Consider the following 72,089-nt stretch of genomic DNA (forward strand, 5'->3'; position numbering starts at 1 on the left):
TCCTCGTCCTTCTCCACCTTGGGCGCCTGAACCTTCTGCTCACCGCCGTCCCCGAGGCTCTCGGCGCCGACACCGGGCCCGGCGCCGGCCGGGACAGCATCCAAACAACTCTCCTCCAGCTTTATTTTGCGTGGCCTCCCACGTTTCCGCTGCGGGAACGACACGACCCGGCGGCGGCGGCGGACGGCGGGTTTTACAACCTGAAAGTCCAGCGGGGGGGCGTCGCCGCTGCTCTCCTGGGACCTCTTCACGAAGCCCCTGGTCCTGATCCGCTCGGCCCAGAGGTTCCCGGGACCTCCGGCCTTCTCGGCCGGCGTTTGTGCGACGGTCGGCTTTTCTTCTGATTTCCAGGGAGCCGGGCGCAGCTCGCCGGAGGAGGTGGGGGCCAACTGGCTCCTGCTCCACCTTCTTTTGAACGCCGACACAGAACCAGCCCTATCCTGCTTCTGGCTGGTCCCGTCAGGCGCTGCCGACTCCACTCCGGCGTCCTCTCTGGTCCGCGGCCGTCCCCTCTTCCTCTTCTTCTCTCTCACTCCTCCGGTGGCGTTGGTTCCTGTCTCCTTCACAACCTCCACCGTGCCCGTCTCTGCGCAGGGGCCGCCTGGTCTCGGGTGCAGGGCCGGGCGCTGCAGCGGCGGCTCCGACGCGCAGCTCTTGCCGGTGTCGTCAGGCGCTGCCGACTCCGCTCCGGCGTCCTCTCTGGACCGCGGCCGTCCCCTCTTCCTCCTCTTCTTCTCTCTCACTCCTCCGTTGGTTCCCATCTCCTTCACAACCTCCACCACGGTGTGGTGCGAAGGAGCGGTGGTACCGGCCGTGATGGCGCTGAGGGGGAACTGCAGGGACCCGGGGGTTTCTGAGAGCCAGGGTCGGTTCCGCAGCAGCGGGTTGGAGGGGTTCCCCCGCCCGGCTGCAGGGGTGCTGCTCTCCAACGGGGAGAGACGGGGGGGAAGCCTCAAGTCGTCCATGCAGGGTAAGGCAGGAGCCGGTCCAGACCGCAGGGGCAGCAGCTCCAGGATGCCGGGCTCTTCCTGGGACGGATGGCAGTAGTCCAGCTTCAGCCCGTTAGAGTAGCAGGCCAGCGGCACCATGGATTCTGCTGCAGCACTTCTGGATGAAGATACGTCCCGGCAGCTCATTCCCTCAGTCCGCCGATGCATCAGACATTCAGGCCGCGGGCCCGGCAGGCTCGGGTGGCTGGTGTCGCTCCGAGCTCCGCAAAAACAAGGGATACCTGCACGACAGGTGGGGAGAGGAGCATTAGTTCACGCTGCTCCAGTCCCGGTTTGGACAAGTTGCCATAAAAACAAAACCTAACGTAGATTCAGAGGAAAAATGTAAGTCCCTGAACCAACCTCCTCTCACCATTTTCCAGGGTCTCGTGACCCGACTAGTGTCTCACCGAGGAACGTTAATGACCACGCCCTCTTATGTGCTCCGTGTTCAACAAGTGACTGAAAAAGATCAGTTTGAAGTTTTGTGTCTCCTGGACTACGGTGATGGGATTTACATGTCGGCAATCGCTACAATGACTTCTCAAAACGTTAAAGGTCCAAATCAGGTGATAATTCCAGACCTCAACGTCGTTATTATCAACAGTTTTGTAATTATTAATAATAATAATCAATTTTATTTATATAGCGCTTTTGTGCTCTCAACTGTCTCGACCGGAGTGTTTGGGTGAGAGGTCTTAAATCTCAAGAGCTTTATTATTCCCCCCTGGACAGATGAAGGTTAATAAATAATCAATATTGGCCCTTTTGCATCACTGCCGAACTATCCATCCCTGGCTCCGTTCTTCCCGAGAACAAGACCCCGAGGTACCTGAACTCCTCGGGGGCAGGACCTGATCCCCACCCCGGAGAGGGCACTCCACCCTTTTCCAATCATTTTCTTATCATGTGACACTTCTTGTCTGGGTGTTTTAACGGTACCGCTGCGTCTTCTTCTGCATCTTGCAGTGAGTGCCACTTTATGTCCGACGGAGGACGTCCCAACTACAAACTACATCTGCCCATGTCATAATTATGATAATCGATCATCTCCTACCTGGATCTGCTGAGCAGCTGCTCTGTGCCCCCAAACCCTGGAAGAACGCACACGCCGCCGGACATCGGGCAGCGTTCCCGCCGCTGCGATGGCAGCAGGCCGGCTTCCTGCTGGGGCTCAGCTGCGGCTTCCTGTCGTCGTCCTCCTCCAGGTCGGGTAAAATATTGAGACCCATCATGATGTCTTCCAGCAGCCTCTCGATCTGCTCGTCAGACTCCTCCACGGAGCCTGCAGGCTGGGCGAGCGCCGCCGACTCCAGGTCGCCGCTGGGGTTTACGGTCTTGCAGCCGGGGGAGGGAGGACGGGGGTCGGAGCAGCAGTTGGGGTGTCGCGGGGAGATAATGAGGTGGAGGTTCTGGATCTCTGGTTTCTGAGACGGATGAGCAGAAGAGGAAGCAGTCTGGACTTCCTCCAGGTCTATTTGTGTCGTGTAGTTGGAGCAACCCTGGAGAAAGATGAGCGACAGGAAGCAGAGAGTCAATGATAAAACATCCTTTACATCTTCAAACCAGACAAGGCCATATATTAATAACAACTGTATTTTTTCTCTAATCAGCCATGTTTTGGCCAAGTATTCGAGTCTGCGTCGAGTCCAAATCACCCAGCTGCATCGGCCTTTATGAAGGTTTCTGCAGACTCCACGGTGCAGTTTTATAAGATCACCAAATCTCACGCTGAACGACAGACACCTCGGAGTAAACCTGCCTACCTTACAACATTTACACTATTGATCATTGATAACTATCGAGTACTGAATTCCTCTAGAGGATGACATTCTTCTGATTTATAGTTCAGTCGTTTTTAGGAAGCATTAAACCGTCGATGGCGTCGTTCATCTCGGCTTGATGATACGATCACACCATTAAGTTCTCACCTTCAAGAAACAGGTAGACAACATCTCGGTGGCGTCCTGCACGCTCACCACCTCCCACGCTTCTCCTTCAGTCCTCTTCTTCAGCTTCAACTGCACAGAGCAAAGGAAGCCCAGCTATGACGACACGCCGCAGACACTAGACATCCACCACAGGAAACAGCAGTCCACAGAAGGGATTCTCACCTGCACCCAAAACCTACATGCTGACACTACTTGTGGTTGCTATCTGACCTACGAGAAATGAGGTGAGGAACCACGGGATCCTCTACGAACCCGTAAACCCGCAGGATCCTCTGCTTTGATGCAACATGCGAGTCAGGAGTCACATTTTTTACAGGTTTTACCCGTCTCTGCCTTTGATACCATTGTTTTTCTCCATAATGTCATGCAGGATTGTACTGAATTATTAGCACTTAAAGGGTTAAACGACTACCGTATTTTCCGCACTATAAGGTGCACCTAAAAGCCTTTAATTTTCTCAAAAACCGGCAGTGCACCTTATATATGATCATTATGGTAATTTCTGTTACTGTAGTCAGGGGGATTGTGGGTACTTTAGTTAATGTCACTGAAGTAACAACGCTAAAACCAGGCAGGAATCGTCACAGACGTTCAAGACAACAGCAGCGACGCTGACTCGCATAATGGCGACTGTGACAGACGGAGCCGGGACCGTTGGATGCTTCACTCGCCCAGCTGTTCTACTCCGACACGGAAGAAGATCTCGGGGGATTCGGGAATGAACTGGAAAAGTCCCCCCTCCACGTTTGTTTTGGGAGTGAACCAAGTTTTTGGAAAGCTGGTTTTTATTTTGTTAATAAAGTTTGACTTACAGTACTTTTCTTCTTGTGTTTTTTTTTTGCATTTGCTGTAGCATTCTCCTGTAGCACATCTCCATCAGGTAGATACGTAACTCAACCACAGCCACTATTGTACAGTATCTAACGTATATTCCGTGCGCCTTATAATGCATAGTGCGCTTTATATATGAAGAGGGTTTTAAAATAGGCCATTTATTGAAGGTGCGCCTTATAATACGATGCCTTATGGTGCGGAAAATACGATAGTCTTTTTGATAAAGCTGCTGGTCGTTAAACATTAACGTGTGAAGTGTTGTTTCAGTGGGACGGTCTTACCCTGATAGATATCTGCTCCATCTGTTTCATCTTGGCCAAACTCTTCACCGCTGCTCTGGAGTGTGTGAGCCTCTTCTCTGCAGAGTCTCCTGTCTGCTCTCCAGACACGACACCTCTGCTCTCCCAGCTGGGATGCTCTACATCTCCCTCGTCGTCATCATCATCGATCTTCTTCCCGTTTGCGGTTCCTTCCTCCCGTCTTCGCCGTTCGGCAGTTGACTCGTATGTGCCGTCTCCAGACTCGGACGAGTCCCCGGAAATATTTTCTTCCCAAGACGTCAGGGTGCTGGGATCTCCATCAGGAGAGCAGGTGTCAGTGATGGAAGCTGAGAACGATGTGTGATTGGTGGCGATGCCGTTGGTCCGTCCAAGTGTCGACTCGCCGTCGCTGACAATGGTCGGGCAGGGAGTGAGACAGAGCTGTTTATCGAGTGCGAAGCTGCGAGTCTGCAGACAGACAGAGTAATTTGCTCCTGAGGTGCGACGCTCTGGGGTTGGAGTTGTCGTCTTATGGGAGAGAGGGGCGACTCTACACGTCTGCGTACCTACAGACACACAACTTTTCTTTCCGGTTATTTCAGCCTGAACGTGAGCATCCCGTGTTTTCAGGCCCTGACGCCTCTCTCCGCCGTCCCCCACGTGGACGACAGTCTCCCTGCAACTCCCACCCCTCTGCGGTCTCTCCGGTACCTCTCCGCCTCTCGTGGCCACGCCATCACATCCTGTTACGATGTCGTAGACTCCGAACTGGTGCGCCGCCGCCAGGACATCCTTGTGCTCTTTTTCTCCCTTCACCTCCAGCTCCCCGGAGTACAGGAGCCCCACGAGCTTCAGCAGCGTCTGGGCCGTCACGGCCTGCAGCTGCAGCTGCTGCTTCTGCCCGTGAGGAGGAGGCGGCGAGGTGGACAGCCGCTGAGACAAGTACGGGCTGAGAGCTGCGAGGACGCAGCCGTGAGCTGGGACTGAGATTCCTTGGAGAGAAGAAGAGAGAGTTTACATTTGTGGTGGTAACAGATTTAAGGTGATATTTGGATTGTATCCTACATAGGTCTGGGCGATAAACCCGAAAATGTACCGTTACCGACATTCACTGCCATGAACCAACGTCAATTTTCCCATGTCGGTTAATTCAATGTTTTGATAAAAAAATTAAATATTTTAAATATCCTAAAAAGTATTTTTGTCTGGTTTGACTGTGTGCTGATAGGCTAGTTTCTTCCCCTTTAAGAAGTCGTGTCTGTAATCACGTGACTCCAACCATCCAGTCTGAACGAGAATGCGCATTTCAACAAGTTCACACACTCTCACGCCCCCACATGCCATTTCTTATGCTGAGAAATCAACATCAGCGCACAAAAACTCCAACAGCCCATCTTACAAACGAGTCACGGCGCGCTACTGAGCTCTCAACTCAGAGCAGCTGTCTGGAGTTACCGACCAATCAGCCAATCCGAAAATAGACTTTTTGTTGGCGGTTAAGAGTTATCGTGCATTTATTGTTAGAGGTAAAACTGCCCAATTTATAGTGATATGGATTTTAGGTCATATCGCCCAGCCCTAATCCTACACATCTCCTTGACGTTTTACATTAAAACGTGTTTTCAAGTGATCATATCCAGCCTGTGTGTCCGCCCTGACGTTCCCTGATCCACGCGGCTGATACAGTTGTTTACATACACAGAAAAGATGTAAACAAACCAAAACTCAGCTATATGGAGCCCTGACGTGAACATTTTTACAAGTCCAGGAAATCACAGCGACTGAGGGCGGCGCTCCGCTGCAGCTTAACGTCGGTCCACAGACTGCCGTCATCTTCATGTCGACTGCCAGAGATGCAGCGATCTGTTGTTTTTACAGTACTGATGTGGCTAGTGGGGCTCGTGTGTTGGTCGATGCTCTATTCTAATAATAATAATAATACATTTTATTTATAATGAACTTAACATTACTGAAAATCTCAAAGTGGTACAGTTTGATCATTAAAAGGAAACAGAAATAATAAAATCAAGATAAGAGATAAAAAGGGATAAAAAGTCAACCATGGCAGAAAAGAGAACAATTAAAAACAGCAAATAGGAAAAAAAAAAAAACAACAGCATTGTTTAGTGATAAAATGCTTTGCTAAAAAGAATGTATTTTTTATTCTAATTACATAAATGAATTAATAACCTGCTGAAAAGAGTAATGGCATTAATTATAACAGCATACCAAAGTTTATACAACATACAACTTCATTGTAGCAGCTGAAACTGAGTATACATGGGAACAAAATCTATGAAAAACAAATTAAAATGTAAGAGGTTCATGGATGAGTTTAGTTCCCCCAATCACCAATCCACTCATTTTGTCAATACCAGGATTGATATCTGATCATTACAGTGATGCCGTGGATCCCTACAGTCAAACAGAGTCACTTCTGTGCTCATTTCCGTATCTTTGGTACCTGGTCGTTGTTTGTGTTGCATTGTAGACGACAGAAAATACACTTTTGAAGTCTGGATATTTTTAAAGAGGTCTGGATGTTTAAATGGCCAAATAACTTCAGATTGGACGTCTGCAGAGCAAAACTATAAGGGGACCTATTATGAAAAACATGTTTTTTCTTGCTTTAACATATATAAAGTGGTCTCGCCTCAGCCTGCCAACTCAGAGAAGGAGGAAAGCAACCAAATTCTGCAGTGTCTGTACAGCCGCCCGGATGAGCCGTCCAGTGTGATGTGACTTCTACAAAAAAACATGGCGGACATTTCTTATTTTTTTGTGAATAAAATCAATATTTTGAGTTAGTTTCTGCATAAAAATGCGTTTTGATAACATTTCTAGTTACAAACCAATATTTTACTTTCATAATATTCACTCAGTGAATGTACATAATCCCTTTTTTGTCCGTTGTTCGCTAAGATCGCGCCGGAGTAAAGGCTGTTAGGTTACGCCGTAGGCTACGTAAACTACGCCGTAGGCTCTGCGTCGATTTGACTCGCCGACCGAGGGCAAACAGGCAGACTCGTCTCAGAGAAATAGAGAGAAATAATCCTGTGACTCGTCAGATTTGTTTTGGATGTTTCTGATATAATAGTTTTCAGAAACCACAAAGTAATCCAGCTGTTATCTGGGTAATTTACACACTTTCAGATAAAGTTGCGGAAGATCACGCCAGAATAAAGGGATTTATGGTTCTGCGTTACACCAACGCAGAGCCTACGCCGTAGGTTACGTACCCTACGCCGTAGGCTCTGCGTCGATTTAACGCGGCTTCCTGATCAGGGTAGGGATGAAAATGAGGGGGAGTAGGAGAAATGGGACAGGCACCTGGGCCAAGTGCCCTAGATCTCAAGTGCCCTAAAATCTCCCCCTTCTTTTTTAGGGGTTAGGGAAGAAAAGAAGGGCGAGTGAAGTTGAATTGAGATTGGGCCTAAGGCCCAATCTCAATACTCCCCCTACTTTTCTCCACTCGCACTTCTTTTCTTCCCTAACCCCTAAAAAAGAAGGGGGATATTTTAGGGCACTTGAGATCTAGGGCACTTGGCCCAGGTGCCTGTCCCATTTCTCCTACTCCGCCTCGTTTTCATCCCTAACCTGATCAGGAAGCAGAGAGCCAAAAGCTGTTTTAATTTCAGCTGTAGCGCTGTTAATATGGCACTTTATTAAGTTTTATTATTTTTTCAGGCATAAAGGTAACCTTAAGATCCGCAACCGGGGCTCAGTTTATCCAAATAACGGCTGTTAAGAAATTTGACCCGATGTTTTCGGAGATGAGAAGAGCCGCCGCCCCCGGGGAGCAGCCTCAGCTCACAGCCCGAGAAGAGACGTGTCCGCCGGGTCAAGCTGCTCCGTCAGCCCCGGGAGAGACACTCTCTCTGGGACGCAGCTCTGTTGAGAATCACGCCGGCTGAAATAAATCATTTAGGAATATGTTGGTTTAATAGATTAAATCTAACAGTTGTAGCTACGCCTGTTAAGAAATTTGCTCCGAAATTTAGAGATTTCTGTCTGCCGGCTCCGGAGCTTGGGTCCATGTTAAATCGACGCAGAGTCTACGGCGTAGGGTACGGCGTACGGCGCGCGACGCCACGTACATCGACGCAGACCTTACGGCGTAGGGTACGTAACCTACGCCGTAGGCTCTGCGTTGGTGTAACGCGGAACCATAAATCCCTTTATTCTGGCGTGATCTTCCGCAACTTTATCTGAAAGTGTGTAAATTACCCAGATAACAGCTGGATTTCTTTGTGGTTTCTGAAGACTATTATATCAGAAACATCCAAAACAAATCTGACGAGTCACAGGATTATTTCTCTGTATTTCTCTGAGACGAGTCTGCCTGTTTGCCTTCGGTCGGCGAGTCAAATCGACGCAGAGCCTACGGCAAAAGCATTCTGGGAAATTTTCATACCCCCTCGCTCGCCAAGTCAGCATCTGAAATCCCTCGATTTGAAGGGGCTATTCTCAGCCCCTAGCCCTCGTTATGCCCCCTCCCCCTAGGTGAAAAGAGGAATTGGGACACCACTACCTTCACGGGAACGCGCAAAAGTTAGGGTTAGTGAAGAAAACGAGGGCGAGGGGGAGTATTGGGACGCAGCCCAAGTGTCCCCCTCTGCCCCCCCTAACCCTTCTGAGACGCCCCTGGTACCAGGTGGTACCAGGTGGTACCAGGTGTTCGGGTCTGACCTCCAGCCTGCAGCAGGGTGTCACAGAACTGGGCCCGGTGCTGCTGCCGCTGCAGCTCCGCCAGCAGCTGGGCCTGGTGTCCGGGCCAGCGGAGGCTCTGCATGTCTGGGGCAAACAGATAAACAGATAAACAGCAGATCTCAGCAGATCAATCAACCCCATCTCTCTCTGATGCTCGTGCGCGCTCCCGCGCAGGTGTCCACGTGGACGAGCGCTGGAACAAACCTTTACTTTGACATTTACTTTTTACTTTGACAAACTTTTATTTTAGTTATTCCACTCTTTAAATGTATTTGAATAAATGTTCTGGTCAAATATCGTTTAAAAGCTGTTTAACTCCGACTTTTAACATTAAAAATAAAGATTTCCCTGTAGCCGCGGCGGAGCTAACCGAGCTAGCCGCAGAAAAGACGGAAAAAATACATATTTCTATCAAATATATTAACATACAAAACTGAGTTGAATCATTTTTAGTCATTAAAAAGTAGCGTCGTAATTTGTTAATGAGAAAAGCTTGAACTAATTAGCCTCTTCAGTTTCGCAGTGACTGAATTCACGTTTTAATTCTCAAATACTCACCAAAATGTTAATGTTTTAAGGGCTGGGGTCTAGCGAACACTTAGACCTGATTTAATTAACATTTTCCAATGAAACTGGCTGCACACATGGAAAGTAAAGAGCCAAGTATCTGTAAATGTGACACCAGTGTGAAGCGTGTGCAGCCCGGGGCTGCGGTGGCGCCCCCCGGCGGCCGAGCCGGGAACTACACCACACGGTCTGATTATTTACCGTTGTATTGATCCCAAAACAGAGAAATTAAGGCAAAAAAGGCAGAGAAAAAATTTTCTTTTTTATTAAAAACATTATTGCTAGTTACATAGTCCATTCATAAATGAGAATGTGCAACTTTTAAGAGCCAAGGCAAAGATATTCATGTGAAGTCACAATCCAGATATTTTCTATTATTTTTTGTTGGAGGATTTTGTTATGGTTTGCTTTAATTAAGACGTAAACTGAAAGTTTTCAATCAAAACATAAACTGATTGCATATGCATTTACCTAGAGCACCCAAAACAGTTGACCCCAAATCAATATTATAAAAAAAAAAACATAAAACCATTAAAATTAACAAATAATCTCCTGTATTTTTATATATATAGTTTAAATGTGCTTTTATTTTACTTTTTTTTCCACTCCACTTTGTCTATCAGCAAATTCTGGCCTATGCACCCTTTTGTTTCGGATCTGACACTAACTCTCTTTTCTCAAGTCGGTCTACTCTTGAAGGCAACTTGTTAAAATTTGGTTACATGTGGATTCCTCTGTCAACTGGCAATAAAGACAAATCAAAGCGGGGGGGAAAAAGATAAAAAAAAAAATACACATTACACCCCCGTAGTGCTTCTTTTAATAATCCACTCAGTATCTACATCACACTCAACACTAATGTGGGCAAAACCAGACAATACAGAGTCCTCTCCCAAGTTCTGTCCTGTCGTCTTGGAGCCAGAACGGCTACGGGTTTGTGAAGCAGCAAATTAAACACCATAAAAAATATTCCAACAACAAGACTGAGACCCGACAGACACGTTCACATATTCTTGGAGAACAAGCTTCCAATATACAATACTCCAAAAGTGGTGATAAAGACCATTGGACTGGTTTCCCGGGTTATCGTGGATCCCCAGTCCGACCCATCCTGGATGAGTGAGGCACTCCAGTTTGCAAACAGCTGTTTCACACATTCATCATGTTAAAGACCAGCAGGTACAAGATACACCCACCGAGTCCTGTGATATCTCCCAGTCATTGTCACAATAAAGGGGATTCCACCTAACAGAAACATTACTTAACAAAAAAAATAACAACCTCTGTCTGTTCCAGGAGTAGGGACATCATTCCTCTGCTTTATTTCTGTGTGCAGACATACTCATACCTGCACCCGTGGAGATTTGTGGACTATAATCAAATACAGAAGCTGCAGCAACCCCATGCATCTGGGCTGCCACGCACAACGAAGCGGAGTTTAATTAGTGTGGATGCTGAGAGGAGAAGTCCAAACATCTGGTCCTGGAAGTTGCGGCGGTGTCATTTGGCACAGGTATGGCACATGTACATACGTGACGGCACAGACCAAAGCAAGGACAGAACAATCACTACCAAAACAGAGGCAGAAGCTTTACATACTTAATTAGGTTTATAAACAAAAACAATCATTCTCAGTGAAAGGAAATTTTCTTTATCGTGTTTAACCATCAGAAAGAAAGAAAAAAATGACACATTCCCTTGATTTTTTTTTTTTTTTTCTTCCCAAGACTACGTCATCGCTATGTAAAATTTCTCCGGAAAGCGCTCTGTCCCGATCCAAACAGTTCCTTTTGATTAAATGGTTTTAAAGTTTATGCTTCAACCTCCGAGGAATGCCAAAAAGTTCAGTCTGGACCAGCAGTCTTGGTTTTAGTGTGGTTTGCGTGGAGATGTAGTGGTGTGGCCACGAGTGGCGACTCTCAGAGCTCAGAGTGGTCATAGTGTCACGATGGGTCGTCCACAGGGAGTGTAGATCCACGTCGCTGTCCGTGTGCCGTCATTCGTTTGTCAGCTGCAATGGAGGAATGTAACAAAAAGAGAAGAGAAGAGAAGCTGCGACAAAAGAGTTAGTGTCAAGGATGGAGATTAATCCCAACGCGAGCGTAGTGGTCCCCCGGGTTCACTTCAGCAGGGGCAGTAAGTAGGAGGAGGCTGTCGTCTTGTGATGCAAACGATCAGTTTTTCTGCAGGAAGAGAAGAAGGACAGGCGTGAGACTTCGGCTGTCTGGTGGCGACGAGAGACGATCATGCCTGGAAAGTCTGACGTGGAAAGTAAATGAATAAAATACAATACACAGTTCTGGCTGTGGGCGGCAATGTCATCACAAATTAAGACACAAATTACAGAAAATGTGCAAAAGAAACGTTTGACCAAAAAGACAAACTACCACTTGTGACCAGTAGGGGGAGCAAAACAACAGTCAGGTACAGGTCAATGGGAGCTCAGTGACAACAATGGCCACCAGCAAACACAAACACCGACAGTTCTGGATATACAACCGAGACTTTAGGCCATGCGGTGACGTGTTACGGGAAGCTGCTCGAACACACATACCATGCGATGACATGCAGTGACAGTGGGTGCGGCCTAACCATCGTAAGAATCCATTAGAGGCAAGGAGGCCTGCCTCTCCCCATACATCCCTCCCTGGGAGAAGAGACAAAATAAAGAGAGGAAGTGTGTGATAGATTTCAAACGGGCAGAAGGAGAAGCCCAGAGGAAACAGAGGGGGAAGGAGAGACATCCAACACGAGGCGAACGCAGAGATTAAAAGAGAAGAGTGAAGCGTGAAATCCGAGGGGAGGGTGAGGCACAAACATGGGAAAAGTTGAAGGAAAAAGGTGTGAGATGACAAAACAACATCGGGTTACAAGTGTTAGTTAAATGTTAGTTCATGTTTCAGGGGGGAAAAGGGACATGGGTGAGAGAGCATGTGCAAAATACGGATCTGGCGGAGCTTTATCGAGGCGTGCAGCGACATGCTGTCTGTGGGTGTGAGAACATTCACACAGTCACATTCCAGGAGCTCAGGATTCATGAGAATCATCCTTCGCACCAATTTCAATAGAACAAAACATAAGCTCAGACCGAATTCTGACGTTTCCTGATGTCACAGTGAATCACACACCCCTCCTCCAGAACAGCTCCACCGCTGGGTGAGAGACACTTCCCCATTACAGGAAAAACACGGCTCTCTTTGAAACTGATGGCAGCAACACGTCTCAAAAGGTCCAGACATGGTCAACAAAAGCCTGGAATGGTAAGTGGTGCTAAAACCAATCACCTGATGAGCTGAGGGAACAGCTTAAAGCTAATTGGCTCAAACGGCAACATGTCCCAGACATGACTGGATATAATAAATAAATCAATATTAGATGAATGTTTCACAGCATAAAGTTGTGAAGACTCTGCAAAGCAGCATGACCCAGCTGCACCTCTGACGGTGCGGTATGAGGGTGCAGTGTTGCCTCTGGAATGAGCAGCACATCTGGAAAGAAAACATCCAGCTAAAAGTCACTTACAGGCTTAGGAGGAACACGTCTTTTCTTCCAGGGAAGTGAGGCGATGCTAAACCTCATAAACCGCAGGTCCTGTCCAGACCTGCCAGCTGTTCACATCTTTCACCAAATTTAAAATATTTGACACATAATGAAATTTAAAAAATCCAAACTTTGACATGTTTCTGCCATCAAATTCAAAAGTGAGATTTTCTCACTTTAAACATTTGAAGTTTTCAATCCTCTGATTTGTGAGATCAGTCAATTTTGTTCAGATTTTCTTTTTTTTAAATGTCACAACCATTTTGGAAGGTGGGTGGAGTTATTCAGAGTTGATGCAGAAGCAGCTGAAGCATCTTCCTGACGTGTTCCACTTCACAGTCCTGGACCCAAATTCTCCACTTAAGTCAAACAAAGATTTTTGTTTTTTGTAAAGATGCTCAGCTGCTTGAGAAATGACAACTGCCATCTATTTCCAGCTTCTGCAACAGCTGACCACTACATTGTACGAGGGATGGGGGGGGGGTCGGGAGAGGCCCAGGGAGGCTGTTGCAGAAGGTGGAGGATGTCTCAGAGGTGACCCATGCTGGGGTGCGAGCGCCCAGGCGGCCGGCGTCTACCTGCATCGGATCTTTGTCAGCAGGTTCGAGTGTGTTGTCCAGAGTGTTCCTTCTGCCTCTCTGGTCCAGTGTGGAGTAGGCATCTGGGGGACGATGAGAGACGGGTTAAAGGGGACTGACTTCAACATCTGTAACATCCCAACACGTCAGCATCGGTCAGCTGTGTTTCTGTATTTCTGTTTCTGTACACTTGCCTGGTCCCATGTCATTCATTGGAATCATTTCTCTTTCACCTGCGTCACAAAGAAAGATTCAGAAGTGTAAATATGACGGCATTAAGAGGACAAGTCCAGCTCTTCACTTGTGCTAGGGCTGGGCGATATATCGAGATTTTAATATATATCGATATATTTTCAAACACGATATGGTACGAGACAATATCGTTTATATCGATTTAAAAAAAAAAAAAAAAATTTGCATTTTTTTTTTAATTTTGATATAGCTTATTTTGTGACAAATTGACTTGAATGTTTTATTTAAGATTTGCACAAATGTTTTGTTATTTGCACAACTGTCAACCTCAGTGGAAAAGTCTGCCTGTTACTGTCTACATTGTATTAATTGCACAGTGTATTTTAATTTAATTGTTATGCAGGAAAGGGATATTTGTTTTATTTTATTCAAGAAGCATTTTTATTCTATATATGCAGGCAGTTTATTTTTATTTCATTTGTTTTATACATTTTGATATTGTGCAGACCTCTGTTAATAAAGGAACCTGTGTGACATTTGGCACGAGGCTTTGTATTAAAACTGACTGTTTTTTTAAGGGTTTGCCTCAGAAAAAAATGAAGCTAACAGAGATGCTATGCTATAATGCTTTGGGGGAAACCCCAATTAAGGCACAGAAAAAATATCGAGATATATATCGAGTATCGCCATTTAGCTAGAAAATATCGAGATATGACTTTTGGTCCATATCGCCCAGCCCTAACTTGTGCTCAAGTCAAATGATCGTCAGATGTTCTGACCCTTGTCTATGAGCGGCAGAGTGCTGTCCTCGTATCCTCCGTTGGCCCGGTTGCTGCTAGGGGGGTTCAGGTTCACCATGAAGTCCGTCTTCTTCCAGCCATCCTTCTCCAAAGTGCGGCGTAGTTCTTTGTAGCCCCACACGGTCTGCAGCACCAGCCCGGCCCCGCGGACCTCCCGCTCAGAACGGTTCCTGGTCGCACCCAGAAGACAGGACCAGACACAGACATGTAGCAGCCGTTCTCAAAGAGCTGAAAACGGTTTAATTCAACCTGAGAATGTTCTGATCAACCCTTACCCGTCCTTGTTGATGAGCACCAGCCTCTCGATTCCTTGCGAGGCCCTGAGGGTTTTGGCTGCGTCGACGCTGGAGCCCAGCAGCTCGTGGAGCGTGCTCAGCACCGACACCACCGTCTCCTCCGACAGCGCCCGCACCGGCTGGCTCTGACCCCCTCCAGGGAGGTTGGCCACCAGGTGGGGCACCGCATGTTTACCTGGCAACACGGGGCAGAACGCAGAGTCAACGGAGAAACTCACGCCACTAAATCCTCCAACACCCCGGAAATGGCACGGTTAAAACAAATGAATAAAAGGCTGACCTAGTAGATCTCTGTTGCGTGCGTCGATGGCCAGGTTGCGGAGGGCTCCGGACATGGCTCGCACGACGCGGTCGTTGCCGTGAGCCAGCAGCTCGGTCAGCATGGGCAGACCCGTCTCCTGACGCAACAAGGCACGGATGTACCGGCCGTACTGGACAGAACACAGACAAGAACACGTTTACTCCCATCAGCAGCCTCCAAGCAAACCACAGCAGCTGATTCGGAGGAAAATCAAAGACCTTTTCTCATCCAAACTTGCTCTCAGAGAATATGGAAGAGTATTAGGGTCAGGATGGAGAAAAATAAAAATAATATTTTAGAGGAGGAAGATTTTTTTTTTCATTATGCACTTCGAGAAAAAAGGTTCAAATGTCGAGAAAAAAGTCGAAATGTCGAGATTAATGTTGAAGTACAATTTCGAGAAAAAAGTTGAAATGTTGGGAAAAAGGTCAATTGGCTTTACGATATTGATTTGAAACACATATCACACATATGCAGTTGCATAACTTCAGAAACTTGCCCTTAACGTTACACTCCAAGGATGTAAGTTAGTTAGTTAGTTAGTTACGGCTGCTGCTGCAGAGCTGTCAGTCGCTCTCCTAACTGGATTTGATGGGCCAGAGGAGACATTTACACTTTATTCATGAAATTGTATTTCAACACTAATCTCGACATTTCAAGTGCACAATAAAAACAAATCTTCCCCTCTCAAATATTTTTTCTCCTGCATGACCCTAATACTCTTCCATACAGAAAAGCATGAGAGAACCAAATATGATTTTGCCTTAAAGAGGTGCTCCAGCTAGTTTAAACATTCATTTTCATAACAGTTACTGGATTTTTTGGGACATTTTAGGTCATTTTGTAAATTATTAGCCGGCACATCAGCAGGCAGCGCATGAGACGGCTGCTGGGGTCTTTCCAGCCCAAACAGCGTTCCAGTCATCTTTGAGAAGGGAGAGGATCATTACAGGGAATAATCTGCACTGATCGTGAGTCTTGAGCTGCGTTTTTTTATGTTAGTGATTCAAGTTTGGAGGCTGCGACTCCACTCAAACGTTATCAGTCGCCGTTTCTGGGAGGTCTTTCCCTCCGGTGCTGCATGCGGGGCGGAGCAGGCCGACACACTTGCTGCTCAGCGCCATCAACATCGCCACGACTACAACAGGTTGTGCTGAAACAGCCCAACCTGCCCGAGAGCATTTTTGTCACGTTATTCCAGTTGAATGACGGTATTATTTCTCCTATTATACCCGTCCCTCCTCTTTTCTGCCTGAAGGCAAGGAGTCTGCTGAGGAGATGGAGGTTTACTTCCTCTGTGAGACTCAGGAAGAACGGGACTGTTGCGTCACGATTTGGCGTAAGAAACTAATAATGTAATTATTAAACATGAAAACAAATCTTTGCCAACAGAAAGGAGCCAATAAGAGCATTAGTTTAACATCAATGCGATCGTAATTTAAATATTTGTTTTGCATTGCCTTTGCTTTACATGTAAACCTCTAGTGCACGTCACCAGAATAACTGAATGCTGATAATATTTACAAGCTTTTGTTGTGTGGATTTGTTAAAGACGGGCAGAACAAGAGCTTTTACTCGTCTGCTCTCCCTCACAGATTCCTGGGATCTTTTAAACATCATGCAGAGCGCTGGAGTTGAGACAGGGGAAGATGGACATCAGTTCTTACAGCCCAGCGTCCGGCACACAGATTCTGAACAGCTCCAGCCGACGCTTCCAGCACACTCGGGTTCTTGGACTCCCGCAGCAACGAGGTGTAGATGCGAACGACCTCCGGCTGGTACAGCAGCTCGTAGCCTACGGGGGGGGCAGACACGGGACAGAGGAGAGCAGGAGATGAGACGGGTGGGAGGAGCATGGAGAAGCAGCAGAAGGATCAAGTAGGCTGCCTCAGTTTTCCTCAGTACCATTACTCTGCTCAGACCAAACAAAACAAACTGCACCAAGCAGGAAAACAAACTCTGGATTCATTTCAAATGGACAAAGGTGTGCAGGTGTGAAGGCTCACCTTTAGCAGGTGTGGTCCTCTTTGGAATGTCTATCACATCTGTAGATGCATCCTCGTTTCTCTTTCCTGGAAGAAAACTCCACATTAAAGACCAGAAATACAGCCACAAACCTTCAGGTGCAGACTTTAAAAGGCACTCGCTCCACTTCTCAATACTCTTGTTCTAGTTCGGTTAGACGTGCACATGCACAAACGCACAACAAAACAGCAAAAACGAGATGCAAGTATTCTAGGGTAGTACACTACAACGTGCGTGTTAGTGCGGATGTGGGACACTTCAAACCGTCTACTGCTTCTACTGTTAAGCAAAGTGGCATCGTAGAAAGCTAAAGGAAGCTTACCTTTGGAAAACCACTCATCTGTAGCCAGACAGGAGAGAGAAGAGAAAAACATGGGATGAGGAGGGAAAGAGGGAAGCAGAACAGGAGGAGGAGGAGACAGGGTTTAAGTAAAAGGAAAGCAGCCATAACTGAGCACCCAGTTAACGCCTGTTATGACCCCTCAGCATCACCGCCACCACACACAACCAGCAGGTGGAAAGACCAAGAGAAGCACATTGAACGAAACAGCAGCTGGCGTCATTTCAGATTATTTTGTGTGCTTCCCCTTGACCGACATTGTGATCTTAAAAAAGCAGCTTCGTGGATGAAATCTATTCATTTACACTTGGAATCATGTTACATCCACTTCTACGAGGGGCGGGAGGAACAAGTTAAGATTTATCTTTTTAATATAAAAGGCCTCAAGGTCGATAATATACATTTTAAACAGGAGGAGAAAAAAAAAACAACTAAAAATAAACACAGAGCTGAAACCAGATCCACTCATTCTGTTCCCGTCTACGGTGCCGCAGTTTGGACATCGCCATGGCAACAAACTCCGGTACCCAGTACAGTGCAACGAATGGATGTGGTTCTCATTTCATGCTTGGTTTTTGCTTTTTTTCCCCATTTAAGTAACAAAAATGACATAAATGATAAATGTAAGAGTTGCGTACTGAGAACAATAAAAGATTAGTGCCATTATTAGAACACACTTTATTTTAAGTGCCACTGACATTCATCAAATTAAAAAAGTGATAAATTATCACTTTCCTTACTAAGAGTATTTTCCTCTTTTCTGTTTATCAGTGGGTTTTTTAACTTCATGACTCTCCAGAAATAATGATAAATGGCAGCTTTGACTGTAATACATTTATTTTTCTATATTTTATATTATGTAGAGCGACCTTGGTTGCCCTGAAATAAATGAATAAGTTATTTTTCTGTGACTACAGAGCATCCATTAAAGAAAATTTATGCTAAACTTTTTCTGCAAACTTTGGGAGGTGAAGCAATTTCCAGATGTAAGATAGTATAACATTTGATTTAAACAAATCTGTTGGATCATGATTGATCATTTTGCATTCCCAATCAGTTTCTAAATGAGAAGATGTTGCATTTCTCCTTTTTAATAGAGGCTGTAATTAGTTATTTTAAAGTTTTGTGCTATTTTGAATACACAAAACAAACTGAAGGCATCACCTTGGGATTCTCACCAGCAGAATAAAAATAGGAAAGATTTATACTGTTTTGCAGCATCTGCCACACAAGAAACCTGCAGAACAAGACTAATCAATACTCTCAGTGAAACACAAACAGCAGCTGGAAAAAGGATGAACCTTCTCTGAGATTATTAACATTCCTGTGGGAGCCAGTGGCTTGTTTGTGAAAGTGTGAGTGTGTGTGAGTGTGTGTGAACGTGCTGGTATCAGTTTTGGGAGAAGGTTAAAACAGTGACATCACTGCTAACGTTCCTGAAACTGACTGAACAAATAAGCACCCGTCCGTCTCCCTATCCCTCCGTTTCTGCGAGCTGACCTTTGCCCTTGCGGGAGCTGAAGCAGCCGCTCTTCTGGCTGGAGGGGGCGGGGCCCTGGTTGATGGGCGTGGTCTCCTGGTAGCGCTCCCAGCCAGGGATTTCACGGTGCACGTGGTAGGACAGGTTCCTCAGCAGACAAACACTGTTCTCTATCAACTGCAGATGTGGAGGAAAACAGAGCAGCGGGAAAATATTAAACGGCTGAGGTTTAAGGTTTCTCATTATGAACTCGGAGCACATCAGCCCAAATCCAGCCGGAATGAATCAAAACTTCAGACTATTGGCTGGTCTTTAACCGGGTTATGGCCGACTCATCCACCTTGTAAAAACTCTCCCGTTAAATGGGTCTGGTAGCCCGGCCTATTTGCAGGCATTTACACAGGTACAGAACCAGCTGCAACTATAGAGCTGGGGATCGATTCAAATGTCAAGAATCGATTTGATTCCAATTCTTAAGATTCAGAATTGATTATCAAGATTTGATTCGATCCGATCCCGATATTGATTTGGGTTAGTGTTATTAAAACTGTTTTTTAAGCTGTTGCATCTCAATATAATACTAGTATTAATATGTTGCATAACTACAGTCATATAATTCATGCAAGTATTGGCAGCTAATGATGGCTCCCAGAATGCTGATATAATTGCTTTCAGAAACAGATCCATGGCAGCAAACAGAGACATATGAAATCGTTTTTATTTTTTCCCACATTGCGTTTTAATTTTTTCCATTTTCAGTGTATTTCGGTTTTTAATTTTTGAGAATTTGGTTTTTAGTATTTTATGCAAATGTAACTCCAAGACAGTATATAAAGTAATGAAATATAGAGAATTTATGCAATTATAACTAAAAACTTTAATGTTTTCATAACTTTAAACATATTTAAAGGCAAAAACAGGACACTAGTTATTCTCGTGTCCAAAAAAAACATTCCTTTTTTGGGCATAAACAAAAAAAATACCAAAAGTTGTAATGTAATGATGAAAAAAAATGGATCTAGACATACAAATCGATTTTTATTAATTAATATGAGAATCAATTTAGAATCGGAAAATCGATTTTTTCAACACAGGCCTATGCAACTGGTTTCCTGTCATTAATCATTCAGGAGTGTCCAGCTTGGCTGCAGGATTGCCAGTAACACCGTGGATGGACCATATTTTACGGCTCATCTGCATTCTTAATCCACTGCTCGCCATTTTAGACGTCTGCTTGTCGTTCTGCCTACGTTAGATGCTTCATTTCTCTGAGGTAGTTAGTTTCTTTTAATGCTGGGAATCAATGTCTAGTCCAGAGGAACCAGACTAATTGTTTTTATTGTAGAGAACAATTAGAACGGCCGGCCGGGCTATTTTAATGGGTCTGTTAAATGTTCAAAAGGATTTATTCCTATAGGACACCATCATACCTTGTTGTCCACATCTTTACAGTCGATCTGTGACTGGACAATGTACATGACGGAATCGACCAATCCCGTGCACTCTCTGAGCTTCCTCCTCGCCTCCCATCGCTCTGAACTCACATTTCTGTCAAAAGAAAAGAACAAGGACGCAGATTAGACGCCGTGGACAGACCAACAGGTTATTACGAGGTGTTTCATGGGTTAAAAACGACGTGGAGAACTCATTTTGAGTGACAACAAAAGATTCCAGTAAATCCTGTACGAGGCCAGCGCCGCCCCGCCCCCAGAAGAGTTATCTGAATGAAACTGCTGTTGAATCTGCAGGTTCACAAAGGGAACACAGTGCGACGAGATCAAGTTACATCTCTAGACCAATTTCCTCAACTGCTCTGACTCATTCCTAATTAGATTGCTAACAGAGCTGGAAGGAAAACTGAGGACAAGTTGGATGACGAACATAAAGGGAGAAACATAAAGAAGAAACTCCGTGACATGACATTTAGAGATGGCCTTTTGTTCCCCCAGCAACAGACACCTCCTCTTCTACAGCGCAGGGCAGACGTTTCCTCGTCTGCACAGTTCAATATGTTTATTTACATGCTTTGACAGGCACATGTTTACGATTATGAAGGACATCTGGGAAAGACTGGGTCCCTGACTTTAAAGCAGCTGTGATTTTTCTAGATTCGTAAAAACAGGAAGAGGTTAAACTAAAAACTGGATCTCTTGGGTAGGAGCGGCCGTGAGGCTTCCAGTCAGAGGGAGACGGATTAATCAGTGTTAGACACTGTGCCTCTGCACTGACCTTTGATCGGTACTGTACAAGCCGGGCAATAAACCCAACCATAACCGACTTTACAGCCACAAACTCAGTCTGCCATCTGCTTTATGGAGCTTATTCTTACTCTTAAATGTAAGCAATACCTGTCCTGGATAACCTGATTACTGTCAGTCATTTTTGCAGAGTCACTGTTCAGAGAGCGCTTCAAATACAATCACAATACTTTCCTTCGTAACTCAGTAATAAGTAAGTAGTTCAAGATGTTTTAGGTCTAATAAAGACTTTTTTTTATTTTCCACAGTCCAATTTGTAATTATGAATCATCTGGCAGATTCTCTTTTCCTTTTCTGTGAATATTAATTGAAATACAGACATTTGGAAACTTCTTAAAGCCACTATGTGACAGCCCCACTCACAACCACAAGGGGGCAGCACCAGAAGTTCACGAGTGCTTAAATGACATATTGATGCAACGCAGAACAATCCCTACTAAAAAGCAAAATCTAAAAGAACTAGGCTTTATGAGACTGAGAAATAATCCTATTAGGTGGTGATGTGGTAACAGAAACATGGGTGTTTACATGATGGCACCAGTGGCCCTTTGATCATTGGATGATTAAATTCAACAGTCCTGGAGGCTGGGACGGAGACGAGTGCAGCAGTAATCAATGGATGATCATTATGATTTTCACCAGGGTAGAAGGAAAGACTATTGCTTCCACCGGTCTTTGAACCTCTGTCACCGATTTGACACCATCGTTTTGTATCTACAATCAACAACAGTCCAGAGCTGCTGCTCCCAGCTGCCAAACAGTCACCTGCTCGCTGTTGTAGCACCATCACTTTTACGGCTACTACGTTCTTATGATGGAGCCGTACCAGAACTGAGTCGTACATGCCGTACTCAGGATGTGGTTTCAGCCTGGATTTACGGTCCAATTAAATATTAATTGCGGTTTCCCATCCCGGTCAGGACCATTGTCCGAGTGCTGCTCCTTCCTGCTGTCTTGTTGTGTCGCTGCTTTTGAAGAGTCAAAGACAATTTTCCGCCATGATGGACAATTAAGCTCCATTCAATAGCACAGTCCACTGCCCCCAGACACCGGTGTGATCCATCCTGCTCACAGGACTGTGGGCGGTGATTAAAATTAGGCCGGAGCTACTTGTCCACACCGTGGCTGGAAAGATATGTCAGACGTTTCCCATCCATGTTATTGATTTGAGAAATTCAAATAATTAGTGTGTCGTAGTGGCAAAAAAAATACAACTTAAAATCTCCTGATTTTAAACCCACAATATCCCCCATTTTTAGACTTTTTTTCCATTAAAACAGTGTCTTGCCATTGCTTGCCTGCATATTCAGACTAACACAGCTTGCACCCTCCGTTTGCTGCACCCCTCCTCTTGTTTCGAGTCTGAAATGCCCTCCGGCAGACTTCATTTCAACCTGCTTTACACCTCTCAGAGGGTGTCAAAATTACATTTCCACATGTAAATCGTTCAAACACATTTAGTGGATTGTAAAAGGTCTGTGTAGGATGCTGCCGATTTCGTTGTGCCTTGCGTTTTATAAATTTGCAGAAAAAAAAAGGATTTCTTAAAAGAGTGTGATGAGCTCTAAACGTAGTTGACTGATGTGTCACAGGCCAAATCACCAAGAAGTCAACGTAGGGTCATGAATATGATGTCGGTAACGCAGAACAGTTTACTACAGTGTAAGAACATCGTCAAACTATTTACTTTTGGGAGGTTGAAAAAAAAAAAAAAAGGCAGGTGATTGAAGGAATTTGGGCAAATATTTACAGTATGCTGAATGAATGATGGGTAATCAGCGTGATAGCAAAGATTCCCACACGAAGACGTGGAATAACTGTGTCAAAGATCAGCCCAACCCTCGCTGTAGTATCCACTTCAGTAATGTATACACACAAAACACTGAACCAATTAGCAAATGTCAGAACACATGGCCAGCTTTGTGTCTAGACGTAATGTAAAAGACGTGCATGCAAACAAGAGCCAGCTTGTGCATGAACCACGATAACATCTGGCAAGGTGAACATGTGGGGCATCCCGCAGTTGACAGACGGAAATAATCAGTGCATCTCTAATAATCCTGGAAGGAGTCAGCCGCTTCATCTCGTGTGTTCTTCAGCTTCTTGAACTGATCTGAAGCCATCAGTCGATATTTACTGAAGTAGTTCCCCAGGATCTATAAAAATGACAATCAGCTGCGTTTAGATGAGCGCGCAACTGCACAGACTGCAGTGTTTACTCAACCTGAACTGTGCTGATCTTTTCTGTAAATACCAAAATGTCTTAATCCCCCAGTCGAGATAAAGCTATTTACGCATACTTTTCCTTTCAGGCAGATGAACACTAATTAACCGTGTGATTGAGGGGAATGCATTGATAACAGAGGCAGCGGCCAGAAAACACTGTTTACTCTGTGAGTCAGTGCCCCCCTGTCCTCAGCTCGACCCTCTGCTGGAAACGCTTAACTTCCCTTCTTGACCCTCTCCTGATCTTTTCCTCAGTGCAGTAAAAAAAAATAATAATAATTTAATAACCAAGAGTTGGAAAAACTAAATTAAACATTAGACTCCAAGTACAGGAGCATAGCAGCAGCGGTTACTCCGACCGAGGACCCATCAGTCCTCTGTACTCCAACCACAACATCATTCCTGATTCCATTATGCCTTTCCTGCTCTTCTATCATTTACGTGTCTCCTTCTGAATTAAAGTTGCCTTCATCCACGAAAATGATGACTAAATATCGTCGACAACGAACCTTTATCACCTGAGGAAAACAAGACGAGACGCAACGAAAATGCTGGTCATGTTATTAAATATATAATGCAATATCGTAGAGGAATAAAAACGAGACTGAAATGCACATTACAAAATAAAAACTGCTCAAATGTGTCTTCATTTTCATTGACCAAAACTAGACCAGACGAAATGTTCTAACAAAGATCCTTAATATACGTATATGTATCTGGAATGAATGTATTCTTGAGTCTATAAGGTAACAATAATATAATAATAAGATAACTTTGTTTGAATTATAAAATGGGTTTGTCTAAATACAATCTTTGATTAAAACTAGACTAAAATGGTCCTGGACAATTCTGACTAAAATAAGACTAAAATGCTCAGACTTTTAGTCGACTGAAACTTGACACGACTAAAAGGAGAATGAACGTGACTAAAAGTAATAAAAACTAAAATGATAGCTTGACCCAAAGACTAGACTAAAACTAAAGTTGAAACATTATTCTGACTGTTGCCCTTCCTGTATTCCTGCGCTGCTCGTCCACCAGGCCTCCCCCGTCAGCAGATCGTCAGTCTGACCTTCCCTCCGTACCTCAGGCAGCCTGCTGTGTTGGTCAGGGACGTCTCCCACTCCAGGTGCCGGGGCTTGCAGTTTTCCTCCCCGCCTGCTGCTCCGTTGCTCCCTCGCTCCCAGCCCGAGTGGGGCACCATGATCTCGTCGGAGAGCGCGTGCAGCGCATGGTCCACGATCTCCATCTTCACGGAGTCATGAGACGACAGATTCCACAGCGTTGCTGAGAAGGAGAAAAATGTTAGCTGAAATGTGGAAAAATCCAGTTGTGGGTTTCAAATAGACCAACAGAAAACCTCATTTTGTGCTGAATGAAGAGACGAAGCCTGTGACCAGTTCAGAGGAACGTGTTTAACCTTCATGGTTGATAGCCTTAGATTTTTGTGTTGAAAATACCATCAAAATAAACCCAAGATACATTGACCAGTTAGTCATTCAGGACTTTGATGATGAAAACCAGTTAGCTGCTGGAGAAAAACCTGCTTTTCAGTGAGATCTATTTGATTTTATGAGACTTTTTTTTTTATTCTGTGTAGTAGTGAAAAAGATATCATACAATAACTAATTTATGCTACATATTTAAGTACCAGTTCTTGCTATTTTCTTGACATGTTAAATTGTATTTATTTATTTATTTATCTTTAAACAGAAGATTTTAAACATTTTATGTAATTACTTCCGATGTACTACTGCCAACATCCAGCAGATGATCAACTTGTCACATGTTTTGGGCCTAAAATGGTCTATAAATGATAAAATTGTCAAAATAAAACAGAAATACGACCAGATGACGCTACTGCAGGCTCATTCTGATACAAGGGCCTTCGAACATTTGGATTGTAAAATGTCAAACGCTTCAGCTGGCAGACATCATATCTAATCTAATTCACAGAGATAACAGTGCAGGACATCTTTAACAGCCTGTGTGACCTTCATCTGAACAGAACCAGATACAGCCACACATGAAGAAGCTGCGATAGATCTGTCTGTGCTTCATAACGCAGCGATGTCGCTGATGCCCGTTAGCCTAGCCGTTCAGGCCTTTTCCACCGTTAACCACTCCATCCATCACTTGTTTGTGTCCATCAGTATTTCAGCTGTACTCTGACCTGCCCGTCTGTTCTGACCCAGAGTCGCATCTCATCCCATCGCTGTACTGATGGTAAGAGCTGGGCTGTCACGCTTCACACTACAGATTATACACCAGCTACTGTGCCACTATCAGAAAAGTATCTCCCATTAAAATAACACTGACCAAAACATAATTAAATGCCACTGGGTCATTACCTCATCCATGTTATATAACCCGCATCATTAATGGTACAAACAAAAACAAAAACAGGAAGTAACTTGATGGAGACCCCATTATTCAGTGACTTAATCATCATTTCAAAATCTGTCTTGCACAATTAGGGAAACAAATAACCCAAATTAAATAATTCAGCAGCAGTAAATGAACAGCGACCAGTCCTGGGGCTCATGTCTGCATGTGCCAGCTTCACCAGCAACAACGTGCACATCAGCGCACTCCGACGACATTTCAACTAATCTCTGGTTTTCTCCCACTTGCTGTTCCAAGTGACAGCTGCTTTAATCTCCTGAGAACATCTTAAAAGGGCCCCTAAGTCCACCAAGCAAGGACTTGTCTGAGTCCGGTGATCCAGACAAATGAGATTTTACACATGGCATTAAATACTTGTGAAGTTTGTTTGCTAATGCAGAACAGACTGCAAGGTTGGTGGGGTTTCTGCCACTAGCCTGAACAAACATCTGAAGGATAGAGTTCCACACTGGTCTGTGCTTAGCTGAATACTCAGTTTTTGGGACAGTTTTTGTGTTGATATCAACATCTCTTTAATTTGTCACACTGACCGGGTGGAAAGCAAAACAGTGGAAAACAGAGAAGCGGCGATTCTCATCATCACACAATCTCATGGAGAGTATTCGCTGCACGTACACACGACTATTTGTCATTTTCCGGAGGGATTACCAGGAACTGGGAGGGTTCTTCCCACCACAAGTCCTCAGAGAAACGTGTCAGTTTGCATTTATGTTTTTACAGGGTCGCCCGCTCCAGAAGCCGTCGGGAATTTTTTCCAGTTGAACCAGGATTAGAGTCTAGTCCAGACCTGCAGCACCTGCTGCTGCTCGGGTGTTTGTGTGTGCGTCTAACCTGTGATGATATCTGTGAGGTCCTGATCGCGCGTCTTCCTCAGAAGCCTGACCAGAGCAGGGACTCCGTCACAGTTCTTGATGGCGATCTTATTATCCTGATCTTTGCCATATGAAATGTTCTTCAGCGCTCCACAGGCCGCGTAGTGAACCTACAACAGAGATGCAAAGACAGCTTTCTGAGCCATTAGTTGGTACAGAATTTAAAACATGTGAAGTCTCCAACAGCAACTGATGTAAACAGAGACTGGTAACAGTTACATAGTACTACACACAATACAGGGGTGTAGTAATAAATACATTTAACTGCAAATAAGAAAGCCAAATTTGTGCATTTTAAATGTATGTAGCATGCTTTATAATAATCTAATCTTTGTCCAATTTTGAACATTATCTTAACAGAAAAAGTCTATCTATACATGCAGTGCTCATTCAGCAGCTTTCAGTCAGATTTCAGTCATGTCTGACTGTGCAGCATGAAATGTGAAATTATGATGGTCCTTTGATGTGGCTTATGAGGCCGAGGGAAACCACACCAACAACAGCAGAACTGTGTCCCTGCCAAGGCTCAACGAAGAGAAACCACTGAAACTTAGCATGGTTTGGGACTAAAATATTCTCTGGTTTATCAGATACAGGAACTGGATTTTTGCTTCATTACATTTCACTTGCACTTTTATGGTGAAGTGGAGCCAAGGTGGGTTCAATTTCAAGTTCCCTACACAAAAACCACGCCAGTCATCATTAGAGTCATCCAACTACTTGGGTGTATAACCATATTTGGCACAAATGACGTCCACCAGGATAAGTCAAGTACGCATCAGAAGGCCTAGCTGACTGAGAAGCACGGCAAGCAGCAAAGGCCGGGAAACTTGTATTAATAGCAGGATGTCTGAGTAGTTCCCTGAATATCCTGCAGCTGATCCAAAATGCAGCAGCGCGAGTGCTGACAGGAATCAGCAAGAGAGACCACGTCTCTCCAGTGTTAGCCTCGCTCCACTGGCTCCCTGTAAAACTTACAGTCCCATTCAAAATTCTGATACTTGTGTATAAAGTTCTGAACAGCCAAGCTTTGTGTTATTTGCAAGACCTGATAGTTCCTTATGTTCCTAATAGAACTCTCCGTTCTAGGAGTTGCTAGAGCAGGGTCCAAAGTCGTTCCTCAAGGGCCGGTGTCCTGCATGTTTTAGATGTTTCCCTCCTTCAGCACACCCTGATGCAAATGACTGTCATTAACAGACTTGTCCAGACTTCGATGACAAGCTGATGACGACCATTGATTAGGTGTGATGATGCAGGGAAACCTCTAAAACATGCAGGGCAGCAGCCCACGAGGACAGACTTTGGACACCCCTGTCCTAGAGTATCCAAATGTAGATTTGGAGGACGGTTTTCTGCTATCAGGCACCATTGCTATGGAACCAACTTACAATCTGGGTTAAGGAGGCTGACACCACCTCCACCTTTAAAACTAAACTTAAAACCTTTCTGTTTAGTAAAGCCTCTAGTTAGTGTTAGTAAACCTCTAGTGAGTGTTCAGTAAACCTCTAGTTGGTGTAAACTCTAGTGTGTTAGGGCCAGTAGTCATAGCTGCAGCTATAGAACAAGACTATAAAGCCGGAAATATACTCTACGCACGTAACCTGCGTAGCCTGCGTAGCCTGCTTTGTGTCTGTTCATGCTCCACTGCGTACGTCGCGTACCACCCGAGTAGAGCCTGTCATACCGATGGTGACCGATAGGGGGCAGTAAGCAGAGCAACAGTTGGAAAAGCTACTTATATTAAGTAGCAGAAGTAGTAGCAGCAGCAGCGGTAGCAGATTAGAAAAACGAACACTTTTACAGGACAATATTGGATGATGTAGGAGATTATAACATCGTGTGAATGTGTATGAGTGTGTATGAATGTTTGTGGCGGTCGGAGGGGCCGTTTGGCGCGATATGGCAGCCACGCTCCCGTCAGTCTGCAGGACAGCTGCGGCTACAGACGGAGCTACCACCGGGGAGAATGTGTGTGAATGAATAATGATCTCTGTAAAGCTCTGGGTGCCTAGAAGGAAGCTAAAGAAAACCATAACATTATTATTATTATTATTACTCTTTTTTTAATGTGTATTACTTATTTATATTACTGTTTTACCCCCTTCCCTGTGTGTGTGTGTGTGTACTTCTGCTACGTGAGTTTCCCCGTTGAGGGAGTAATAAAGTTATCTTATTATTATCTTATTATTATCTTATCTTATTATTATTGCTTATTATCAAAAGTGGATAGTCTTTCCAGACTAATTTATCCAGCATTCTCCTCACCCATCTCAACAAGAATGACGAAACAATAAATCCAGTTAATTTTAGGTTCATATGGAGAAGTAGATGTCAATATAAGAAAGATTAACATGGTAAAAAAATGTATTGTTCCTAATATGATTCCAAGTCATTCATTTGCAAGTCATTCAATAGTATTTTTATTGAAAAACAGAGTATTTAAAATAAAATAAGTCCCGTCAATTGACTCCCGGCTCCCGGCTCCGCTTCCTCCCGGCTCCGGGAGGCACCGAGGCTCGGCGCGTACCTCCGCCGGGGCTCGGCCGCCGGGGCTCCGCGGCCGGGGCTAGGCGGCCGGGGCTCGCCATCCGCGGTACTCCCGGGGACTCTAGTCCCGCAGCACCAGTGAGTATTTTGACCGGAGAGATTATAAAATACCGGACTTCGGCATATTTTACCGGACAACGGAAACCCTGGGGGGAAGTTAAATATTGCATAAATATATGCACGGGGAACTTTCTCCAGGGGAGAGCAGCATAGTCGTGCCAGCTGGGATCAGACCGGGAACAGCGATACTAGCGGCCAGAGCGAGAACTGCAGGTCGCGTACGCGTTCAGTGTCTTTTTGAGAACGTGCACGTCGACGCGTCAAATGTACGCAGGATACGCAGGATACGCGAGACGTGACGTCACGCGTATCCTGCGTCTCGCGTACGCGTTCTGAACTGCAAGTATAAACGCGGCTTACTAGTTAAGCCGGAGATATACTCTACGCACGTAACCTGCGTAGCCTGCGTAGCCTGCTTTGTGTCTGTTCATGCTCCACTGCGTACGTCGCGTAACACCCGAGTAGAGCCTGTCATACCGATGGTGACCAATAGGGGGCAGTAAGCAGAGCAACAGTTGGAAAAGCTACTTATATTAAGTAGCAGAAGTAGTAGCAGCAGCAGCGGTAGCAGATTAGAAAAACGAACACTTTTACAGGACAATATTGGATGATGTAGGAGATTATAACATCGTGTGAATGTGTATGAGTGTGTATGAATGTTTGTGGTGGTCGGAGGGGCCGTTTGGCGCGATATGGCAGCCACGCTCCCGTCAGTCTGCAGGGCAGCTGAGCTGCGGCTACAAACGGAGCTACCACCGGGGAGAATGTGTGTGAATGAATAATGATCTCTGTAAAGCTCTGGGTGCCTAGAAGGAAGCTAAAGAAAACCATAACATTATTATTATTATTATTACTCTTTTTTTAATGTGTATTACTTATTTATATTACTGTTTTACCCCCTTCCCTGTGTGTGTGTGTGTGTGTGTACTTCTGCTACGTGAGTTTCCCCGTTGAGGGAGTAATAATAAAGGACTATTTTATCTTATCTTATTATTATTGCTTATTATCAAAAGTGGATAGTCTTTCCAGACTAATTTATCCAGCATTCTCCTCACCCATCTCAACAAGAATGACGAAACAATAAATCCAGTTAATTTTAGGTTCATATGGAGAAGTAGATGTCAATATATAAGAAAGATTAACATGGTCAAAAAATGTATTGTTCCTAATATGATTCCAAGTCATTCAATAGTATTTTTATTGAAAAACAGAGTATTTAAAATAAAATAAGTCCCGTCAATTGACTCCTGGCTCCCGGCTCCGCTTCCTCCCGGCTCCGGGAGGCACCGAGGCTCGGCGCGTACCTCCGCCGGGGGTCGGTCGCCGGGGGTCGGTCGCCGGGGCTCGGTCGCCGGGGCTCGGTCGCCGGGGCTCGGCGGCCGGGGCTCGCCATCCGCGGTACTCCCGGGGACTCTAGTCCCGCAGCACCAGTGAGTATTTTGACCGGAGAGATTATAAAATACCGGACTTCGGCATATTTTACCGGACAACGGAAACCCTGGGGGGAAGTTAAATATTGCATAAATATATGCACGGGGAACTTTCTCCAGGGGAGAGCAGCATAATCGTGCCAGCCGGGATCAGACCGGGAACAGCGATACTAGCAGACAGAGCGAGAACTGCAGGTCGCGTACGCGTTCAGTGTCTTTTTGAGAACGTGCACGTCGACGCGTCAAATGTACGCAGGATACGCAGGATACGCGAGACGTGACGTCACGCGTATCCTGCGTCTCGCGTACGCGTTCTGAACTGCAAGTATAAACGCGGCTTTAGTCTCAAACAGCTTCGTGGTAGATATGTTGCTATAGAGCTATGCTGCAGGGGGGCACCGACAAGATCAGCTAAGCGGTGACCGTCACCCTCCTCTTTCCTTTCTCAGTTATTAATTAGAAGTATTTCATAACCATAATTGTTCTCATTGTTTTTGTAGTTTGTTGTGCTCGTCTGCCCCCTCCCCCTTCTCTTCTGTGCATGTTTGCAGGCCAGAGCTTCAGGAGCTGCATGCTGACTTGCAGTACCCCCCACCTCTGACAAGGCCAGTGTCTGCTGTCTACACTCGTATTCAGCACGGTGGCTCAGTGGTTAGCACCGTTGCCTCGCAGCAAGAAGGTTCCTGGTTCAATTCCCAGCAGGAGATGAACCATCATGTTGGGGGAAGGGCAAAGCTAAGAAGCTAAAAACTTGTGCTGAATTGTGCTTTGTGAAATCACATGCTGAGGATGGAATACTGTGTCTTTGTGGGATCATTGTGTATTGTTTTGGCCCAAATACCTGATAAATACCTTCATTCATACCGTAAATACTTTCATGAAATGCCCTCAGGATGGACGTGTACAGGCCCCAAGCATCACAAAGGCTGTGTGCTGTTTTTACGGCACAGATTTGACCAAAATTACATTCCATACATGCAAAATTCAAACATATTTACCAGATTATCAAAAGTTTGAACGAGGATGACGCTTATCAAATCCCTCTGTTACACTGCTGGTTGAATGATCAAGAGCTGGTGTATTTTTTACATTTGCAGAAAATGAAAGCATTGTTTGAAAAGCGCATCTACAACTGCGTAAGATGAGTTTCCTGACATTTAAAAGTCACTCTCTGCAAACAGAATCAGACCGTGAAAGGTCAGAGTTAGAAAACTATTGAACAGCAGCTTTCACTGCAGGTACCAGGCCCTTCTCCTTCAAGCTGAAGCAGCATCAAAGGAACATTTCCAGGACGACACACGAGGGCTGCAACAACTAACTCATTAATATTGATACGAAAGATCGTTTCCAACAAATGTATTCATTGATTAGTGGCTTACATCATTTAACAGCAACTGCATAAATACTGCATGTGGCATATCGACGGCAACATTAAACTACTTCAAGGCCGAGTCCAGCAAGTACATCAAGCTAGTGATTGAAATGCACTGAAGAACTCAGAGTATGGACGGATTGAATAAATTTAACAGAACTTTCATGCACAAACATAAAATAAAAAGTGCAAAAACATAAGTATTTCCAGCTAAAAAAAAACAAAACAACCTAAAATATTCGTAGCTTTAGCTGAGTAGCCACTAATTCAGTCATTTAAACATAAGGTGACATCATCAAAACATTTAGCAGCAGCCATTTTTAACAGACTCAGCTGCTGTTTTTCTACATGAAATAAAAAAGCCTCTATCTTTACCTTTATCTGAGGCAAAAGCTCAGTGAAAACAGGTCTGGGACCTACTTTTAGGTCCCGACCTACCAGTTGAGAATCACTAATGTAGAGAAAACTGACCTCTCTGTTTGGGTGATCGAGCATAGAGACGAGGGCCGGAATGCCTTTCATACGACGAACATCCGACTTCACCTGCAAATCAAAATTACTGATATTAGTCAATGTAGGTTATTTTTCTAATTTTAAGGCACAGCCAGGCAAAACTTTTAATGTAACCCGATGTATACAAAAAGGGTCTTCTGCACCCACCCACACTTGGCAGTCTTTGTCATTTATCAAGGCCTTACTTTGTCATTCTTGTAGGTGAGATGCTGCAGGTATGCCGCTGCGTTGCTCCTCACGGGGTCCAGCCTGTAGTTGAGCATGGCAATCACCTCCGGCAGCTCCGGCTGGCGCCAGGCACCGGGACCCGGGCCTTTCCTCAGGGTGCTGTCCAAGGAAGCCATGCTTCCTCTCTCGCCCTGGGCCAGCGGGGCACCTCCCCCCCAGTACATGTCTGGGCCACTCATGTCCCCGTCCAGGGTGCCTTCATAACTCCTGAGAACAGAGACACACGTGTGAATGTGTGACGACCACTGATGGAGAGACCAGACTCAACACAGTCTCTGTTCCATCAAACTACTTTTGTGTCAACATGTAAGAAAATGTTATTTTCACAAGCTCCTCGTCCAGTGCACACTTACCCAGTCCTGCGCGGGGGTCCGTGAGGGAATGCATTGTGGTTTCGGGGCACGGTGCTGTAGTGCATGGGGTGTCCCATGCCGTAGTCGGGCTCGTCGAAGCCCATGCTGCGCTGGTCATCTTCCAAACCATACGGGTCCGGGACAAACCTTGGGATAGAGGACAGCTCCAGGGCACTGCCCATCCGCCCCACCTGTGTAGAAACAAGGATCAGGATCCAGACACAAGTAGTTACAGGTCAACTATCACCTTCTATAGCAGGAAAGCTTAAAGAGATCATGGGTAAAATCCCACGCAGTGAAGCACAGGATATGATATTTAGAAACATACCTGTGGTTGGGCAGCATAATGGTCCAGCTGGTTCCGGCTGTGGGCTCGGTGGCTGGGGTCGAGGGTTCTGTACCCATCCATATGCACTGGCCTTGAAGAGAAAGGGAGAGTAGGTGAAGGGGAAGACGTAACTCCATGTAAGTAGAGCTAGGTATCGATTCAAATGTCAAGAATCGATTCGATTCCGATTCTTAAGATTCAGAATCGATTATCAGGATTCGATTGGATCCAATATTGATTTAGGTTAATGTTATTAAACGTGTTTTTTGAGCTGTTGCCTGAATTATATGATGGTAAAATAACTAGTGAAATAAATAATTATTGTGAAATAACTAAAAAATAAATAACTCAAATAGGCCTTTCAGTTTCAATATCCATTTAAAGTGCAAAAAGAAAAAAAAAATTGCAACAGCTCATGCAGTAAACAAATCATTTTAGCTTGTCTAATTTATCACCACCAGACACACAGCTTACGATGAAGCACCAGGCATTTTTCAGGTAAGTCATGACAAACTGTGTGTCCGATAACAGAAGAACCCAAACAAGCTATAGTAAACATAGATAATATGAACTTCATTGAACTAATATAACATTTTGAAATTTACGTTGAAATGTCCAGCATTTTCTCGAAAAAAAAAGTTTTAGTTCAAGTTTTCAAACCGGCGCTTTGTTAACGCTACCGCTACTCTTTGACGCCATGTTCATTGTTTTGATAGTTTCACAACCCACATGTGTGAATTAAATGACGTGATTAGGATTAGAGTTCACCGAGTGAAAATGTAGTGATGAAAAAATAAATAAATGTAAAAAAAAAAAAAAAATACATTTAAAAAAAATGTAAAAAAAAAAAAAAAAAACGATCTTTAGATCTACAAATCGATTGTTAGGAATTAATATGTTCCTGGGACAGAGACAGACGCTTCTAACTCGTCACCTGTAGCGGTCGTCCATGCGTACTCCCCGGTTGAGGCTGGCGTAGGTCTCAGCTGGAGGCCCAGCGCGGTAGTCGTCGTAGCCCCCCGGAGGGCCGTAGTGGTAGTTACGGGGGACAGTGTGAGTGGGGTAGTCCATGGGCACGCCGCCTCCAGGGCTCTGCCTGTACATGGGTGTGGTGTAGCCGCCCACCCCAGAACCCCCGCCGTCCATGGACAGCGTGTCTGACACAGAGGGGATGACTGTGCGGGTGGTGGTGGTCTTTACTACTTTCTTCACCTGGAAGAAGATGAAGTTGGAGTGAAGACAGGGTTTACCGTTGAGACAGATGAAACCGAAATACACTTTTACCAACATGCAACTCTCATTTCTATTCTTACTGTGGTTTCTGTGCGCCGTGTGGTGCCGTCTTCACTAGTCTCCACAGAGACGACCGGTGGCAGCTCCTGAGGGTCCTCCTGTACCGTGTACGTCTCCTGCATCATCTGACCAGGCTCCATCCTGAACTGCACATGCCATCCCAGAATAAGAGTTAAATGTAGCTCTAACAGTATTTCCAGGATTACATACATGCATACATACATACATACATACATACATACATACATACATACATACATAAGGACACAGGGTTATAAAGGTGCATGATAAAACATATCCATATACACATAAAGTGGAAAAAAAAACGTTTGGAAAGTCGAACTTCATTCAACTCGTCCACAACTCAGAATATCGTTCAGTTGTAACTAAAAATACGCTCACATTTTAAATCATTCATCTTCCACTACTCTACCAATAAAAAGTGGCAGAGGTGAGCGTTGTACTACGTCCTGTTCGCTGATTGGTTCATCATTGCCAGTGATAGCAGACACCTGAAATTAGTGTGAGGTTGGAACAACGTTGTTTTCCAACATTTGATTATAATCGGAAAATGATACAGAAAAAAAATTGGGTTTACACTAAAAAACCCAACGTTGACTTGACATCTATTTACAGTAAGGTGACATTGACTAGATGTTGGATGATGGTTGCTTGCCAGCACTACATAATTAGTTATCTAACTTCATCTGATGCTGCAACCCATATCCAAAGGACCCACTTTAATGTGTCAGCTGAACGGTCCGGCTTCGTCGCTACCAAAGTCGTACTAAAACATGTTGACAGATTTCTCAGCGCAGTGTACCACATAAAATTCATACATAAGGCGCAAATGTTTGAGAAAATTAGAGGATTTTACGTGCGCCGTATAGTGCAGAAAACACGGTATGTTACAAAGAAAGAAATGCAGCTTTATCAAACTGCAGAATTGTGCCGTCTGTAAGGAAGTGGGTGAAAGGGTTCTGGAAGATGCTTACGTGATGTGTCCCGTTGATGTAACCCTCGTTGAGTGTCAGCCTCTCTATGTCTGCATCACAAGGAAGGCGGCCGTTCTACGAACAGACAGAGACACACGTGAAGCAATCCAACAGAGCGCTCAGGATAAAAGCACACATATAATCTTATTCTTGAGATTTCTAGCCGTCTAAAAAGAAGACGTACACAAGTGTAGTATCAAACTAATTAGAAAGCAGTCACGAAAGGTGAAACCATTGTGAAATATAACATTAATATCAGTAGCGCTCATATCATCTAAAAATCCAAAGAAACTTAAATGACACGAACAGCAACTTCCACTGCTACAGAAGAAAACAAGTCCATGTCTTGAGATTTAGTGAACTTTTGATGGAGCAAAAGCAGAACAATACAGTAAAAATAAAAAAAGGAAAGTCAGTGATGCATGAATGGTTTAGGTTTGTAAATAAATGAAAAACTGTTCAGGTGTGCAGCCATCCAGAACAGACAAATGAAGAATTAGTCATGAAATGGAAAAATGACCCACATGAGACACAGACTCATCCTCTCATGTGTTGAAACTGTCTGCACCTCCCCGCCCCCCCGCCCCCCCCCACAGGACTGATTAAAGGTGTGGTGCACTTCCTCTTATGGCCACAGATGGAGCTCGCTCTCCCTCTCTCTGCTACAAAGACTGTAAAAGCGCTCATCTGGGCGTTAACTGCTCAACACCAATACAGAAATGAGATGTCGCATAGAAGCTACCGACAACTGTTGTGTGTTCAAGTCCAAGAACAGAAACAATCAGCCGATAACCCGGCGTGTGAATGCCAATCTGCGCTGAGCAAGAGAGGTCAAATCAACCTCAAATTTAGTTTGGATTAGATCACGATCATGCAGAACAGTGGAAGAGTGTTGTCAGATGTGAGCGTGTAGGAACCTGTCAGTGGGAGCTACAGTCGTGTTGTGCCGTCTCTAGAGAATGGCGGAGGCATGCTGAAGCCTCTGGGCTATGTAAACAAGGAGGCAGCGTCAGGCGCCAGCACAAGCTGCATTTCTGACCTCATACTACGAAACTCACTCCCCCTTCACACATGCTCCTTTACACACTTAAAAAAATAAAGGAAAATTCACCTGGACCTGGGAAGTATCCCTGTGAAGGCTTGTCTCACGCAAGAGCGTCAACGCTCTGAGAGAAAGAGAGCGAGCGAGCGGGTAAAACTGATTGCTTATCAGCGTGTCGCGAAGGTTCCTTGAGGGCCAGAACTTGCTGCGTTGTTCAGTCACACTAATGACCGCAATGAGAAACCGAAAGAAGGAGGGAGCGTAGGCGTGCGTGTCTGTCTGCCTGTGAGATAACAGAGCATGAAGTCACCGGGAGTCGTTCTGGAGCCACTGAATCAGGTAAGTGACTCACTGATGATGAAGAGGGCGTGTTTGCCGACAGTATGACAAACTGTGCCGTGAAACAGACTTTACTTAATGTGACTTCATCACACTTAGGGACGTCCTCCTTGTTCCAGACACTAAATACAGGGAGTTAGAGGATGGCGGAGGTCAACATTACAACAAAGCCGATCTGGAGTAAGTTGTAGCTCTGCATGCAAACGCCAACAGACGAGTCAGGACAAACATGATGAGCAGTGCTGCGTTTTTAAGCTTCAGCGATGGAGGGTCTTCAGAGAAAATATGTTGCTATGGATGTTATTGAGGAAGAATGAGAATTCAGAAAGATGAAAGAGAAGGCATTATTGAAAACGCAGAGCAAAAAACTATGTAAATTATCTCCTCAGGAAGACTAAACTCAAGTGTTTCTGTCTCTTCTGACTCAACTTTCAATGTCCACAATTCAAGCTGAATTCCAGTACATCCAGAGTCTGATTAGAAACCCCAGAATAGGTCTGTTTTACTCCGGGTTAGGTCTGCTACCATGCAGCCAGTCCACAAAGATGGGATGGGGTGACCATGGAGGTTATTTTGGATGGCCTCCCTCGGATCAAGAGAGAATCCAAGAGGGGTTAGATGGAAAAGGTGCATGATGGGCAGCGATGATGGTGGTGGGATGGACGAGGTTTTCTTGGGTTTACCTGGATGTTGGGGAGGGGGCGGGGCAAGGTGCCGGCACATGACCTCCGCTCCTCCTCCAGAGCTCGGCTCAGCATCTCAAACTGCCTCTCCTGCTCCCGAACCGAGGCCAGCAGGGAGGCCGTACTCGCACACTGCTCCATTCACACGCTGAGAGCAGAGCACAGGACACGACAGGACAGGGTCATCACCAGAAACCAAACACCGCGGCCCCCAGAGCACAGAGGAAAAAACACCCACGTACATGTTCAGACACAGGAGAAGAGATATGACGCAGCGCACAAGAAGAAGAAGTGCGAAATGAGTTGATACTGTTGAAACCCAGCTGGAGCTGAGAAAAGAGCAAGGACCAGAAGGATAAGAGAAGCAGGTACAAAGAAATGATGTGAAGAAAGGAAGAATCGTGCAAGGACTAAGTGCAGGCAAAAGAAAATGTTCACTGAAAGATTCATCAAAAAGGAGAGAGAGATGATTCAGATCAAAAATCATCTAGCATTCAGCAGCCAAGGAACAAAGTTGCCATTACTTCAGCGGCTTTCTTCACCCACTGTGAAGGATTAAAAATAGAAAGTGAGATGCATAACAAAAAGGTGATAACAGCAGGTTTTCAGGGGCTGCATGTGGAGCTTGTTAGCACTTTTCTCCTGCAAAATAGCAAGAAAGTGAGGAGCGAAGGAGGAGATGAGGGTGAGCGCTGAGAGAGGGATTATGAGATTTACCAACTTTAAAAACTGTGAGAGTGCTCTCACGGCAGGAGGAGATTTTCTCTCTTTGTTCATGTCTAACACTCACACAGTTAAAAGACCAATATTCTATATTTGCAGTAATCTATTAAAAAGGAGCAACTGGATTTTGCCTACGCGTTCTGGTTTGGGTGCACGGGTGCTGCTCAGCTTTCAAAGGCATTCGTTCCAGTTATCCGGGATGCAGAAAGACGAAAACACACATCATACTTGCACAAAAATGTAGGGGGGAAACAAAACGCAACCTGAGCGCAGCCTTAACGCAGTCAGCTGCAGAGAACCTGACAGACCAAAGACAAAGAAGAGGAAACTGGTTTTGGCAACATCCCATTTTCCCGAGCTGCACGAGTCTGAAGACATACTGGGAAATGAGGGGGGGGGGCTGAGTGGAAAATAATCTCCAACAACTCGGGCTTCAAAGCAGCCATTTAAAACGCAGCAGTATTCTGTGGTAGTAATCAGCCGCCTGCAGTTCATCCTAATGTCCATGAACCTTTGTGCTTCTCTTCCTAACAGGTTGTCAGACTGCTCCCGACTCCGTTTTAAAAACACCTAAAAGACAGCTGCAGCTCCTGGACGGACCTAAACTTTCCCAACTCCCATCTTTGCTGGAGGATATTTACACCGTTGTCTTCTTTGCTGCACGTCGTCTCCTCATCAACACGACTAAAACCAGAGCTTTTCACACACACAGGTACATGGATACATTGTGAATCCAAAACCACAAGTTGAAAAATAAAAGTGTTAATCACGTCCTGGTGAGCTTTTACATCAAGCAACATCTGGCACCCTACATAGGTGCGATTCGGGTCTACACAGCCTTATCAACATGCTGCATCCTATCTGAAAGACCGTGAAGGGTTTCAAATGTTACCTACACAACATCACACTAAAATTAAGGCTGTGTATAGGATGAGTTGGTGCCGCTGGAGTCTATTATGATTTTCCTTGTACACCATCTCAGCTCTCTACTTAAAAGGTCCACACAAAAAGACCTGTTTTATCCTGCAAGGAATTGAATTTCATATAAACATTATTTTCCAATATCAGAGGGCTGCAAAAATCCAATAATTATACGGCATACTATTATTAAAGCAGATTAAAACACAATAAAGCATCAAGGCGAGGATGTGTACCATCATTTTCCCAGCATGCATTTTACCAGAGAATCTATGAGAACATACCAACTGTATTTCACAATAAATGAATTGCTCAACTGTTCATTATGGAAGCAATAAATCCTGCCAAATGCCAACATTCAACAGTTCAACCACTAAGAAAATTGTATGAACAAGAAAGCAGAATTAAAGTCTTTCCTTCCTTCTTTTTTTAAATAAAAAAGAAAATATGAATTTCAGAAAGAAACACGACCTAAACACATCCCACAGATGGCCTTAACCTAAATTACAGAGGCTTGATAAAAACAGAGCGCTAGCTGAGACGGTGACAGAGTCCTATTTTTTTCCCAAACTTTCGCCCACAGCAGAGCCGCTGGAGAGGGAGAGCTGGGGAATCTGGAAAACTTCCTTGAGTGTTGTCTGTCTAATAACCGGATGACATGAGCATGGCTCATCTCCAGACCGGAGCAAAAATCATTTTCTACTTCAAAGTCCACTGACTCACACAGATCAAATCCGATTTCGATCCTCATTTACAAATCCATCTGACTGAACAAAGACTCCTGTCTTAAGCCCCGGTGTGGGCATTTGCCAGCATGAGTGTGTGAGTGCAGGTGATTGTGTATTTGGGTCAGAGACTAAATAAAGTGGCAAGTGTGTGTGGCTGACACTGCTTTTATCCTTGAATACTCGAGCAGAGCTGTGGTTACTTTTTTGGCCCAATTTCTTTGGATCTGTGTGGTGAAAGAGACACACATCGGAGGTACACACTCGAGCTGTGCACAAACACACACGTACCACCATTGTCAGACATTCCACAGTAAGAGCTAGCATGTCATATCCTGCCCCAGCTGTTGGAAGCTGTCCTAATAAGGGAGCCCTTCATGCTTTCATTGTGTGCTCCCATCCGACTCTCACGCCGGGTTTTTCTCCCAAACACCTCCGTCCTGGAGAGGGGGAGTGGGCACACTACTTTCTCTTGTGTGTGTAAAATTCTGACAGGTTGAAGAGGGTTTGAAATGATTTCAAGTGGGTAAACAGAAAGCTGTCCTATAAAGGCGGTGCATTACGCAACAACCCAACTCTCTGAAATTCGACAGAAAAGGAGTGACATGACCAAATGCGGCAGCAAGGAGTTTTTTAAACATTTTAGTCATGAAGGTTGTCTGCAGGAGCCGTCAGATGTGCCATGAGAGACCAGGAGGAGCAGCTCGATCAAGCAGTGACACCACCAATCAGATAAATCTATATACCACAGCCTGAGATGTTTTTGTTGATCTGATGCCAGGATCAAAAACTGGACCTTAATGATTGCAGTTTGGCGTTCTACCTTCTGAGCTACAGGTGGTCTGATCTGCTGGTACTGATTTTATTTTTTCAATCAGCAGCATACATTCATTCGTTTAGACCATCTCCACATTAATACACCTGGCAGCCTCCAATCTCAGCATGTTAATCGCCTAATATGCTTCCAAGTGACAGCACTGTCATTTTGATGTGCTTACAGAAACAAGTATTACTGCCGCTAATAGTCGATCCCGATCAGACACAATCACACAAAAATTAACTGACTGCATCTGTTCAATCAGTGCAACCCATACAATGTCTCAAAAGTGTAAACAAACAGAAATCAGGGCTTAGTTACACCAGAGACGTTCTATAACCGAGACAGCCCACTACGGTTGTGTTTCTTGTATCTCTGTCACGTGACTGCCACGCCCCCTTAGGAGACCGGAAGTAGGTCCTGAGTCTATTGAGTCCTATGGGAAAAGTGAACGTGAGCACAGATTATTACCAATTCCTTCGCCCCATAGTAACCTAAGTAAATACGGGACCCATTTTTCACAAACCTTCTGAACATTCTGACACCAAAATGGAAATTTTCAGACCAGCAGATTAGGAGAAAATGAACTTTGTTTGAGACCTGTCTCTGTCTGAGCAACACACTCTCGCGAGATTTGGCTCTCATCGTTTTCCCAACGGATAAAATGAAGTTTAAAACTAAAATAAAACTTGCTTCTTTGCTTAATAATACTGTTATTTTTATTATTTAAGTATTTTTGGAAGAAAGTTGTACTGTATCTAGTGTTGTATGTTCCAAAACGATGTGGGGAGAGGGGCGGCCACGCCCACTTAGGAGACCGGAAGTGTATACCGTTTCAAACCATTGCCAGTAACGGCAATGCGCTATCTTGTGTATAGAAGATCTTTGGTTACACCCATTCGCTTCATGATTTTCTCTTCTGGGTCACAACATATCCTTGCCGGTTTGGTCAAGCCTGAACAACCTGCAGAAAGTGTTATATCGGACAAGTTTACAGCGATTTTAAAGCCTTCTTTCACTCAACAAGGACAGGTGGATGTCCGATGTGTGTATGATGGTCTAACGTGGACAGAGGTCTTCTCCAACATGAACCTGGAACACTAATGCAGAAGCATGTACGCTTTGTTTTCAAACAAATATAAAGAAGTTTGGTTGAGAGGACAGGAAGATCAAAAACCGGTTCCACCTCATAACAGGTTTCAGATATCATGAGCATCAGAATTGTACATTTTTAAGATTATCAGAGCAGACAGGTGCAGAAATGCATGAAGCAAATGAAGGGAAAAAAAGAGAAGACATCTACTCCTTCATTTCAGCTGTAGTTGAACATAATGTTGTGACCTGCAGACGTCAACGTTACTGACCTGTTTATATTTTTGCTTTTTCGCAAAAGCAGTTGAGGCTACAAACCTTTAAAGGGCTACTTGGTCAAACAATGACAGTAACATCAATACAATCTCCTTAACTTCCGCCCCAAGAATCGATGAAGCTGTAACCATATATGCCGGGCTGTGTGCTCCGTTGTATCTCTAACCTCTTAGCCTTCGTTATGCTCTAGCTCTCCAACCAGAAGGTCACTTGATTGATCCCTATCCCCGTCATGTGTTGCAGTGTCTTGGGGCAGGACAATGAACCCCACATTCAAACACCCCGTCACTCAGGGGCCAGAAGCCGGTGTTCTCAGCGTACTGGCTCCACGCCTGGATAAATGGGGACGGCTGTGTCAGGAGTCAGGACAGCCATTTAAAGTAAAACCTGTCAAATCAACATGTGGAACATGATGTTCTGTAGCAACCCCTAAGGGAGAAAAAGCTTTACATACCAAGCTAACAAATACTAAGACGCTAACAGAGATATCTCAATATTAACCATGCTCAGCAGGGGGATGCTGTTTGAAGTGTCGGTTTCAGTCAACAATCAAAGCCCATCAGACAAAAAAACAGCAGAACCCCGTCTGTTCCATCAGTGCAGACAATTTCTGAGCTACAGAAGAAAACGGCAACAAAATAAAGTCCTGTGGCGCGGCACTCAATTTAGACCCACATATGGTACTCTCTGCAGCTACTCAGGTCCCACCACTAATGTTTTCGTGGAAGGGCACATTTCAGTGTGAAAGCTTTAAATGGCTTTTGCCACTTAGAATCTGACTATCAGTCACGACTCTATTGTAAGGCCATTAGCGGCAGAGCTCAATGGTATCTGCTAATGGGATAGTCCTGGAATTTCACTGTTAATCCACTTACTTTCCTGGACTGAGGCGCATTTAACAAAGTGTACATGACCGATACTCTGTAACTCTAACAGTTTGCTCATCTACCGCTCCGTATCCAGGATTGTGGCTTCAGCCTATTCCCTTATTATCATATGCCATCATTGCTATTCCAGTGAGTTTGTCACTGGTTGTGGCAAACTGACATGCATCCTGTTCCAGTACACACACACACGCGCGCGCGCGCGCACACACACACACACACACACACGCGCGCGCGCGCACACACACACACACACACACACACACACACACACGCGCGCGCACACACACACACACACCCGAGATAAAGCTATGGTAAAATGTTGTTGTGGCTTGGCCAAGCCCTGTGCTGACTCAGCCTCATTTGAATGGTCACACAGAGATTTGGCCTGCGTTTGCTGTGGGATTTTTTTTTTTTTCTTTTTTGTGAGCCTTGGCCCACGTCCAACTAGTTCCACCTTTACCATCCTGACTTAAAACCACGAGGGGCTCCACAGCTGCCCCGCGTACACACCCCTCCCATGTGGCCTGCATGTGGGCACAGTACAGCAGAGTACAGTGGCAGCAGAAAGAGTACACATTTGCACTCCCCCACCGAAACCCACACACACACACACACTTTTCAGGGACCTCTGCAAGGCCAGCTGTCTAATCTACACACCACCAGCTTTCTATTCTTGGGGAGAACGGAAACGTGCCGCTTCATTTAAGGAGAGGGAGTTTAAACTCCAACAGAAGAGTTTGGGCAGAAGAGACATAAGAACTGACTCGGTGTGTAAACGCATGCACACTTGGGATCTGTGACTACCGTAGTAATATGAGGTAGTAGTTCACCGTCAGCAGAATATATTTTTTTCCTTTTGATCAGCCACAACACAGCGGCTCTCCAAAGAACTCTGACCAGTCTGGTCACATAAAGAACATCTGAGCATATTTTGGTACAGAGATGTTAACAATAGATCCTTTGGGTTCTGTGGGTTTTGGGGTGGGGTCTCTGTGGATTGGCACTGCTTCTCACAGATACCATCAGATTGGTATGAGGAAGATTCATAGTCCTCAAGTTTCTTGAAACCTTCCTAAGCAGTTTCTGTAAACTCCAAAGCGGTCAGGCTGGGATGCTGCTGCTGCAGGCGAGTGCTGTTTCATCTACCAGAGCATTTTCAACCCATAAACTGAAGGCCACTGTGAAAGTAACATGAATGCAAGTTGCTTGTTTTTCCGCCGGCAAATGTTTAAAGTTACGGCTCATCGGTGTGGTATAAACGTCCCTGTTCTGGATCCGTTCAACAGAAGAGATCGCTCTCGTTGCATATTAAAGAAAATGTTGTCTCATTTTGCCTGCAACTCAATGTCCTCACATCACCAGCCCGTGTCTGAAGCACGGTTGTACACAGAGGTGTCTGTGAACGTCTTTTCCAATGTGTCAAATGGCATTTACAAATGCCAGGGCCTATGGGGTTTTTTACGCAGCAGCTGGTGATATTAAAACATTGACTGACATTTACTAATACAGATGCAAATGGCAACTCTTAATGCTGCTATAGTGGATCATTCATAAAAGCCAACAGGCGATAGTCAAACATTAAAAGGAAGGGGACGTTGACCTCTAGGGCTTACACCAATGTTCCAACTTCAGATTCATACAGACGCTCACATTTTAATGATTCTCTTGAATTGGGCAGACAAACCCCCCCTCCTTTTTGTTTGTTTGTTTTTAAACTTAGAGCTATATTTCTATGTCCTACATACTTCACCTTCGGATGCATTATCCAAGTAAGGTGGCAGAATTCATGTAGAAACTAAAGCTAACAACATATTATGCGCATACTTCAAATTAACTTCTCCCAAAATAATCATATTTTGGGGATATTGTTTAAAAAAAAAAAAAAAAGAAGACAGATTTTGAAAAGCCAGTGACTTTTCTCGGATAAAACAAATGAATCGAAATAATTTTGCATACACAAGGTTTTTCCATCATACGTCGGCTGAAAGTCTGAGTGATAATACTCCTACCAGCAGCAAGATATTGCCAGTTTTGATAAACATAGTCCAACGGAGACTATCCTCACACGCACGTCATAGTTTTACTTTCTCCCCAGTTAATCACTGAAGGTGGAAAATCAGAATCAAACATTTTAAAATCCAGGTTCAATCCAGACAGGAAAACTGCTCAGAAAGACTAAAACCCAAAGTCAGGCCATGGCTGACGAGAGTGATCACTTCTCTATTATATTTTAACTGTTGCCATGTAATAAAAAAAGAAAGAAAGAAAGAAAAGGAAACAAACAATCTCATGCACAAACTTTCCAAGGAAATGAATCCCCAGCAAGTTCATTTGAAAGCGTTATCAATCTGTGCACTTTGATTTGGTTCCCGTTATCAGACACCTTGCCTGCAGAGGTAACCGACGTACTCAACGTTCAAGTAAAAACACCCTGAACCTGTGACTGGTGCAAATTCAAACGAGAGATAAATGAATGGAGAAACAACAGATGGGGAGGAGGAGCAACTATAAGAAAACCCCAGCCTGTGTGAGACACACCCATGGTGTGCTCTGAAACCCCATCATTACCCAGACTCTTAAATGATAGTCCTGGTTAAAGCAACTGGCCGGGCAGCAGACAAAAAGGCACAGAACAAATCCGCAGCAACAGCAAAAGAAATGCCCGACTTGAGTCTTGTTTCTTCCCCGGCTTCTCCTGTCATCCTGTAGCAGGGCATTTCTGAGCAAACAGCTTGTCCGAGCTTGTCAACAATCTCTTCCATCTCTTATCCAGCAGGTCAAAGCAGAAATGCACACAGGAGTATGCAGAGTATGCCCTGATCCAACCAGCCAAAACAAACACAGAGAAACTTGGTCTCAGTCTGATACAACATTACAGAGAAAGTACAGAGATCTTACTCAAAGGTTGATCCTCAAAACGGGGAAGTTTTGCCCAGGTCGTAGTGAGATCCACCTGTGGTCCCGCCGGGACCGCTGTGCTGCCGTGTGTCCCCGGGAGGCGGAACGAGGAGCACCAGAGCTCCGGTTACTGCCACACCCTGCACACCCCGACCCGCACAACAGGTTCTGCTGGCAGCGCTGACCTGGAGACACGGCCCGTACCAAACACCCGCGACTCACGGGCTTTAAACACGGGGAAACAACAAAGAGACCAACCGGAGCAGGAAACAGCGAGCCGAACTTGAGCAGAGTCCCGGAGGCTCCAGCAGCTCGCGGTGCACGCAGAGGGGGCGGGCCGGGGGGGACCGGGGGCGGGCCCGGCTCAGCCGTACAAAGGGAAGCGGACTCTGGACTCTGACTGCAGCTTTACGGCTTTATTACGGCCAGAGACGGGGAGGTGAGCGGGACTTCCGCCTGCTGCTCCGTCAAAAAATGCTCCCTGATGGTTTTCTACCTTTGTACAGCTAGAATTCTACTGTGTTTTACTCCCTAGCCCACTTCCTTCCTTCCTTCCAGAATGTGTTCTTAATGACCTGCCTGGTTAATTAAAGGTGAATGACTGAATGAATATCAAATAAAGAATAGGATAGAATTTTTTTTTCTTTATCGTATAATGTTCACAAAGTGTAATGCAATTCACGTCATGGGTAGTGTATTTTGAAGGATCAAATTACTCAACATCCCATATTATCAATTTTACATCGTACAAGAAATGATGGGCGTGGCGATCAAACTTTGAAAATCGACTGTGCGCAAGCGCAGAATCACAAAGTGCCATTTCTCGAAGGGTAGCAAGGATCGACAGAACACCCCCCCCCCCCCCCCCCCCCCAACACACACACACACTAAACATTAATGACGTCACGCGAGTTCAGTTCAACTTTCCCTGTGACGTCACAGCGAGGTAGCGGTGCTAACCTGGCTAACCTGGCTAACCTGCTAACCTGCGCCCCGACCACCAAGTTCAGCACTAAAAACATGAAACAACAACACCACCACGGCGGGTCTGCGGACGGAAGTTGGCGTGTAGCACGACGCTGACGCAGCGGGGGGAGGATAGCTCCCTCCCCCGCATGCAAGTCCGTGGGTGTCCGAGGCTTCGGGGCCTAGCTGAGCAGGCAGAGCCTCGGGGTCGCGTTGGACCGCGTCCCGGACGCGGTCCAACGCGACCCCGCGGCGCTGCCCCGCTCACCGGGGCGGGCAGCAGCACCTACCTCTCCGGGCTCCGGTCTCCGGGCGTCCTGGTCTGTGGTAGTTCCCTCCTCCTCGGAGCTCTTCCTCTCCGCTGGGGGGAGAGGGGGGGACGGGAGCTCAGGTGGAGAGACGGATCCAAAGTTCACAAATCACACCCGACCCTGCTGGAGAGTCCGCCAATCAGCTGCTGCCCGGGAGAATACGACCCACACCTTTCTGTTTAAAAATATATATAAATGTTTCATTTCTTTTGTTTATTTCGTTGACGTGTTAAGGGGTTTGGTGGCTGTTTACGTTTAAATCACTGCAGAAAAAGGCTCTTACTACAAAATAAAAGAAACCAAAACATTAAAGGGGATATTTTATGATTTTTTTTTTTTTTTGTTGTAAATAAGTGTATATATTTAGACATCGGAAGTGACTAATAAGTCTGGCGGTGCGTCCAAAAATGCCATACTAAACAGTATATACTCAAAAAGTATACTTTAGTTCGGCACACTTTTGAGTAAATATCAGTAGTGTGCATTAATTCGGACGTACGGAGGAGTTGTTACTGTAGCAAACTGTTTAGTGTTGGCTCAAAAGGGGATTGTGTTATTGAAGGAGGGGGAGTATTTTATCCTGCCTGAGTTGCCGTACGGCTGTGACGTCATTCATCCTGTTCCTGTTTTTGAGTGTGGAGGAGGAAATAAAGAAGCGGTGGTTACCGAATCCACTTTCGGCTCCTGTCCCGATTATAAGTCTAGGATTAACACCTACCGTACAGGCGAACCCAGTACGCTCGGCTACATTGGTGGCAGCGGTGCTCTTGTACGTACCGCTGTGTTGGAGACCGTTAGGTGTCGCGCTGTGACCCGTTGGACTCTCGGTTAGCCGCTTAGCTTCCCGGCTTCGTTGTGGTCATGTGGCTCGGGGACGAGGACCCTTTTAAACCCGGCAGGGCGTGGTTTGAGAGACAATCACACGGCGGGGATGTCAGAGTTGAGCTGCCCGCTCCTTTCTCTGGTGACGGGAGCCAGAGCTTCGTCAGCTGGGTGAGGCGGTTGGAAGTAGCCGTTAGCGCGACGGCGGGAAACAGCCGTTGCCGCGACGAGGAGCTGGTGAGGATCCTTCCTACTCGTCTTGCCAAGTCAGCCTTCCTGCTATGGGACAGCCTCTCCGAAGCTACGAAATCGGATTATAATGCAGTTAAGGAGAGACTGGGAGCAGCTTTTGGACAGAGACAGTTAATGGACCGCTTCAGAGCCAGCCTGTCGGCTCGGCTGCGCGCTCCGGGGGAGAGCTTGGAGGTGTTCGCTGCTGACGTGAGCCGGCTGGTCGCGGAGGCGTTCCCGGATTATGGTGCCGTTGCACAGAGAGAGGAGAAGTTTCGACGTTTTCTGGCTGGCTTGGACCCTGCGTTAAAGGCCAAGTGTCTTGAGCTGGGCGCTACTGATCTGGAGGAGGCTCTGCTGATAGCGGAGCGCTGTGAGAATGCCAGGGTGGCCCTGCAGAGAGACTGTGTGAGTACCGGTGCAGCTGCCTACACCGGGGGAGGACCGTCTGTGCAGTCTGTGTCAGTTTCTGACAGCCTTCAGAGGGCTATTGAAAAGCTGACTGAAGAAATGCACGCCATGAAAGGGGAGATGAAAGGGATGTGTGAGGAAAATCAGAGACTGAGATCACAGAATATGAACCTGAAGGGGCAGAGGCCCCGCTCGCCCTCTGGGGGACGCTGTACCTGCAACTGCGGAGAGAGGGGGTGCCAACTGAGGTTCAACCGTGAGGGGTACCGTGGCCGCTCCCCCGATCGTGAGCAGTTCCCGTCCCAAGGTGGTTTCCACTCACGGGGCTATCGCTCGGACCCCACGGGGGTTCCCTCCACCGTTAAGCCGCCTGGGGGCAGGAGCCCTAGTCCGAGCTGGCGTGCCCGGCGTGAAGAGGAGCCCAGGAGGCGGGGCGTGCATTTCTTGCCACGACCGCAGCACGAGAATGACAACCATCAGGGAAACTGATGGTAGCTGGTGTTACGCCCGAAACGCCAGCCATTTTGACTGAGGGCCCCCGATACCACGAATGCTGCAGTGACGCGGCTGACATGGACTGTGCTGACCGCTCTACGTCTTTTGTAAGGGGTGTGGTCGAAGGCACAGAGGTTACTATTCTGGTGGACTCAGGTGCCACAGTGTCACTGATTAGTGCTGATTTTCGTATGTTGGTCCCTGCTCTACGAAACAGACCCCTGAAAAAGAACTATGTTGACTCCCGTGCAGTGAATGGACAGATGCTGGATACGCTGGGGACAGTCGAGGCCACCTTTCACCTGGGCCCTACATACTGGCAGCACACATTCTATGTACTGAGGGAATCTACCCAGTGTGTTCTGCTCGGGCTGGACTTTCTGAGCAAGAACCATGCGCTGCTGGATTTAGGACGGGGTGTGTTGCAGTTGTGGGACGTTTCTGTTCCCCTGCTCCGGGGTCAGGAATTAGTCCCACAGTGCTGTAATGTGTCTCTTGCGGATGTCAGGATTATTCCCCCATTAAGTGAAGCTTTAGTGCCGGTGGATGTTCTCTTTCCTGCGGGGGCAGGCCGGCCCGTCACAAACTTTGAGGGGTATCTGGAACCTAACATTCCAGAAACGACAGGACTGGTTGTGGCTCATTCGGTGAACACTGTGAAGGGCGGGGTGACCCTGGCCCGCGTCCTCAATCCCACAGGGGAGGCGGTGGAACTTAAGCGGGGGCTGCACTTGGGGGAGTTTTACCCGGTGGCAAAGACTGACATTTTAGTGCCCCCCCGTGCCCCCGTCAACGTGACGGCCACCCCGACCGCTCCTGAGGGCCCTATCTCCTTGGAGGAGTCTCCCGTCTCCACAGAGCAGAGGGCGGAGCTGGCTGATCTGCTGCGGAAGTTCACTGATGTTTTCAACCTGTCAGGCAAGAACACAGGCAAGTGCACACAGGTTAAACATCACATCAGAACTGGAGGTCATCACCCCGTCAAGCAGCGCGCGTATCGCGCATCACCTGAGAAGCGCGCAGAGATCGAGCGTCAGGTGAGGGAGCTGCTGGCTGACGGAGTGGTGGAGGAGAGCTGTAGTCCCTGGGCATCCCCGGTAGTGCTGGTGAGAAAGAAAGGGGGGCAGTGGAGGTTCTGCATCGATTACCGCCGCCTCAATGCTGTGACCATTAAGGATTCCCACCCCCTCCCACGGGTGGATGACAGCCTTGATGCACTAGCTGGGTCGGTCTGGTTCAGCACACTTGACTTTTCGAATGGCTACTGGCAGGTCGAAGTAGCTGAGGAGGACCGAGAGAAGACGGCCTTCACTACCGGCAGAGGCTTGTATCAGTGGCGAGCCATGCCTATGGGCCTGACTAACTCTCCCGCCACATTTCAGCGCATGATGGAGCTCATCCTGAGGGGCCTGCCGTGGCACATCTGTATGGTGTATTTGGACGATATACTGATCTACAGCAGAACGTTCGAAGACCACCTAATGCACCTGGAGGAGGTCCTGTCCAGAATCCAGTCAGCAGGCTTAAAGCTGAACCCAAGGAAGTGCCACTTTGCCCGAGACCACGTAGTATTCCTGGGTCATGTGGTCTCCAGGGGGGGCCTTCTACCAGACCCAAGGAACACTGATAAGGTGAGAACATGGCCGACCCCCCGCACTCCCTCGGAAGTGAGAGCCTTTGTGGGGTTATGCTCCTATTATAGGAGGTTTGTGCGTGATTTCTCTCAGCATGCAGCTCCTCTGAACCGGCTGGCGGGGAAGAACGTGCCTTTCGAGTGGACGGGTGAGTGCGAGGCTGCATTCTCTTACCTCAAACATGTACTAACCTCTTCACCGGTGGTTACGCTGCCGAACTTTGCACTTCCCTTCAAGGTGTACACCGACGCCTCTAAAGATGCCGTTGGGGCGGTGCTGGCGCAGGATGATGGTGGTCTGGAGAGGGTGATAGCCTACGCCAGCCAGGCCCTCACCCACGCCCAGAAAAGGTGGTCCACCTTTGATAGAGAACTGTGGGCTGTGGTGTGGGCCGTGCGTGAATTTAAGCACTACGTGGGACTGTCTGCATTCTCCATCATAACTGACCATCGCCCCCTGCTGGGCCTTAGACATATGGCCATTGATGGTGACCCCACCGGACGGAGGAGTAGGTGGGTGTTGGAGCTTGATCCGTTTGATTGGGTCATGGTGCACAAGGACGGCGCCCGCCATAAGAATGCTGATGCACTGTCCCGTAGACCAGCACCCTCTGATCCTGCCGAGCCGGATCTCTCATCAGGGGGGCCGCACACCGTGGCCTCCGTGGGGGCAGCAGACGGCGGGCCATCGGCTGATGGAGCGCAGGTGGATCTAGTCCTGGCCGATTCTCTCTGCGGTACAGAGGCGGAGTTGCAGTCATTACAGCGTGAGGACTCTGATATTTCTGCCGTGCTGGCGTGGCTGGAACAGGGCGTGGCCAGGAGGCCTCGTAGACTTCCCAGGGGATCTTCCCCCAGTTTGAGGAAGTTATGGACTGAGTTTCACCGTCTGTCGGTGACAAACGGACTGTTATGTCGCACCACACTGCCTGCGCCCACGGGAGAGCCACAAATTCAGGTGGTGGTTCCCGCATCCATAGTGCCAGAGCTGCTGCGGCGGTTGCATGGGGGGCCGGCCGCTGCACATTTTTCTGCCGAACGTGTGTGGGACAGGGCCCGCCAATCCTACTACTGGCCCTTCATGCTGAGAGATATAAGGCAGTGGTGTGAACAATGCAGGGCGTGTCAGACCCGCAGGTGCCCAGTCCCTGGACCGAGGGCTCCTATGGGGGGGTCCCGGGTTGGCCGCCCCCTTCAGAGGGTGGCTATGGACATTTTGGAGCTGCCCTTGACTTCCAGGGGGAGTCGATACGTCCTGGTTGTGGAGGACTACTTCACCAAGTTCGTGGCGCTGTACGCTCTGCCAAACCAGACGGCACACACTGTGGCTCACTGCCTGTTTGAGGACTATGTGCTGGTGCACGGGGTGCCAGAAGTCCTGCATAGCGACCAGGGTCGCCAATTCGAGGCGGAAGTAATCCAGAGACTCTGCCAGCTGCTTAGTATAAAGAAGACGCGTACCACTGCCTATAACCCCAAGTCCGATGGCATGGTGGAGCGTCATAACAGGACTCTGATTGACCAGCTGGCTAAGATGTTGATTTCTCACGGGGGTGAGTGGGACACGTATGTGAAGCAGGTCGCTTTTGCATATAACACGTCCAAACACGCCAGCACCCAGTTCACCCCCTTCTACCTCATGCACGGGCGTGAGGCCCGAGTGCCTGCTGATGTGCTGGTGCCCTCTAGTGTCCTGGACTGCCGGGGCTCTGGGCTCTTGTTGGACTACGTTTCATCAGTGGCACAACGGCTGGAGTTGGCTTTCAGTGCGGCCCGGCTTAATGCAGTGGAGGCTCATGAGAGACAGAAACTGTACTATGATGAGAAGAGCTGCCACCGGGCCTATGGAGTGGGCGCACTGGTGTGGCTGAATAACCCCACGGAGAGCCGTACTAAGCTGGCGCCGCACTGGAAGGGTCCATACAGAATTGTGCAGGTGCTGGTCTCTGGTGGAGAGGCAGCCCTAACGTACCGCATCAGTAATCCGATGGACTTGGGGGAGCGAGCTCAGGTGGTTCATCATGACAGGCTGAAGCCGTACACCTTACCTCTGCCTGCACAGGCTGCACCTGCCTCCCCTCCCACCTTTGGGAGTCCTCCTGCCGTGGGGGCGTCGCCTGTCCCTCAGCTAGGGGAGTTGGACTATGGACTGTGGGGGGACTCATTGGAGCCTGTGCCCGGGCAGACTCGCAGAGGGAGAGTGGTGCGACAGCCGTCGCATCTTCGGGACTTTGTCATGTTCTGAGGTTCCAGTGTTCTAGCCCAGGAGATGTGTTTAAGAAAAAAAAAAAAACAAAAAGAAGATGAAAAAAAAAAATGTGAAGTAATGTTGTTTGTGGGTCCAACTTTTGTGCCTTATGGGGTGCCGGACATGTTGGGAGGTTGTTTTTGTTTTTTTTTTTTTTTGTTTTTTTTTTCAGCCTTGTCGAGTACTGCACGGGTTTGAATGCGCTGGGAGTGGCTGCATTGTGGGGGTTGTTTGTTTGTTTTTATTTATTCATTTATTTATTTTTTTTAATTTTTTTTTTGGTTGTTTGGTTTGCTCACTGCCTGTTTGAGTATAGTGAAACGGGGACGTTTCTCAGTGAGGGGGGGACGTATGTAGCAAACTGTTTAGTGTTGGCTCAAAAGGGGATTGTGTTATTGAAGGAGGGGGAGTATTTTATCCTGCCTGAGTTGCCGTACGGCTGTGACGTCATTCATCCTGTTCCTGTTTTTGAGTGTGGAGGAGGAAATAAAGAAGCGGTGGTTACCGAATCCACTTTCGGCTCCTGTCCCGATTATAAGTCTAGGATTAACACCTACCGTACAGGCGAACCCAGTACGCTCGGCTACATTACCATGGTAACAACTGCTGTCACAGCAGCAGTAGCAGCACCGCTCCACTCTTTCCCGTTTTTCCGTTATATAATATTATTATATAATACGAATATTATAATATTAATATTATATAATAATATTATTATACTTAATATTATATATGACATATATGTATCTGCGCAGCACTTAGCAACCAAACACCGCTGCATTGCATTGTGGGAAGTTTCTGCTTATCTACCTTATCTATCATCAATCCATACTAATACATTTCTCCGGAATGAGTATGGATAGCGCATACTATTGTGTACATACTAATGTTTCGGACGCTCTAAAAAATCTCACATACTGTTTTTGCATACTCATTATGGTGGAAGTATGCAATTTCGGACGCAGCCAAAAAAAATCTCTGACATAAAACAACATTGTAACTTTGTTTTCACGCTACTGACATCATTCAGATTTTCAGGGTTCTGTGACATCCCAGACCCAGATCTGTTCCTCACATCTGGCCATTTCTCAAAAATGCATACTTTTTGGTGCTTGTGTTCTTGTGTGCTTGTCACACACCATCAGATTTGAAATCCAAAGATGAGCTCTTGCTCTGGCCATGTTATCGAGGATGCTTCCAGTGGAGTGTAGACCGTAGACTATAATTACTGGGGAAACTTTCCATGACATCCCCCATAGATCCTCTAAAACCAGTGGTTTTGAAGCCTCTTTTTCCTGGAAACGGCACCAGGAAGCTGCTGCACACGCCCATCTTATGTCAATCAGAGCTGGCCACGTTCTCAGCTCCACTGATCCAGGCCCGTGGAGCCGCGGAGTTGCCGGATAACGTTTGCAGCAGATTACCTCATTTCAAATGTTCTTTTGTGGCAAAATCAGAAATGACTGTTTAGTATATGATAGATGTTTTCACAATTGATAACTGATGAACAGCTGATGACCACCAGCAGTTGGTTAAGTCACAACTCACAAATCACAACTCCATCACCTTAGTTGTGCATACATTTATTGCTTTGTATAATTCTATCTAATGTCACACAAAGAAAAATACACCATTGTGGAGTTGTGATATAAAATCTCGCCATGAAGACCAAAAAAAAAAATAAGTTAAAAATTATACAATATACTACTATATTATCTTGATTTTTTTCAAGATAGAGATGATTTTAAAATATCCAGTTACATTTTGGGAGTTTTTTCTCCTTATTTTTAGCCTCCACTGAACTTTATTTAAAAAACATGGCTTTAATACAAAATTTATAATCCATTAAAAACACACAAAAGTAATGGTTATGAACACAACCCCGCCAAAAAGGCGGGGTAAAGAAGACGGACTCTATGGGCCGTGATTGAGGGAAGCCCAGAGATGAAATGATAATACAGAAAAAATAATGACCCTAAGTTATTAACTAACATATAACCACAACTGTTTTATGTTCAATGTCCTGGTAACATTTACTTTATTTGTTTTAGAAACATCACTACCTGTAGCCCCCCCACTCCCTGTATTTCTGTAAAAAGGTCCAGTCCTACTTGATCAGCCACAGGCAGTTCCAGACAGGATTCAGAGGGCTCAGTTCTTGCCCTACTGTACATGTCACCTGTCATGTTGTTCTTTCACAAATATGGTAATGATAATCATAAATACCATCAAAATGAATAACTTTATGTAAAAATGTTTATTTTTTTAGAAATCTTGTTTCAGAGGACATTAGACATTATTAAGTCTTAATATGTAAATAACAAATTATCAAGTTAGATTGGCTGGTTTGCAGTAAGATTGTATCCATTTTTTGACAAATGTGTGAAAAAAACACTTTTTCCCCTCAAGTTTCTTCTCTTAAATCGGTATTTAATAAGAGAAATTCTGCATTCAACAAAAAAAACATTATTTCACTAAATTAAATCCCACATCCAGTTTCATTTGTTACTTTGATCGTAAAGACAAATCAAAATTTTGTCTTTTCAAAAAGCCTTGTTTTGCTTAAAACAGTGCATTTTTCAAACAAGACTTTCTCTTTGCATCCATCTTTACATTTTAGTTTAAATTTGTATTTTTTGTCGTTCCCTGACAATAAACCGAGCTCTTGTATTTGATGCGGTGGAAGCTGTAACGGCTCGATGCTGCCCTCGTGTGGTCTGCGGGTGTAATTGCTCCTCCACAGCAAAGTAATCACTTCAATCAGGAACACTGACCCCTGTAATTATACATGCCTGCATCTAGTCCCTTAAGGTTTAAGAGGGGGAGTCATTTAATTTGAGTTTATTTTAACATATTTATGGTGCTTCATTAAGTTTACAGCCACGTTTCATATTTTTGTGTGCTATACAATTGTGAAATTATTCAATAGTGCCCCAACTTTCTGAGCCCAAATCATTAGATACAGTCCAGTATTTTAACAGTCTGGATTAATCCAAGTTTGTAGAGAATTTTTACTTCAGTTTTTTTCTGAAAATCGGCCTCGACGGGAGTTGAACATCTGCATCCACACGACACGTCCACGTCCACAGACAAGCAGACAACTGATAAAAACACGGAGCAACAAACCTTTTTTGCAGGTTTGGGAACAAGGAGCTTTCTGAGATATTCTTTCTTTCGTATTTTTAACTTCTACCACACTCCTACTCAGTAAACTTGTAAAGTTGTAAAGTTTAATTAAATAATATACAAGGATTTTAAAAAAAGCAGCAAATAAATAAATACATTAAAATTTTGATCTCTTTAAAATTAGGGTATGTATTTCAGGAGAATCTTTAAGCACTTTTTGCCACATCCAGTAAATATGTCCTCACCATCTGATAGCTGCAAAAGGTGGGACTTTACTGTAAAATAAATACATAAAAAAATTAAATAGTCAACTCAATGTTTATGTATGAAACATATTTAACCCATAAGGACCCATACATCCTTACAGTGGCAGGGAAACAATGCAAACTTCTTGGCATTAACAGTTTTCCCCATTCATTTGCCATAAAATGTGATCTGATATCCATCTAATTCACAATAACACACAAATACAATGTGCTTCAGCTGATAACATGCAAAATGTTATGATTTCCTTAATCTTTTTTTTAATCATGCACTTATTGAACATTCACAGTCAATCCACAGCATAATTACTTCAACAAAAAATAATGAGAGTCAGTAGTTTGCACATATGGAGTTCAGGTGATGACGAAACGGTCTAGAGAAGTGGTTTGGAGCAACTCACAGATTTAAAAAATAAAAACACACAAACAAAAACTAAACTAAACACTGAAACTAGTTGATCTTTTTGTTCTTCTTTACTCAGTCTGCCCACAAGTGACAGAGACAACTGGAGAGACAGATAAAACTAACAAGTAGAACAGGATTACATCTCTTTTATGAATAAACCATATGCAAGTCATTGAACAGCCAGGGTTTCCATGGCAACACCATAGAAGAAGTTGGTGCTCTCCAGTAATAAATAAATAAATAAAAACATTTTTTAAATAATTGTTTTAAAAATAAGACGGTATGCATGAAGATGTTTGCCAATGACTATTTTGGTAACCCAAATGTTATGGGGTTTATGTTTTATGAACTGATGACCTAAAAATGACCCCCACTGGAAAATGTGATGGAGGAGCATCATGATTTGGCTTCTTCTGGGGAAAATTCATTTCCCAGTACGGCTGCACAATATTTTGAGAAACATGTGAAAATTTGTGAAAATTGTCTTTGTGTTTTTATGCTTTGCAGCTTAAATGGACCATTGACAATAAGCAGTCTATGCAAACACGAAAAATTAATTGTGATGTTTTTCTTACATGGTTTAAAGAAAGAAAACTGACTAAACTACTTCATGCAACTACAACACTGTTCATGTAAACTGGTATCTGCACTCACCAGCCACTTTATTAGGTACACCTGTCCAACTGCTCATTAAGGCACATTTCTAATCAACCAATCACATGGCAGCAACTCAATGCATTTAAGCATGTTGACGTGGTCAAGACGATCTGCTGCAGTTCAGACCGAGCATCAGAATGGGGAAGAAAGGAGATTTAAGTGACTTTGAACGTGGCATTGTAAAATAAAACAAAAAAAAACCTTTTCTCTTGGTTCAAATTGTTTCTACAATTTTATAATCTACAATTGTAGAATCAGAACACATTTAGGGTTTGTGGCAGGGCTTGATCTGCTAATCTTGTTGGGGAATAACCTACTGCACCAGCAGACGGATAAAACTTTTAAACTTTTGTCCACCAGTACAGTTCATTCATAGTCGTATCACATGTTATATGAGATCATAATCATTACAATTGAATTAGACAAGTAAAACCTTATTACCTTATAACCTTATAACCTTAGACAAGTAAAAGTTATTGTAGAGAAAATCGTGTTTTAAGCTTATAATGTCAGTACAAATGTGTATTAGCTGCGCTGGCACCCCCGCAAAACTTCATGATTTCAAAAAGTCATAAATGCTCAGCTAAAGCTGATAAAAAGTCAAAACGTTGACATGAACTGTCGCAATGTTTAAGAAAACAACTCAATTCAGCTTTGTGGGCAAGTTTTGTTTGATAAAATTCTTATTAAACATGTAAGCTGCTCTTATTCTGCTCTTATTTGTGTTATTGCGTTAAGGCACCGGGTTAGTCCAAACTGCTGGTTGCTTTACTAAGTGCGATAGTGTGGTGATTATAGATGAGGAAATGATAGTGGCTGGCCATTGGCTGAGTCAACCCTCATTCCGTCATAGTAGAATTCAATTTATTCATTTTGATAAACTCTCCTGACTTGGTGAAGGAGATGGGAAGATTACCTGCCCCTTGTCATGGACATCAAATGTTTGAGACAGAAACGTCTTTTGAACCAGGCCATAAATATATGCTATAATATATATGTAATATATGCTATAAGCCTCTATAATAACCAACTGTAGCCACCCATGTGCAATAAACCTGTCTCTTTATAAGTGCAATAACCAGTAAATACCTCAAATACCTCAAGTATTTTTGAAAATATTTGTAAATTATTTGTAAATATTATCCATTTTTTTTGGTGTTTACTATTTTTTTTCTCTCTTGTACATACTCTTTTTCTACTTTTTATATTGTTCTTTTTATTATTTAACTATTTATTGGTTATTTCTATTTTAAATTTTTTGTATAAAGTGTGTGTGTGTTTTGGCTGCTGCACGACTGAATTTCTCCTCTGGGAGATAAATAAAGTCTTCTATTCTATTCTATTCTATTCTAAATATGTTTAGTTGGACATTTTAATATGGGAGTCAATGGAGACTGACCCACATTCGCAGCCAGCTTCAGTGGCCAGTCGAGGAAATGCAACAAATTTGAGTTCAAACTGGAGGTTAGAGTTGGTCCTTGGTCCGGACTGCAGGCCAGTCAGTCCATTATGGTTCTGGACAAGTCTTCTTGTTAGAACAGAAGTTTGAAGTTGGGATTCTGAATCTGACTCTATAAGATGTCATAAATTAAGAAGTTTTTAATTGTTAATTGATGAAACTGATGTACAGAAGCTCTAAAAACTTGTTTAATCTTTTTTTTGTTGCAAAACCAGATGTTGCCTAGCAACAGGTGTGAGGTCACAATAGTGGTTTTAGAACCTATGACACAACAAAGACAAAGTATTCCACACCAGAGAGCTCAGCATTACACATGTGAACAGACAACCTGGACACTTGTGCTGAACATTTGAGAGAGGATCATTGAAAAGTTGGAAGAATGAACAAGCAACAAACTTGCATGATAAGAAGAAACTGCAGGAACTCCAACGTAACGCCAGATAGAAACAATCTGTCCCAGTTACAGACGGACACTGCAACAGTTTCCAGTCAAGGCGAGAGAAACTCCACCGACATGCAGGAGGTGCAAAAACATCACCGGTACCAGCTGCTTGACCACAAGCGTGGACTCTCAAATTCATTGGATGATGAATTTGATGAGGATTTATCCTTGAAACCAGTGGACTCTGAAACATTTCAGAAAGGTCACACAGACAGCGCTGTGACTCAAGCACTGGAGACCACAGGAAGTGACAAGTGTTTAATTTCTGCAGACTGTTGTGGACTCTCATATTCACTTTGTTACGGTGATGCCTCCGGTCTGTGGGCACTGCGGAAACGTCACAAGTATGAGCTGCTTGCCCGCTACAGAGGGATCTCTGAGTTCATAAACCAGAAGGAAGATGGCTCCAAGACTAAAGGTGACACCAGGTCTTGTCAGTTTGATGCCACAGAGGATTCACTGGTGAATATGTTCAGCAAGATGGTCTTTAATGTTTTACAACAAAGAAAGACACGTTGCATCTCCATCAAGGATTCCTCAGGACTATGGGCCCTTCGTAAAAACCGCAGGTACAAGCTGCTTGCTCACTACAGAGGAATCTCTGAATCCAGCGACAGAGACAAAGAGCAGAAACAGACACAAAGCAGTACCACTGATGAGCCAAAGACGTTAAGGAAGCTCATAATTCGCCGCTGTGGCAATAACCAAAGCTCGTTGCCACAGAAGCATCCTTCTGGTTTGTGGGAACTGCGCGCATCTCGCTGGGAACAGAAATACGACAAGATGGCGCGTGGCAGCAATAGCATCGCCACAACTGAAGAAAAAGAACAGGACAACCACAGCCCTGCAGATGAAATGACGAATGTGAAGAAGAAGACATTCATTGTCCGCCATCAAAGAAACCGAAGTGAGCTTTCACCATCTGGGCCACAAGGGAAGAGGCGATGGACAAGACCTGCCACCTCTGGGGAATCCTGGAGGGACAGGAGGGGGAGAACTCACCCCCCTCATAGAAACCAGGGCTCATTCCCCCCCAGGTATTCCTCTGGTCTGAGGGAGCAGCGTGGACCTCGCTCCAGGAACAACTGTGAGCACAAGGGACAAACCAATGATCGTGTGGCCACTTTCAGACAGAACAACCTGGTGATTGTGGCACAGAATAGATCCCATGTCCCCCAGAACATAAACAGGGGGTCAAACCACCACAAAGACTTCTCCCTGACACAGACTAGGAGGACGCAGCCCAGATATCCGGTCCAGACCGGATACAACGGATGGGACTATGGAGGTGCTGGTCAGCGTAGACGGCCACGTAAAAACTCCTACCATCCCACTTCTGGAGCAGAGAATCCCACTCCACGATCCCCAAGCACCGTTTGGTGTCGTTTGGGGCCACGGATACGTGAACAATAGGCAAGGCAAGTTTATTTATATAGCACAATTCAACACAAGGTCATTCAAAGTGCTTTACGTCAACATTAAAAGCAGAAAGACACAATTAAACAGTAAATAACAAATAAAATTTAAAAAAATTATGAGAAAAGAAGGTAAAATAAAAGCACAAGTTGCTGAAAACTAAGGGCAGTAGAGTACCGCAGGCAGGGCCGCCGCAAGGGGTGTGCGAACCGTGCAACCGCACGGGGCCTCGAGCTATGGGCCGTTTTTGGAAAAAAAATTAAAATAAAAATTGAATTTTTTTTTTCTTCGTTTTTTCCCTTATAAATATCAACAGTCACGTTCCATTACAGACCTAAATGTGTACTAGTCTGTGCATATCAAGAAATATATGTGCAATGATGCACGTGTCTGTTGTTCAACACAACTGATCAGACCAAGCGCAGACACAAGCTGCTCTGATCCAGACGGTGGAGTTGGAACAAACTGTCACTTAATGTCGAGAGCACGAGACAGATTCAGGAAATTTCCATCAGGGGATGAAAAAAGAAAAAAACGATAGAAAATGGAAGAGTTTAATGCCTCTCTGAAAGGCACGTTTGATAAATTTGTTACATAAATCACCGATCCGACTGGGTCTCAAGCAGCCGTGGGGCCCCGCGTCGAGGCAAGAGATGATGATGAGGCAGGGGAAGGTATCCAGTATTTTGCTAATTGGAGAGTTAAAATTGCGCATATAGACACCCGATCCGACCCGAAAAACCCAAAAATTTCGCCCCCCCCCAGCCATTTCGCACAGGGCCTCGCAAATCTCCCAGATGGCTCTGACCGCAGGTACACATCTCATTCACGGTTTTCAGAAAGTATTTAATTTAAGAGTATGCTTAAATACCTAATAAATGAAATAAATGATAAGAAAAGAGGTAAAATAATAAAAAGCACAGGTTGTTAAAAAGTAAGGGCAGTAAAGTACAGCAGGTAAGTATTTAATTCAAGAGTAGCTTCAGTAAACAGTAATGTTTTTAGCCCTGATTTAAAGGATCTACAGTGTGAGCAGACCTCAGGTCTACAGGAAGTTTGTTCCACCGGTGAGGAGCAGAATAACTGAACGCTGCCTCACCTTGCTTGGTTCTGGTTCTGGAACCACAACAAACCAGATGCAGATGAACCTCAGGGGTCTGGGAGCTTCATAGGAACTAACAGATCAACCATGTATTTTGGTCCAGGACCATTCAGGTCTTTGTAGACCAGTAAGATTTTAAACTCTATCCTTTGACTCACTGGAAGCCAGTGTAGTGATTTCATGACCGGTGTAATATGGTCCAGTTTCCTGGTGTTTGTAAGGACTCTGGCGGCTCGTTCTGAATCAGCTGCAGCTGCCTGATTGATTTCTTGCTAAGGCCTGTAAAGATGCCATTGCAATAATCCAACCTACCGAAAATGAATGCATGAATACATTTTTCCATGTCTTGTTTAGACAGAAACCCCTTAATTCTAACAATGTTTTTTAGGTGGTAATAGGCAGATTTAGTGATGAACTTTAGATGGCTGTTGAAGTTCAGGTCTGAGTCAATAATTACACCAAGATTTCTGGCTTGATTTGTAGCTGTCAATGACATGGAGCCAAGATGAGCGCTGATCTGTTCCCTCTCATTTTTAGGGTCAAAAATGATCACCTCAATAAAAGAATCAGGCCAAGGAAGGGAGGACGACTTCATCCCCAACATCACAGATGGAGGTGCTGGTCAGCGTAAACGGCCACGTAAAAACTCCTACTATCCCACGTCTGGAGCAGAGAATCCCACTCCACGGTCCCAAAGCAACGTTTGGTGTTGTTTGGGGCCACGGATACCTGAACAATAAAAGAGTCAGGCGGAGGAAGGGAGGACGACTTCATCTCCAACATCACAGATGTTAACCTGAAAGAACATTTTGCTAAATAAAAAAACAAATGTTATGTGAAGTCAGATATGAGCCATGTGTCAGATGATTACTACCTTCTATGAAGAGAAGAGTGAATTCAGGATTGAAAACAGGACTTTTATGTTGGATCTCTGTTGTATTTTGACCAAAACATTTCAATAACATTTCAGTTTGACCTCAAAAAGGTCCTATTGTGTTTCCTTTGACTTGTTCAATTATAATTATTACGCTTTAAACCCAAATTCGACTTTGTTCCAAGTGACAGCTGGGATATATCATATTATCCTATCTTAATTAATGTGCTATGAACAAAGATTTTAGAATTTATTAGTATTTTAAAGGACAGGATCAAAGACCATTTCTCCCCAAACGGATTACACTGATAAGCAGATGTATTTATTTTTTATTGCAGTTACTTACAAATCCATGAATGATAACATCTCAATGTTGCATTCTCAGTGTCAATAATAAAAGGAAAACTATCCAGGTAATTTCTGACATGAATACAAATGACTGAAGATTGTGTTATATGAAGTTGAAGCCAGCACCAAATATCAAAGAAGACCAAAATGTGCCAAGTAAATCGTTTATTCACCTATGTGCTTCTTATGCATCATTTACTTTATTAGTTTTACAGTCAGGTTAACAGGGTTTCTTAAATGGACGAGCTAGAAAGTGCCGATGTTTTATCCTTAACTGGTGCTGCAGTCATGTGGACAATGTAAATACACTCATAACATGTAAATACCAGTTTATGAAAAACTATGTGCACCCCCTGACTTAATAGCCTCAAGAACCTTAAGAAACTCTTATCTTTATCACGTCACTATTATAAACAACATCCCTTAGTTTTATTGTTTGGATTCATTTCTGAACCCATAAGAACCCAGAGACAATTCTACTTGATGAAAACATATGGGTCATAACAGAGATGATGTTGCTATATCTGCGTCAGGAACCTCGCAGGACATTAGAAGCAGTGACACCTGTGTCACCGTGGGTCCTTATGGGTTAAAACAGCAAATTTGAATAAAGTGCTGTACAAATTCCACAGGTAAAGCGATAAAGCTAAACAAGTCTACATAAACATCCCTGGCTGTATATGTAGACTTTGAACAAAAGGAGTGGCGTCAACCCTCCTCCCAAACTACAGCAAACTTCCCAACCAATCACAGACAGGGGGAGGGTTTGTGCTTGTGCACATAAATTGCGTAATAAGGGAGGCGCAAGCACCGACCATCTAACTTCAGGGTTCAGGCTGATGCAAAAGTCTTGTTGCAGTTCCTCCACTGACCACTAGAGGCGGCTCCAAAAGCAGCCAATCTCCATTGACTTCCATGTTAAAATGTCAAACTTTACAGTAAAACTAAACATATTTACAGCCTGGTTAAAAAAACCTGCTTCAGTCAATGTTTGACTTCACAAACAGAAATATTAATGTGGAGGCGCACCAGAAGGAGGGGAAGAGATGAGCTGGCTCTCCCTGATGTTTTGCTCTAATTACCAACCGATGTGACATCATACAGAAACTGCTTACTGTGCTTTTAAGGTTAAATTCACAAATGCTTTGATCAGAGTTCAGAATTACATATTCTTATATATATATATAAAATAAATATATAAATATATACAAAAATATATATTTATCATGAGTTTCTCCACCTACAGGCTCTTGGTTTAAACGCTACCTGCTTAATCCAATGCAGGGTCACTGGGTCTGCTGGAGCCCATACCAGTGCACTATGCGTGACAGGAAGGGTCCTTCCAGCACTTGGTCAGTGCTGTATTTTACAAAAATACAGCATCTACCACTTAGGATTTAGAGCCATTTAAATGGCATGTTTAAAGACTCCACAGCATTTGGAAAAAAATAAATAAATAACCTTATTATTGTAGCCTAATACTTTACCTGAAGATGGCTTCAATGCAGCCATCTTCAGTTGCCGCTTGTAAGCAGGTCTTCCTGCCCTCATTTTTGTCTTCAGTTTGTGAGAAGCATGCTCTCTTGGGTTGGTTTCACCTTGTAAAGGCACAAAACAAACTGCTGAATTTCTACTTTGTGAGATTTGCTGGCGTTTGTTTCAGTTTTTCACGTCATTTAGGAAATTTAATAAGTGAACCGCTGAACTGAACACTTGCATGAAGGTGCACAGCTGCTGTAATTACCCTCCACTTCCACTAGATGGAGGTGTGTCCTCACTAAAACACTGACTCCGCCCTCGTTAGTCCGTCACTACATGCGGAAGTAAACAACCTTCTCTTCACGTTGTTAATATCAGTCAATTTCGTATAAAAAAACTGTTTTGTAGCTGAAAGTATCCTGTTTTTTTACGCAGATGTCCGATCCTCCGGTAGAAGAGCTGGTCAAACAGTGGGAAAGGTCAGCGCGTCCTCCATTCTGCAGCAACATTCACTTATTTACCGTGTCTCGTGGTGTGTGAGCCCACTGTGCTGCTCCAGCTGCTGACAGATGTTACCACCGCTGTCTGAGGCGGTGCAGCTCTGGACCCGAGCCAGGGCCGGTGATGTGTCTGGGACAAGGCCGTGTAGTGTCCTGCTGCCTATCTGTCTCGTCAACATCAGTCACTAAAGCCTGATTTATGGTCTGCGTTAAAGGTATTGTGACATCATTTTTAACATGCTTTTAACACTATTAAAAGTCTTGGCCAACATCCCTCAAATGTGTCTAAAAGAGTGTAACAAGAAAAACTTCACTCTAGTACTCTTTTCCTGGCTTTTTATTACAGTGTTTTTTTGCCCCGTGAAAAACGCTTCCTTTCCTGTCAATCATTGCTCCGCTCCTCCTCCAAACCTCCACCTCCTCCAGCCATACGCTCACAGCGGCGTCGGAGCGACAGGCGAAGCACGGAAAAGCAGGAGGGCGAACCACAGCAAACAATCATAAAAATAAAGGCATGCAAGCAGCACTGTCCCCTTATCTTAAGTCCAGTCAGTGGCCGCGGGTCTTCTTAGCAGTTTTCCTCCGGTGATTAGAACAAAAGAGACTCTAAACAGCTCCTTGTTAAGCCTCATTTATGGTTCCGCGTTAAATCGACGCAGTCTACGCCGTAGGGTTCAGCGTATGGTGCGCGTCGCCGCGTAACCTTACGCCGTAGTCTCTGCGTCGGTGTAACGCGGAACCATAAATCAGCTTTTATGGTGCGCTGGAGAGGAGCGGAGGCAGGGAGCTGGGTGGAGGGGGCGGTGATTTAGCGGATCGTTACGTAACGATCCGCCACCAAACCACATGCGCCGTTTTTGCACAGTTATGCGGAAAATCCCAGAAAGCACACAATACACTGAATGTTAAAAGTTTGTTGTTTTTTGGGTGTAATTGATGTCAAGACACCCAACAAAACACAAAAAATCAAGAAAAATGTGTTTTTCATGTCACAATCCCTTTAAATCGACGCAGAGCCTACGGCGTGGTACGGTGTGCGTAGCTGCGTAACCTACGCCGCAGGCTCTGCGTTGGTGTAACGCGGAACCATAAATCAGGCTTAAGTCATCTCCAGTTGCAGCTCTGATTGGCGTCTCTTATAACACACACTTTAACTACACAAGCCAGGGAATACAACATAAATCCTCCAAAAGTTAGGAGGCTGTGTAAAATGTGAATACAATAAAATATAAACTATTTGCAATTCTCAGAAACGTTGAACATGAACAACATATCAGCTGTTGAAACTAAGACATTATTACCATTTCATGGAAAATATTAGTCCAGTTTGACTTTGCTGACAGCAATACATCTGAAAAGGCTGGAGAAGTAATTTGCACAAATCAAAAACAATTGGAGGAGCATTTGATAAGTAATTAGGTAAATTGGCAGCAGATCTGGGTATTAAAGATGGACACAGGTTCACTTATATGCGACTGTGCCTTTAATGAGGCTGGGAGCAGAAGGATACATTTCTTGTTTGCCACATGATGCCGTAGGCTTAATATCTTCAATATCATCTTACATGAAAGAACATTATAAATGAAAAATCATTCTGTGAGCTGTTGCAAAATGTAAACCATTTAGTTTTATATCTGCATGGTGGATCTGATTGGTGGGTTCCTGGTTTGAATCCCCCCAAGGCATTGTTATGTGATCCAGGGTCCATCCCTAGGATGAGCTCCAGCAGACTCCTGTAAACCTGCGTTGGATTAAGCAGATATACGGTGCCTCCCTTTCCTTTTTACATATTTTGTTACATTACAGCTTTTAGTTCAATGATTTAAAAAAAAAAATCAGAATTCTGTGTGCTGGATCAGAGAACAATAAGTCTAAGTTGGTGAAGTGAGATGGGAAAAAAAGACATAAAACTCATTTAGAAATAAAATATGTAGTCACCCCCCTAAAGTCAATACTTAGACCCACCTTTTGCAGCAATCACAGCTGCAAAAAAGGTTGGGAAAAGTCTCTCTTTCAACATCTTCCCACTGGGGTTTTTGCCCATTCCTCCTTGTAAAACTGCAAAAGTTAGATGGTTTGCGGTTGTGAACAGAAGACTTTCTTTTGGATTGAGGTCTGGGTTTGACTAGGCCAGTCCAACACATTCACTCGTTTCCCTTTAAACCATTCAATTGTCCATATTTCCCTCAACTCTGCCCAGTTTTCCAGTCCCGGCTGCTGAAAAACATCCCCACAGCATAACGCTGCCACCACCATGTTTCTCTGTGGGGATGGTGTTCTTTGGGTGATGCGATGGATTTGTACCAGAGAGTGTTTCCTTGATGGCCGAAAAGTTCATTTTTAGTCTCATCAGACCAGATTACCTTCCTCCATATATCTTTTGGGAGTCTCCCACATGCCTTTTCTCAAAAACGTGCCAGTTTGTTTTGTCGCTTAACGTCATACGTATGGATAGTCCAGTCTTTGCTGTGGACCTCTGCAGCTCCTCCAGGTTACCTTCAGTCTCTGCACTGCCTCTCTGATTAATGCCTTCCTTGCCTGGTCGTGAGTTTTGGTGGGCGGCCATCTCTTGGCAGGTTTGCTGTTGTGCCATGTTCTTTCCACTTGGTTATGATAGATCTGATGGTGGGGATCATAAAGCCTAACCCTGACTCGTACTTCTCAACAACTTTGTCACTTGTTCGGCGAGTTCCTTGGCCTTCGTAGGTGTTGCAGCCTGTGGAGCCTTTCAAAAAAGGTGTGTATATGTACTACAGTTTATGTACTGGCGGATCATGTGACACTTGCACACAGGTGGACATCATTTCACTGATATGTGACTTCTGAAGTTAATTGGTTGCACCAGAGCTTTCTATTAGCTTAATAACAAAGGGGGTGAATACATATTTCTAAAAAATAGTTCTATGTTTATATTTTTCTTATTTCACTTCACCAACTAAGACTATTGTGTTTCTGATCCAGCACATACAATTCAGATTAAAAAAACATTAAAATAAAGGCTGTAATGTAACATAATATGTAAACAACGAAGGAGGGGTGAATACTTTTGCAAGGCACTGTATGAGCAATTTCACTAATGGAATTGTTCCTAAAGGTGTAGGTGGGCATTCGTCAGAATTATCAGCTGTTTTGTGTTCAAACCAACTATGCTATAAATTAATAAACAGTGGAGGCTAAGTGCTTATGTGCTATAACCATTCAACTAGGTTATCAGAAAATATTCAACAGTTGGTTCATTTACAAAATATATTGCTGCACATCATATATAAATTATGATTAAAAGCAAACACTGGATAAAGAATAAATACCAAAATACAAGCAGAAGCTCCTCTTTCTCTTTCCAGTGTTCAGAAGACATAATGGGAAGCTCCCTTCCTAAATGTTTCAGATGGAAATGGCTCAGAAAACACTTGTGATGTCTCTTGTCTGCTCCTGTGCTGCTGCAGTGAGCAGGAGGGCCTCAGGCGGCAGGTGGTGGAGGCCGACACCGAGGACTGGCAGCAGAGCCCAGACTTCTCAGGCCTGCAGCGGGTCGGCGGGGTGGACCTGTCCTTCATCAAGGGGGACGACGTCAACGCCTGCGCCCAGCTCGTGGTGCTGAGTTTCCCCGACCTGGAGGTGAGCTGCTGACCGCACCACTCTCAGTAACTTCAGGTGAACTGCTCTATGTCTCCCTCTGGTGGTCGCGGGGAGGAACAGCAGCTGCGCAGACAGGAGAGACGTCTCTATTCAAAGCTTCAGAATTTAAATGACATACACTCCTTTGTGTCAGGTGCATATTTCCTTTAGGGAAATCTTTACTGAGGAACGACTAAAAAAATATGAATATTCACTTGGGTTTTGAAGTGTAGCTGAAACATCGGTGCATTTGTGCACCTTTGATGACTTTAAATTAACTTGTGACTTCTGAAATCTGGGGACATTTCCTTCCTGGAGAGAAAGATATTTGATCATCATGATTATTTCATGGCTACGTTGATATGCTGATAAGAGTTCAGTGCCTCGCACTCTTAAATATGAATTATATTCATGATGAATGCAAAAATGAAAAAAAGGTTATTTTTGGGTCGTTTGCACATTAAACCACAATAAGATGGATCTCATATTCTAAAAACGACTTAGATTTGTTTGTTTGTAAGTGTGTAAATCTGAAACATATGACCATAATGGTGTGCCAGCATCAGAAACAATCTCTTATTTATTATCAGTAACATAGATTTGTTTGTATATCTTCCTGATTGACTTCAATCCAACAGGCACAAACAGCTACTGTTTTGGTTGACTGATTGTAGTCAGGGGGTTCATTATTACCTCTGCAGGAGCAGATTACATTTTCTTCCTCGGAGCTGAATGTTTAGCATGGGTGAAGTGAGTCTTATCGTTCTCAGAGGAACACATTAGTACCTACCATAGACTCCCACAAATCGTTGAAAGCAGAACCCTAATTGACAATTTAATAGCATTTTCAGCCTTTGATAAAAAGAGAAAAAGAAAATTCAGAAGGTATTTCAGCTCCACTTTTTTCATCCGCTGCCGTGATGCTTCCATCTGTGTCAAGTTCACCAGCAATATTGCCTGAAGCAGCAATTACAGCCTGTAAAAATGCTCTTCAAAGAGCAGTGTTGTCTTTTCACACTGTTAAGTCTTGAGAGAGTCCCTCAGGTTCTCGACACGGTTCGAGTCGGCATGGGGGAGGGGTCAGATCGATACCCGGCCATGTTTCAGGCCTCTGCTGGCTCAACGGGCAGCGAAGAAGTGGGATGCGTGTGAGGGAGCGCTGTTCTGCATCACAGCCGTGTCTGTTTTGGCTGCTGCAGATTCGGGCTTTGAAGAACAGATCTACTCAATGTGGGAGTTGATTTATCAGACCACGTTTAACCTTAAGCTGAGTCGGTTCTCAGGTATTTGTTTGTGCATCAGCTGAATCTCATTCAGGGGAGGCCGTGCTTCAGCGTCGTTTGTTTCTAAGATCTTAACATCTTGACTATCTGCTGCACTGCACATCTTGGAAAGAGTTTTCCAGCTTTTAGCTTTTCACTCTCAGTTAAAGCCCTTTTTTCATCTCATTTATCTAAAGTCCTTATTGCACACATCTGGATTTAAGTCATTCATCACAACCACATAAACTTGAAATCCTCTGGGCTCAGGGTGTGTGCGTGTGCAGAATACAGTCACCAGCTGCTTCTGTGACTGTGTTAGCGGTACAAAACCTCCGGGGGGGCGATGAGCCCAGTGAGGTCGAAGCTGACGGTTCTGGGTGTGAAACCAAAATCACAAGCTTAAAGGTGAGATGATGTCGTCCACATGGGGCCATAAATGTCCCACTAAAGTCTTTGCATTCATTTTGTCACGGATTGTCGCCATCCTATTTTAAAATAATAAAATCTGCTGCAATTAGTGGCGTTTTTCACCGTTTGTTCTCGACCACCACGTGTCACTTTTACCACAGATCAGAAACAGTTGGTGGGACAAAATGAAAAATGCAAATTAGGGAGAAAAAAAAGCAGTGATTCTTACATTTATATTTCTCATGACTTAATTTAATTTGTACATACATCCATTTGTGCATTTCGGACCTGCAGGACATTCCAACACAGTCGGCGATGATGAGATGATGCCACTTCAGAGAGTTGATGTTAACAGGCGTTTGTAAACAACATTTATAGTAAAAAGTCCCTGAGGAGTAAAGACGAGCAGACGCCAATAAATGTAGGAGAAAAATAATCCAAATATGGAAGAAAAAGAGTGACTTGAATGTTTCTCCTTCTACAAAGATTGATAAATGATCAAACGGGAGGAATTTCCAAGCACGAAGAGCACGGGAGCAGCCGGAGACGGACACCTGTGATCTCTCATCCCCCATCGCCGTGAACCATCTTTCATAAGGAGATGGTGTAACCATAAACTACAGTACTGATCTATACTCAACAGAGAAGCCTTATTTAACCTTGTCTGAAGGTAACCTCGATGTCTCGGAGCTCAGGGGCATCTGGGAAGGACCGTCGCACACTGGAGTTACTGTATGTATTCTGGTCAGATGAAATGGTTTTCCAGGATTTTTGGTCCATCTTCCAAAGATGAATAAGACCATCCAGTTTCCAATATCAGCAAGAAGTCCAAAAGCCAGGCTCTGTGACGGGCCAGGGTTGTGTCAGTGCCCTGGGCGAAGGTCATTTCCACTCATGCGATGGCTGGATTAATGCAGAAAAGTTCAACACCACGTCTTTTCAAGAGACTTCCATGCTCTTTTTAACAAGATAAAACCACATTCTTCCCATGTTACAGCTTCATGGTTGAGGTAGGGGAGGTTTACTGGTGCCGGATCAATCCTCCTGCAGTCCTCATGCAGTCAGGTACTGGAGGATTATAGAAGTCAGCGTTTGCTCCCCGGAGATGCTTTACCAGGCCTTCCCTGCAGGAACGCATTCCATGGCGGGATGCACTGAAGTATCCTGACTGGCAGTGGACGTTTCTAAAGGCAATCAGTCAGCCTTTTTCTTGAAGCTTCGATCGACGTTGATCCAATATGTGGCACAGCAAAAACAGCTTTTGATCAAGGTTGCAGAGCTGCGATGGCTTGTGTGCAGCTGCTGGTCTGCAGAACCCTGAGGAACGCCACCGTGGGAGGAACATTTACCTGCCTGCAATGCAGCTGCTAAAGATGAAGATGAGTGTGCTGAGATGCCATCATCACAGTCATCACATTGTGGTACAAGAAATATTGATTAAAGGCCTAGGGCATATGCTGGTTAATT

The 72,089-nt window shown here is 44.9% G+C and overlaps 1 protein-coding gene across 8 annotated transcripts; it reads right to left on the reverse strand.

Moving 5' to 3' along the window:
• Positions 1-9,561: 9,561 nt before the first annotated feature.
• On the reverse strand, positions 9,562-47,558 carry ctnnd1 (catenin (cadherin-associated protein), delta 1). Of its 8 annotated transcripts, none has more exons than XM_061724958.1 (22): positions 47,402-47,558; positions 37,810-37,957; positions 35,746-35,820; positions 34,771-34,896; positions 34,392-34,669; positions 33,458-33,548; positions 33,130-33,320; positions 32,734-32,983; positions 32,507-32,578; positions 26,586-26,736; positions 24,434-24,635; positions 20,295-20,412; positions 18,885-19,041; positions 17,367-17,384; positions 17,026-17,091; positions 16,687-16,814; positions 14,999-15,149; positions 14,698-14,893; positions 14,402-14,592; positions 13,625-13,663; positions 13,431-13,513; positions 9,562-11,495 (listed from the first exon to the last, which is right to left on the reverse strand). In XM_061724958.1, exons 2-22 carry the CDS (start codon positions 37,948-37,950, stop codon positions 11,487-11,489), a joined length of 2,733 nt encoding a protein of 910 aa, XP_061580942.1. In that variant the 5' UTR covers positions 37,951-37,957; positions 47,402-47,558; the 3' UTR covers positions 9,562-11,486. The 8 variants fall into 8 exon arrangements, with proteins under 8 accessions (XP_061580942.1, XP_061580906.1, XP_061580915.1 ...); XM_061724922.1 differs by lacking the exon at positions 9,562-11,495 and adding an exon at positions 11,867-11,959; XM_061724931.1 differs by lacking the exons at positions 9,562-11,495; positions 47,402-47,558 and adding exons at positions 11,867-11,959; positions 46,404-46,417.
• Between the last annotated feature and the right edge of the window lie 24,531 nt (positions 47,559-72,089).

Source organism: Cololabis saira, chromosome 1, assembly GCF_033807715.1.
Source record: "Cololabis saira isolate AMF1-May2022 chromosome 1, fColSai1.1, whole genome shotgun sequence".
In the NCBI taxonomy this organism is placed as follows: domain Eukaryota; kingdom Metazoa; phylum Chordata; class Actinopteri; order Beloniformes; family Belonidae; genus Cololabis; species Cololabis saira.

Coding starts and splice junctions, on each gene's coding strand:
- ctnnd1 (XM_061724922.1), bottom strand. CDS start 37,950: ATGGAGCAGTGTGCGAGTACGGCCTCCCTGCTGGCCTCGGTTCGGGAG. Junction 19,042..20,294: donor GTAAAGATGTGGACAACAAG/GTATGATGGTGT, acceptor CCACATCTGCAG/TTGATAGAGAACAGTGTTTG. Junction 14,593..14,697: donor GTGCTCATCAACAAGGACGG/GTAAGGGTTGAT, acceptor GGGTGCGACCAG/GAACCGTTCTGAGCGGGAGG.